Genomic DNA, 68,501 nt, shown 5'->3' with positions numbered 1-68,501 from the left:
AAAGCATCTCCACCCCAAAAAAAATGTGCTGGCACCTAGTCTAAAAATGCGCTGGCACAAACGATCTCCACCCCTACAAAATGCGCTGGCACCCAGTCCATTTAAAATATTAAATAATTTTTTTATAAAATAATAAATAAAAAAATAGTTTTAATTTCGGATTGGATTTTTAACCAATCTCGTCACGCCACGTGTCATTATCCTAACGTACTATTTTTTGAATAGATTTCCGCTAAGATTTTCAACCAATCCCGACAACCCACGTGTCACTTCCTGTTTACAATAATTTAGGCAAGATTTCGATAAGATTTTTAACCAATCTCGTCACGCCACGTGTCATTATCCGAACGTACTATTTTTTTAATAGATTTCCGCTAAGATTTTCAACCAATCACGTAGTGCCACGTGACATTGTCCAGAACCTCATCTTTTTTTTTTGTCCATATAAACCCTACATCCCTACATCCATCCTCACACTAAACTCAATCCTTTTTTTTTAGCTCAGAATTCTTCTTTATCGTTTTCAAATCTTGAGTTCTTACAATGTCTTCTTCAAGGAGAGCGTATAAACAGTTGCAAGAGCAGCAGAAAAGGTTGTTGGCACAACAGGAAGAATTGGTCAATCTTGACCAAGGTGGAGGTGGAGATGAGGCCTTCGCAATGGAGGAAGATGAGGATGATCACCACAGAAGGCGGAGGGCCTCACATTCATGCCGTATCATGGAAGCTATGGGTCAGATAGCCAAACCCGGACGTGCGGCAAACATCGATAGAAGAAGGGAAAGACGAGGTAAAGATCTCTTGGAAGATTATTTTATTCCCAACAGCGTTTTCCCTGATCATGTTTTTAGACGTCGTTTTAGAATGCAACGAAGTTTGTTCGCTAAAATCATGAGTGATGTTTGCAACCATGATCCATATTTTGTGCAAAAAGAGGATGCTTTTCATGTTCTAGGTCTTCTTCCTGAGCAAAAAATTACGGCTGCCTTGCGAATGCTTGCATATGGAGCATCTGCAGATCAAGTGGATGAGATCGCAAGGATGGGAAAAACAACAGTTCTGGAGTCCCTGATGCAGTTTTGCTCTGCAATTGAAGCCCTCTACACCAATGAGTACCTTCGGCAACCCACGACAAGGGACATGCGAAGGCTTCTGAGGAAGGGTGAGATGCGAGGCTTCCTTGGCATGATTGGAAGCATCGACTGCATGCACTGGACATGGAAAAACTGTCCAAGTGCATGGCAAGGAGCTTATGGCGACAGAAAATGAGCCAAAAGCATCATTCTGGAAACGGTGGCTTCTTTTGATACATGGATTTGGCATGCTTTTTTTGGTGTTCCAGGAGCTCAGAATGACCTAAATGTCCTTGCCCAATCTCCAGTGTTTGACGAACTGCTACAAGGGCGTGGGCCGAGATGCACATATTGGGTTAATGGTAATAAATACGAGGGACCATACTACCTTGCAGATGGTATTTACCCAAGGTGGTCAACATTTGTCAAAACAGTGCCACACCCGCAGAGTGAAAAAGAGAAACACTTCGCAAAGTGTCAAGAAGGGTGTAGGAAGGATGTCGAGCGTTGTTTTGGTATCTTGCAAGCTCGTTGGGCCATTGTCATAGCTGCAGCTAGAATGTTTGATGTCGAGGCTCTTCGATCCATCATGATGACGTGTATTATTCTCCACAACATGATTGTTGAAGACGAGTATGATTATGATGCCTTCGATGAATACGAGCCGGATCCGATGAACAACTCAAGAACACAAATCTACTATGCTCATGACCGGACCGAAGATCCCGTGCAACACGAGCCGTTGGAACGGGATGGACGTTACAATGAATTGATCGTTCAACGATACACTTCATTGCAAGAGCCATACTGGCACATAGCCCGCCAGAATGACTTGATTGACCATCAGTGGAGATTGCACGAAGGCGAAGATAATTAAAATAAGGCTTGTGGTTGAAGAATAAAGTGTATTGTTTTTTAAGTAATCTTATTTAGTGTGTTTGCTTTTTTTTTTTTAAGTTTAAATGGTGAGGTTATGTAATTTTATTTGGTGTTTTAAGTTTAAATGGTGAGGTTATGTAATTTTAAGTTTAAATGGTGTTTTAAGTTTAAATGGTGTTTTATGTAATTTTATTTGGTGTTTTAAGTTTACATAAGAAATTAAATAAAGTTCTAAAAATAAATAAGAAATTACATAAGAAATTAAATAAAGTTCTAAAAGTAAATAAGAAATTACATAAGAAATTAAATAAAGTTCTAAAAGTAAATAAGAAATTACATAAGAAATTAAATAAAGTTCTAAAAATAAATAAGAAATTACATAAGAAATTAAATAAAGTTCTAAAAATAAATAAGAAATTACATAAGAAATTAAATAAAGTAGTACAAATAAATGCGAAATTATACAAAGTCTATGGAGTTAGGATATGTGGTGCTAGAATCTTGGTTGCTAGGATTTCTGTAGCTGGAACCCCCTTGACTTGTTTCGGCATCTCTTGCACGCCTCCTTCGCACGACATCTCTTTTTTCTGATGTCCAAAAATATTTTGAATTCGGAGACAGTCCTACTAGAGACTTGTTCATAGTGTCACGATCTGTTTGAGCCATCCTTTCTTCTCTAAGCATCTCATTCTCTCGATGAAGTGCTTCTCTAATCATCTCGTTCTCTCGATTAACTATTTCTCTTTGTCTCTCAACCGCCGCATCACGAGCCTCAGTACTGCAATAATTGCTGCCATAGCACCAGCTTTTTCCTCATCTCTAGCCTTTTCCCATGCCATGTTCAGTTCACCTTGACGAGTAAGTTCCTCCATATATTTAGTGTAGTCATTTTTGGAAGAACTACCTTTTTTCTTTGATGCCTTTTTACCTTGAGGCCTGAGGGACTGACGAGTCGGTTAGGTTTCTGGCACTTGTTCAGGCGTCCCTTCCGTGTCTTCAAATGTGTTGGCTTCTTGTTCGGCTGTGTCTGCTTCTGGTGAACTGTGTAGACCCATACCGTGCATGACAACTTCTGGACCGGTTGCCACAATTTTGTATCTAGGGCAATCTTTGACAATTTGCCAACATTCCCATTTGTTGAATGATTTGTTATGGTTCTTTGCATTGTAGAATGCTTGTGCTTGTAGTGTCTATAAAAATGTGGGATAAGATAGTATTAAAAAATATGGGTGTAACACAAATAAATAAATTAAAATATTGATGGACGTGGAATGCATATAAATTACATAAGAAATTACATAAAATATTGATGGGCGTGGAATGCATATTACATAAAAATTATATAAGAAATTAAATAAATTAAAATATTGATGTGGGTGGAATGCATATAAATAAATAAAATATTGTTACCTCATCTGCTAAACTTGTCCCACTACGTAGATTACCAGAAGTATGAGAGAGGGCGTTTTTCCAACAAGTAAAGGATGCGTTGAGTTTTTTCCAACGACCTTGAAGACCTTGACTAGATCTGGCATCTTTTCCATGTACATCGCAAAACGATTTCGTAATTTTACTCTACATTTCTCGCTTATCCATCTCATTACCCGTAATCGGGTCATGAGTAGTGCGAACCCAACATTCACACAACGTAACATCTTCACTGAGCTTCCACGAAGTCATTTTTTTCTCTCAAAGTGTACAAAATATTCAAATGTAGAAAGTGTAGAAAGTGTAGAAAATATTGAAATGTGGTGTAAGGTGGAAGATGAGGGTTAGGTATTTATAGAAAAAAATAATAATTTTTTAAAATTTTTCTGTATTTTTTAAAAAAATTTTGACAAATTTTAATTAATTTTTAATAAATTTTAATGTTGTAATTAATCTGGACCGTTGGATTTGAAAAATAATCAAATCCAACAGCCAACACGTTGTCACGTGGCCAACGGTCAAATTTCTGACTGTTGGGCCTTTTTTTTTTTTATAATTTAATTTTTGGTGAAAAACACGTGGACCGTTGATCTGTGATCGGACGGTCCAATTTAAAAGTGAAATTTAAATTTTTTTTACCGTTGGAAATCCAACGGCTCTGAGGAGGGCCACGTAGCCCTTTGACAGACGGACTCAACTTGCCCTGCACGCGGGCCCCACCGCCTGCAGATGCTGTCGGCTACTCGCGCCAGGAGCGCGTGTTGTGCACGCGCCAGGGAAACGGACCGGCCTCTGGGTCTGTCCATTTTGGGCTGGGCTCTTGACTGGCACGGGCTGGGTGCCAGCTTGTTTTGCAGGCTGGAGCTGATTCACTTGGTGCCGGGCTATTTTCTTCACTTGGTGCCAGTCCATTGGGCACGGGCTGGAGTTGCTCTGAAGAGAGTGTAAGCGGATTAAGCGGCAAGTGTTTTACAACTGTCCATTGAAATTCAAAGCTTGGCAAAACGATTATGTATTATTTAACAACTTAAGTCCGTTGACATTTAGTAATACGGTATTGTAGTATTGCTCTTCATTTGTAAGGAAGAGGTATTAGGTTCAATTCTGGCAAGCCAATTAGAAGGCTTAACTCACTTTCTCACTTAATAGTAAATACTATCGTTTGTTGAAAAAAAAAAAAAAAAAACAACTTAAGCCCGTTTTGATAATTATTTTGTTTTTAATTGTTAATTGTTAATTTTGTTTTATATAACCATGCATATATAATTGCATTAATCTAATTATGTACATGCATGTCACAACTTTAAACCCTTTGCTTTGTTCGTCGAAAAGTTTCGTCACATACCTTGGTTAGGTAAATTTAAGTTGGCCTTGATGTAATGACTATTTTCCTTATGGAATTTCTGCAGAATTAAACCACTTGTACAGGTGAGACTTGTGTGCTCCATTAGAGTTGGTCATAATTAGGTTTATGGATTACGCATTGCTGGTAAGTATATATAATACATATATAAATGAGGCAGATCCATGATACTATTTTTTTACACAATTTTTTACACATGTTTTTGTGGCGGTTACTCCATAATGTATTTTAACGATCTTAACCGTCTATCTTTAGAACATCATTCATACATCATCCTTGCAAAAAATTAGATAAATCTAAAATCATTAAGGCATTCATTTGTAGTGAAGAAAATGGACAAATATGGTTCAACAAAAAACCATAAACCATTAATCCAAATGTCATATAGTAGTAGATTTTGATGATTTTTAGTAGACATGACCTTTAATGGAAAACCTAAAATATAGAATTCAGATCATTAAAATACATTATTATGTAAGCTGCACAAAATGTGTGTCAAAATTGTGTAACAAAAATAATACCTCGGAGCTGCCGCCATATAAATATATAGTGGAGCTCGCACAGTTGTCAGCTAATAAATTGATTCGGAACTAATCCCTCACCCAAGCTTACGGCTTACCTCATATTTTAAGAGTATGGTTTTATGATAGAATGTTGGGCTAATTACAGTTCACATCCTTTCAGTTTTGGGTGATATTCACAATGAAACATGAGGTTTAATTTTTTTTTCATTTTGCACCATAACGTATTGAAATAGTATCAACAGACTATGGTGTGATTGGTTGTTTGATCATTTATTAAATTAATTACATGATGAGCATGAAAACCTTATATGGACTAATACGTAAGCCACGTTTATACCACATTGACAAAAAAAATTCATCAATTTGACGGAGCATTAGGTGTTTAAAGAGACAAAAAGTGTGAATTGATATATTTCAAAACCTTAAGATCCAATGTGAAAAAAATTAGAACCTTGTGTCCCGTTTTAAAAATCACTTCCACTATAGAATTTTCGTATACCCATGTACTATTAGCCTCCAAATAAATCTTTCATAAGCAAAGAGTTGCATGAACTACAAAACTACATGGTACAATTATACACTGAAAATCAATAAGCAAATAATAATCAGAGAGGTTTGTACACCACCACAATATTACATGGCTGTGACTCTGAATATATCACATTTCCTTCATTTTTTTTACCTCCTCTTATTTTTACTGCCCAACAACAAGGCAAAGTAAAAGAGAATCCTAAAGAAGAACCCCCAAGCAATGGTGATCCACAGGCAATTCCATTTACTGAGTTCCGTGATCCCCTGCTGCTTCAGTATATCCATTCCGGTGGTCACGCAGGTGGACGCCGTGATGTTCACGCCCAAAGTTGTGCTCATGCTCTTGAGAAGCTTCAACTTCATTGCCACGGGGAAGGCCTCTATTGGTGAGTTGTCAAACATCTGGGTCCCCCTCACGAAGCACTTGATTGGATCATCGAGTTCGTTTTGCAAAACGCCCTCATAAGGGTACTTCACTAGGGAAATGTAGTGAAACCAAAGCCAATAGGGTGGGATTCTATCCCTACTGATGAAAAATCCACTAAAGAGTACGAAATAAGCTAGAACTGCCACCACAACGGTGTATCCCAACATGACATGTGTCACAACGCCTGACAGGAACGTGACGAATGAGCTCCCGGCCCAGAAGGCCGCAAAAATAGTGAAAAAGAAGAAGAGGAAGCCGTGGAGTCCACCAGCGAGCCCCACGGCCCAGAAGGTAATAGCGGCAAAGGCTATGGAGAGGAAGGCTAGGGAGGGAATGGAGATTATGGAATGAGCTAGGACGTATGAAGAACGGCGGTAGGCATTGTAGGCGGTTTCGCGCATGAAAATGTAGCGTTCTTGGAGGAAGACGGGGATGGCCTCGGCGCAAGTGTAGAATGTGGTGGACATGGCGAATGCGAAGAACCCTAAGCGTTCTTGGATGCCTTTCGGGGAATCGTCTAGGTGCCAAAACATGGTGGCTAGGATGATGCCGGTGACGAGGACCGCGCCTAGGCGAATGCCGAAGAGTTCGGGCATTCTTCGGGAGTTTGTGAGGGAGCGTTTGGAGATGACTGCAATTTCAATCCAAGAAGGGTTGGCAAATGTGGGGACTGATGAGGAGAGGTTTGAATCATTTGGTGCTCCGGAGACTAGTTTGCCTCTTGAAATGCTAGCACTAATTGCATCTTTGAGAGAAAACCTTGGCTTGCAGTTGGAGTTGATCAAGTTGTTCTGATTTTCTCGTTGTTTTTGTTCGTCCATGGTGATCTGCCATGATTTGTTGAATTCCACCAAGTTCTTGGTTCCGCCTGTTTTGCAACATCGAATTGTAAAATAGTCAGCATCAAATCAAATTTACTCCACAAGTAATATGTAGACTTGAGCTTACTTGAGTTAGCTAGACTGATGTGCTCTCTTTGTATTCAAGTTCGAATGTGCCTCACGTAATTTAGATTAAACTATAATTACTGTTCACATAAAAATCTTTCTACGACACATGTCGATATCAATTAGAAATAGATAAACATGAATGCATATCTTATATTAATTTGATGCAAAAATTTGAAGAACTAATCTTGACATACGCTAACTCTGTTGCACTCACCACTAAATTTTATCTCAAATTTTTACTTGTCAAATATGTTTCTTTTATTCAAAGAATAATGCTGAAGAAACTAAATTTTTAAACCAAATGGTGTGTCACAAGGAATAAGCTTGTTAATCAACACTTAATAAAAATCCAATAATCAACAATCACATCATTTTGATTTACAAAAATTGGTTTAAAATTTTGGTCTTCCTAGCATTACCTTTTATTCAAATGTATGCCTACTTTGAATATTACTTCTACCTAATAGATAAAATACTAAATATTTGCACATGCATTATCAATTCATTTAGCGAATAAATTTGGTAAAAAAATTTAGTGTGGTTGAAAAGGTCACCTGGGGTTTCCTCGAGTTCTCGAATGAGGTCAAGAGCAAACTCAGTCCGATTCTCAGTCTCAGGAATCGGATGCCCGAACTCCCCGAAAAACACCGGAAGATTCGCCGGCGATCCGCTATACACAGTCTGTCCATGTGACAAGAAAATCAACCGGTCCATCAAGCTCAATATTCTGTAACTAGGTTGGTGAATTGACATGACCACAATGCTCCCACTCTGTGCAATCCGCTGCAAAACCTTCACCACCATATAAGCACTCGTCGAATCCAGCCCCGAGGTCGGCTCATCAAGAAACAGAACAATGGGGTCGTGAATTATGTCGATTCCAATTGAAACCCGCCTTCTTTCGCCTCCTGAGACGCCTCGGTGGCCCTCGTCACCGATCACAGTCTTGGCGGCATTTCGAAGACCAAGTTGGTCGATCAGAGCCTGGACTCGAGCTTTCTTCTTGGACTTTGATAATCTCCGAGGAAGCCGAAATTCAGCTGAGAACATGAGAGTTTCTTCAACCGTTAGCATTGGGAACAAAAGATCGTCTTGCATGACATAAGCTGATATGACCTTCAAGAGCCTTGAGTCTAAGGCCTCCCCGTTTAGTGTGATCGAGCCTTTTAAGCTGTCCTTGGCGATTCTATCCGCTAGAGCGTCAATGAGCGTTGATTTTCCCGACCCGCTTGCTCCGAGAACTGCCATGATCTCGCCTTCTCTGGCCTCACCGGATATGCCATTGAGCAAAACTTTTGTGTTTGGGTTTGTGCTGTTGTTGTTCATGCCCAGTTTAACCTCTGCCGTATTTGGTTTCCTTTTGAAACAGGCGGGTACTAAGGTCATTTTACGCTGGACTTTTACGCTGTATGTGAGATCAGTGAATGAGAGGACAAAAGGGTAGGAGGAGGACCCGGAGGTGCAACCGTACCCTAACTCAAGAACATGATCATGAGGAGTGATGTCGGGACTCTGTGCATCTCCGACCCACTGGAGGAGCTCGCCCAGGGTAGGGTTTAGGCCTCGGGGTCTCGGGTTGAAATCTATGAGCTCCATTTTGGCGGTGGGAGTTTGATAATTAGTACGAGGACTCTTTGAGAGCGCGATATATAGAAGGTGAGATTGTGATGACGATGGTCACTGTGTTTGGTGAGTTTTAAGTGTCCAACCGCTGCTTGCGTGAATGCTTCTTTAGTTGGTCAGAAGAGAGGGAGAGGAAGTTGTGTCTAGCCTGCTAGTTCTCCACTGTAGTTGTACCAAGTCCAAAGGGCTAAAGGGATTATATGAGTTGGCTCACTCTTACCATCATCTCATTACCATACCCCAAGTGACCTGAGTGGCTTGGGAATTTCTTTACTTGTAGGCTTGAAATTCGAATATTCTTTTATATATGATAAAACTAGATGTGATGGAAAATAAGTTAAATAGCAATGGAAATTAATATATCCGAACATTTTTTGGTTTTTATTTATTTTTATTTTTATTTTTTTATAACTCATTCAAAATCTTTCAAATTTTGAAACATCTTTCAACATTGAGAAAAAAAATTTCACTAAACTAAGTAACTAACATCTAAGCATTAAACTTGAGTTTTCTTTCCCTGATCTTTCTCGAGAACAAAGGATCAAAACTTAAAACATTTTTCAACATTAAGAACATAGTACCACTAAATTAACTAAGTAGTATTAAACTCATGTTTTCAATTCACTATACCAAGTGCTTCATATTATATATATACACACACGCTAATGAACAAAGTGTACTTGTGACATTTTCCTGGTAAAGATTCTCAGATCGGTGAATGCATGCATGCAACAGAAGAGCATATAACACACGAAAAAATTCAATAAGTTCTTGCAGCTACATGTTTACGTGCAAATGTTTAATAAGGAAGCACCATAAGAGCTTTTCCAATTTTCAAAGGTAGTTTTATTTATTTTACTCAAACATTATAAAAAAAATAAAAAAAATAATTATCTAAAAGGAGTTTTGAGTTCTACCATAGGAACTCTCCCAACCAGGCTGAACGTATTCTATTTAACTTAGGTTTATCACAGTTTTGTTACTGTGTAATCTATATTAGCTAAAGTCATCATTTCCCCCTCCACTTCTCGACAAACTTGGTAGGCCATCAAAATCAAAGAAAACCCACAATTTTGAACAGTTATTACTTCTGACCATCACCAAACATTCTATTGGATAATTAGGGTTTCTTTGTCACACTATATAATTGTCTCACTTCAACTAAAAAGTTGATGTGCAATTGCCTACATCCCTAGTTGGTTGCAATTGTCAAATGTCAATAGGTAACATTTTAGAAAGATGGACTAGGGGCGAGAGGCCGCTTTCGGGCAGTGAAAGGTGCAATTGTATAGGATTTCAAATTTGAAGGGACCTTAAAAAAATTTTACTTTGTCCTAGTTGGTTGCAATTGCCAAATGTCGATGGGTCAACATTTTAGAAAGACAGACTAGCTGCCAGAGGCTGCTTTCGGGTAGTGAAAGGTACAATCCCACGGGCTCCAAATTTGAAGGGACCGTCAAAAAATTTTGCTATCTAATATTTATATGTAATAATGCTATATATTAAAAAAAATATTTTTATTAGCACTATAAAATTTTATTGTGCATTCCTTATAAGTATAAATTTTGTTCTCTCTAAATATAAAACTTTAAGAGTGCAATAAGATATTTGGAGTGCCAATAACAACACACCAAAAAATGGTTTTTTTTTTACTTCTTTTAATTTAATGTTATAATGCTATATATTCAAATAAAACTTTAAATTTAGAGTTTTCGAAGGTTTTTTTCTTGTTTGGTTGTTTAAGACTAAACTACTTTTGATTATTTGGTGAAGATTATGTTTGTAACTCTTTTTACTTATTATTTAATGACATTTGAAAACTTAGTGAGTCCTAAAGTTTGTTTTGATTTAAGTTATGCTTTCTAGCATTAATATATTGTTCTTTTTTTTTTTGGAAAACTATCATAGAAAGGGCCCCTATTATAAATTTTGCGTAGGACTCCCGAAATCTCAGAGACTGCCTTGCTAGCGGCTCATTACTACTCACACCACAGTTATCCTCAACTTCCAATTTGTATCCTACCCCCTCCATAACGTGTAGAATTTTCATCACAAAAACAATTAAAAATGAAGTCGTGATAATATAAGTCAAATTTAATTATGTCAATTCCCAGCTCATTCAACATGAATTCTCACTATTAGTTCTATCTTTTTTGGGTTGGATTGTTTTGTTATGGATGAGGGATGACCGGAGCCTCCTAATCTATTTTCTACACGCCTCCATTTCTTCACGAAAGCCCCATTCTCTCCACATGTCCTGCTTCGACACCTTTAGCTTAATTTCTTAGCTAATTACTTAGTTGTTTAACCCTTAACCTTTTCTTTGTTAATTATTAATTGGTAATAATATCTCTATGCGTATGGGCATATGATATCGGCTATTTTTAGGTAAGGATTTTACATCTGCGGTGCACTGATTCCGTAGTTTGGTCTTTGTAGGCGAGAAAATATGAAATATGGATGGAAAGTAAATAGTACTCATTGTGTTATATGCCATGTGTATTGCATTGTTATATATATATATATATTGGATTGGGGGTTTACTCTTGGAGCTCATCAGCACATAAAACCCATGGAGGCTGACACTTTCTTAACATGCATCTGATATTCTGTGATCGGTTTCCTCTACTCTCAATACTGTTAACGCAGGGTCCTGTTTTCACCGTTAAAAATACCGTTTGTATAACAAGAACGAGACATTTTGTCTCTTCCACACAACCTAAGGAACCATTTGATTTGAAGTTTAGTTTTCACATTTGTGCTTAATGTACGCGAAAAGGTATATGAGAGAAATGAGGATTGAAGAAGAGTGAGAAGGATGATGGGAGAGATGTACAGAAGGGTACAAGAAACTGTGAATAAAATAAAAACCAAATTGAGTTATTTTTACTTTCAAAAGTTTGTTTTCATCCGTTCTTTATTTATTCCCCAACCTCTCATTATCCTTCTTCCTCACTCAATTTTTCCATATAGTTTCTTTACATCTTAAGCACAAAAAGTGAAAATGCTCAAATGAGCCCTAACTCTAATTTTAAGTACATGTATTTGACTCTTCATAAACTACATGAAAACAGGGTTTATGTGACAACGTACATTTGTCCCAGAAAGTGAAAATGCATCACATTTGATAATATTTGACACTAGATCATATGTGACGCATATCCAGTGTCACTACCAGCATCACTTATAAGGCGTCATGAAAACGAAAAGTCTATGTGAAAATTTTAAGTTCACCACATATTCCAAGTAAACCTGATGTTGCCTTAGCCACTTAATACGAGTTCAGATCAACGAGAGTAATGGATTGGTGATGGATAAGGTGTCACGAAAATTTTAAATTCACCACATATTCCTAGTAAACCTGAGATGACACGCCTCGATCCTGATATTCCCCAAACACCAGGATAGGTATGTGCTGGCCGACACCCGAAGTTGACGCAAACCATTTAGAATGCATGAGAACAAGACTAAATTAATATGCAATTGAGGAACGTGTTTAGAGCATACAACTAATCTAGAACACTAAAAAGAAATAATATAAAATTAAATGAACAAAGGAGTGGGTCCTACACCAAGAGGACTCGAAGATGCCGATGCAGAAATGCCTTGACACCGGGATTGTACGTCTCGATTCTAAGTCCTGAAGGGGGCGCAAAACAAACATGAGTGGACCAAGTTGATATATATATATATATATATATATATATTGTAAAACAGTTATCAACATACTAACCCCTAAAATTTTATGAAAACTAATATGCATAATAAGTGGTAGGTTCTCCAAAACCCTAGCATACCATCCAATGTTTCAAAACATATGTTGTATATATCTTAATCACTAGTGAATGTCCACTCTCACTCCAGGCCCCGTGCCAGCTTCCCGTCCCTGCACCATAGCCAGAGGAAATCATCTTCAAGCCTGATGCCAGCTCCATGTCTCTCAGCCCGTAGCTAGAGATTAGTTTTCCTGGCCTTATGCCAACACCATAACCTCACCCGTGGCGGAATAGGGACCACTAGGTAAGTAAAAAAGCATTTAACACACACACACACACACACACACACACACACACACACATATATATATATATATATATCCGAAAAGCAACTTCATAGTATAAAGTCATCCATCATCTATACTATAAAAAAGTGTTCAAAAACATGTTCTAAATATTATATCGTCATCCATTAGATATCCTATAAAGAACATGAGTTATAGGAAAAATAGTATAATTTAAACTAGTCTCAGTAAGCATGTTATCTCATAAAACCTTTCATAAAACATAATCAGTAAATCATGCTTTTCATGTATGCATTTTTACTATTAAAACATGCATTTTAGAAGGAGTTCACTCATAGATACTCCGTCATAGATGAGCCGTACGAAAAAGGAAAAATGGAATCGCCGCTAGAAATTGCACCTAAGCACATAAAGAGTACAATTAACAAAACTATACTCAAACGATTTAATTTGGGAAAACGGACGTCAGAAGTGGATTTAGGACTTCAAAATTAGTCTAGGAGGGATTCCGGGGTAAGGGTTTTGGACTTGGGTTAGGGTTAGGTCTAGGTGGGTTGGGCTTAGGATAAAGGGTTTAGGTTAATGGGTTAGGGAATTGGGTTGATAAAAGGGCCTGGGGTAAATAATTGGGTTTGGGCTTAAAAGGGTCACGGGTTGGGCTGGAGGCCTATGGGTTTTGGGCTGATTTCAAAGGACTTGGGTCGGGTTGACCCGTTTGCGGGCCAATGAATTGGCCAGTTTTTTGTCACCACTTCAAACGCTCATAACTTATTCGTTACTCAACGAAATCAAGTGATACAAAAATGAAAGTTGTAGTACTTGACGAGACTCGCCCTTTTTTTTGCCGGAAAACGCCTCGAAAGGGGCGGTGCTCGCCGGAAAACTGGGTTTTTGGCTGAAAGTTTGGACAATTTTCAAAGCTTCGTAACTTCTTCGTTTCTAAACCAAATTGAGTAATTCAAAAGCCAAAATGTATTTAGGAATGTGGAGAAGAGATTCATACCAAGTGGGGATCGAGTCGTGACCGGAGTTGGCTGAAAAATGGCCTGAAACATGGCCAAACGACCACAGTTTTTTGAAGTTTCCAAATTTCTGGAAAATGCCCCTTGAGTTGTTTTTCGTGCTAAAACCTTCACCAAAGCCATTTTTAATCACTAACCAAGTATTGTAGACTATGGGGAAGGAAGATCAAAGGAGTCTCGAAGCTTACCTTCACCGAAGACGGCGATATGTCGTCGGAGTTCGTCAGGGGATTGAGCATCGTGACTGCCACGGTGGAGTACTCCCTTGGCTTGGGGTTTTCGAGATCACAGTCCAGGTGTGGTGGTGGTTTTGTTGCCTCTCAGGTGAAGCTCGGAGGTGAGAGGGAGGGCTTGTAGAGAAAGAGAGAGTGCGGGAGTTCTGAGAGAAGGGAGAAGTGAGGAAGAAAGAGAGAGAGAGAGTTACAAAATAATAAAAGGGATAAGAAAATCCCAAAAGGTGAGGGGGCAAAGAATAAAATTACAGAAAAAAAGATTGAAAGAGTCACTTATATATGATATGTGAAAAAAATTTCATGTGAAATCCTATCCCAATTTAAGTGTAATTTTCATATTAATGGATTTATAAATTACCGAATTACCCTTGAGTTGACTTTGTTTGACCGCCTAGTCAAAACGTGTAGTTTGAATTCTACTAATTTATTCTTAATGTACTTATCGCCACGAATGCGTAGACGTGAACGGATTCGATTTCAGATTTATAACGAAGTATCTACATTCAAAACGTCGAACGTTTTCAGATATTTTTGTGTTTCGTCCTGTACATTCTTAAACTACGAACCAAAAGGACCCACTTCTTCTTACTTTCTTTTGTTTAAGTAGTTGGTTTTTCTTTTTGGTATTAAACAATGCCTAAAATCTTTAAAGAACCAGCATGAGAGTCGAACTCAATTACACAGGTAAAAAAATGGTTAGGTTCCAAAAGAATACGTATCTTCTTTTATACTTGCAGAATCTTTTATTTATTTTTTGGTATGGATGGTGTAATCTTCATATAAAAAAGAATCTAGGGTCGTTCCAAAAGCCTGACATATAGCATCTTTAAGCTCCCTTCAGGCAATCTAACTGTTGAAAGCAAAACTGGTAAGCCGGCTCGGTCAAAAATTCAAAACCTTGTCCAACAAGCCGGCTCGACGTCTATTTCTTCGTTTTTTTAAGGAGGTTTTGAACGGCATCGGAGATTTATGGTTGAGAGTATTCCGTTTTGGTTGAGATGCTTTACAATGCAAGTATCGATACGAAATCGATGTCGGTAGGTGACCTAGATTTGCAGTCAGAAACCTATAACATCCTGGAAGAGGCAAAAGATAAAAGACTCGCATAATTCTTCTATAGATATAGGGGAAAAGTTATTCAATTTATACAAAAGGATAAACCACCACAGGGTGAACTAGTGGTTGGAGATGAATTCACACGATGATGGCTAGGGATGCCTCTGTGAGTCGGTTCCCGGAAGGGTGAATTGTCATGACAAAACCACCAACTGATCCATTTTTTTTAAAACAAAAAAAAACAAAAAAGTAGTGCTATTCGCAAACCTATTTTTACCTCTCACGCACCTTTATTATTTTTTATACAACCCATTTTCCGGGGATACATACAATAAGAGCGCGCACCTCTGGGAGGATATTTATCAACCTGGTAGAAGTCGCCTCACTCTGTCTTGGGCTTCGATGGTTTTCTCCTCCTGGATATTTGAGAAGCGCTTGCCCATCTTCCTACAAATTTGAGGACCTCATCAATGAGAATCACCGGTTGGGCAACGGCCAAAACCAGCAGCCATTCGTTTAAGCTCAGGGGTACGATGCCAAATACTTGAGCCAAGAATGGCACGTACAGGATCATGAAGTGCAGGCCAAATGAGACGCACATGGCCACAAGGAGCCAGGGGTTGACCCATGGGGGCATGCTTAGCAGGCTTCCGTCCTCGGAAAGGGCATTGACAGAGTTGAACATTTCGATGGCAACCAACACGGAGAGGGAGAGTGTCATAGCTTTCACTTTGCATGCACGGAAATAATCACAGGGGTCATCAAAAGAGATGACCTGATTTCCGGCTGTGAAGGATGACGCGGTGAAATTTGTCCAAGATGAGCACTGTCCCCAGTTGGTAAGTTGGGAGTAAGTCACAAGGGAGTGGCCGTCCCCACTGAGGTCAATACCCAGGAAGGAACCATGCGTATACCAAATGACGAATACACCAACAGTTGCCAGTCCAACATACATACCAATAACCTGTCCAGCCGAAGATTCAGGTGCGAAAATTAGTGACAACGCTCACAGGTTAATCATTAAATTGAAACATATCGGAAGAAACAAGAACTTGAAAAGTAAGCTACCAGATAGCGGAATAATATCCAAGCGCTGATAAGAGACTCCTCGCTTCTGCGTGGGGGTTTCTTCATTATGTCTTTGTCTGGAGGATTAAATCCTAGTGCTGTTGCAGGTGGTCCATCGGTAACAAGATTCACCCACAAGAGGTGAACAGGTATGAGGCCTTCAGGAATGCCTAATGCTGCTGTTAAGAATATGGAGGCGACCTCACCAATGTTGGATGAGATCATGTACCTAAAACAGGGTTTAAGACTTTAAAATCTTGAAAGCAAAAACATACATGTCCAAGCATCAACGAAGAGGACAACTTTAGTTCACCGGGTGGGAAGCAGACAACGAGAAATCGTAAACATCATCATGCAAGAATACGATATATTTCCCCAAATCTTTGTTTATAAAAACATGGTTATACTCTTAAATATATACATGGAAGAGTATAACTACAGAATACTATATCATTTAGAAGTTTTTATACCATTACATACGATACTAGAAAAAATGCTGGACGCAGAATTTCAGAAGAAAGAACTCTTTCTTTTAGCACGTCTCAGGCAAAAGCTAAAAAAAACAGAGATAAAATACTAACCTGATAAAGGCTTTCATGTTATTGTAGATAGATCTGCCTTCACCAACAGCTGCAACAATTGTGCTAAAATTATCATCAGCCAAAACCATGTCAGAAGCTTCCTTTGCAACCTGCAATGGAGAAGGAAATGAAAAGTTTATGATAAGGAAAGGTGAGTTAGTAGTTTAAGCTAAAATTCATAGACATGCGGAAAACAAAAGAACAAGAGAAACCAAGTAAAGAAATCACCTCAGTTCCAGAAATGCCCATTGCAATCCCGATATCAGCAAGTTTCAAAGCAGGTGCATCATTCACTCCATCACCAGTCATAGCAACCACTTCACCATCCTTTTTGAGTAACCTCACAATCTCTTGTTTGTGCGTTGGTTCAGCCCTTGAAAACAGAAGGCCACCACCTTGTCTAAGATGAGCTTTCTGATCATGTAGACCCATAAACCCTCTTCCTGTAAGGCTTCTTAAACGTATGTCTTCATCAGCACCAAACACGCCTATTTCACGGCATATTGCTTCTGCTGTGTTCTGGTGATCTCCAGTGATTACAATAACACGGATTCCAGCTGCTCGACAGTCTTCAATTGCATCAAAAACCTCCTCTCTTGGGGGATCCTTTAACAAATTCATAATTCAACAATCACAGTTAGTTCGATAAAGGTACCGTGATCAAATATATGGTGAAGAAGATGTAGAGAACAGCCATGTTATAACTCACCCTCAGTCCAACAAGGCCAACAAAAACAAGGTCGCTCTCAATTGATGAATAATTGGATGGATCAAGTAAAAGCCTATGAGCTGGATGATCTTCATCACCATCGTAGGATTGAAACTCACCGAGCTCATCTTTGTATGCAAAACCCAAACAGCGTAATGCAATAGTTGACATCTCATGAAGAGCTTCCACAATATAGTTCCTTGAACTATCATCCAGTGGTACAACAGTGCCATCAAGCAATTGAACCTTAGTGCTTCTCTCCAGCAAATTCTCAACAGCGCCCTGCAATAACACAACACCTCATTCAGAAGTCCGCAATATTCCTTTTTGATATTATTTATTTTAAAGATGGAGAGAGAGCAAGGGAGTATGGCATGCCACAATTTACTTCAAACTTTCCATTTTGTATTTGAAATTTAAAAATCAGCGCATGCCACAATTTGGATATTAGATTAAATCAATGAATGGACATAAACAGTTCATGGAGTTGTTGAAACTAAAATTAGAATATGAACCTTCACTAGCAATGACTTCTTCCCTGAACGGGAATTGACAATTACACCCATGGATTTCCTATCACGATCAAACTCAAGGGTTCCGATTCGGCATTCAAATTCATTCCACTTCTGGCAACAACCTGACAAAATGAGTATCAGAGTAGGTAAACTTACCAATTCAAAGTTGTAACAAAATAGATAAATTGGAAGCACTTAATACTGGAGTTTGACTTACCAAGCAAATCCCTTTCATTTGTTGATTCCGCACCTTTGGACTCTTCGGCAAGGCCCATCTTCTCAACTAAAACCTGAGGTGACAAAACAACGTACTCAATCTCAAGCTGAGTTCTCTAACAAAGTGAATTATCTTCACAAGCAAGGAAATAGTGTACTCCAAGAATGGTACGTACTAAGAAGGTTGTTTACTAATGATGTTTAATCAGTTTACTGATGAAATGCACAATATCAAAAACCCTATTAAAAGTCAAGAGCATAGGGTTCAAATATAACCTTTAGAGCTGCCTCAGTAGGCATTCCATTGGCAATGTACTTCTGTTCTGCATGTGTAATGCCAGCATCATTGCAGACAGCAGCTACCTTTGCGATCATTTGAAGATTAGCATCCATACGACCAGTTGGCCAGTCGTGAATTTTACCATCAAGTGGATTGTATGTAGTTCCATCCACCCTAAACTTCCGTAGTATAGTAGGGCTAGGACCCAAAGCTACAAGTTTTGCCACTGCCATCTGGTTTGTAGTCAATGTCCCCGTTTTATCTGAGCAAATCACAGTTGTACAACCCAGTGTTTCAACACTAGGCAGCTTTCGGACCAAGGCATTCTTCTGAGCCATTTTGCGGGTACCAAGCGCCAAGCATGTTGTAATGACTGCAGGCAGACCTTCAGGAATAGCAGCCACAGCCAAGGCTACTGCGATCTGAAAGTAATATGTGCACTTCTCAAACGAAAACTTGAAATTCGCCGGCCGTCCATTGACATATTCCCAAGTAAGGAAGTACTTAAAATTGATGAGCCACACTAATACACAAATTACTCCAATTACCATCGTGAGCATCTCTCCGAACTCATTGAGCTTCTTCTTAAGTGGGGTATCTTCTTCGCTCTGCGAGGCAACATGGATTTGCATGTGAACCTTCCCGATTTCAGTGGACATTCCCGTCTGTGCAACCAAGCATATGCAATTTCCATTCACAACAGTTGTCCCAGCGAAAACCATACTTTTCTTCCCCTGAATGTCCGCGTCCTCAGACACTGGCTTGTTAGTCTTATTCACTGCCTCACTCTCTCCAGTCAATGAACCCTGCTCGATCCTCAAAGTCGAGCTAATCAATTCCAAAACACGCATATCAGCGGACACTTTATCCCCAACCTTAAGTTCCACAATGTCACCAGGAACAAGCTCATTGGCCGCCAAATTCGGAACCTTACTCCCATCCCGAATCACAGTCGCCTGCTCTGATTGAATCTCCTTCAGCGCCTCCAAGGCCTTCTCGGCATGGTTCTCCTGCCAAACCCCAACAATTGCGTTCACAACCAAGATCAAGAAGATCACCAGCGGCTCCACAAACGCCGTGATCTCCTTCTTATTGCCTTCCTCCCCGTCCAGCCAAGCCAGAAGGAAAGAAACGACCGCCGCCGCAAGCAGGATTCGAACCAGCGTATCATTGAACTGGTCCAGAACCAGACTCCAAATCGACTGCCCCTCGTTCTTCTCCAACTCGTTCCAGCCGTACTTCTCCCGCCGCTTCTCAACGTCCTTGGATCCCAACCCAAATTTTCTGTTAACCCCAAAGTGCTTCTCGCACTCCGAAATCTCCTTCGCCCACGCCGGAAATACAGCGCCGTCGGCCAGCTTTGGGTTTCCGTCCTCATTCCGTCTACCCAAATCCTGCCCTCCCTTCCCCATTTGCCCTACGACAACCACAAATCAACACAGAGAGAAACAGTGAAAGAAAAGGCAAGGAGTTGGACAGTTTATAAGGATTTGACTCACTGAAATAACGGCGCTTTCTAGAAGAGAGGGTCCAGTTTTCTTACCTCGGTCAATATTCTGTTTCTTTCCCAAGAAAATGAAAGAAAGAAAATTTAATGGGAAAGAGGAGAGAAAGCTTCAGGATCAAAGTCAATCTTCAGCTGCCGTGCCTCACAAGCTACGACCGTGTGCTTTCAGCCTTCGCTCTCACACTCTCCCTCCCTCTCTCTGTGGCTACTTATATAGCAGATCAACGGCTAAGTAATTAATATCCGGATTAAGGCTAATTGGGGGAGTATTTCAATGAATCATCGCACGCTGATTAAATTAATTAAACGCGTTTAGATGACGTGGTTCGACTGAGACAGCTGGCGGGACGGTGATCTGGCGGGATTCTGAATTCTATTGGCTACGGTCCTACTCGCGCGGGGGTGCTGTACTCTCTGTTCATTGCTTTTCGCGGCTTAATTTTAACTAGGGGAATTACAATTTTTTATTTATTTTTGGTAAACCGGACAGTTATTTCCAGGGCCAAGCCAAATATACAAGGAAAGCCCCAACAAGGGACTAACAAAAGGCTCCTACAAAACAAAATTTGATGTGGGCAAGTCAATCCATCTTTGTTCAAAATATGCACAACCAAAGATGAAGGTCTTTTGAACTAAGTAGCTTCGCTCATCTCCGAGTTCTTGAAAGATGCTATCCAATCAGTTGTCATGTTGGCTGATTATAGGGACCCAAGACCATTGGCATGACTGGAACGGTTGCTTGACTGATTTAGTGGTTGCGTTCCAACTAGCATCCACATTTATTTTGAAAAAAGAAAGCTCAGGTGGAAACCAAATAGTGCCAAGTTGAGAATTACCATTTAGATTTCAACAGTTGCTTGAATTTGTCTGCATTTCAGTTGCAACCTTTTGATTTCTTCTAGCAGCCTCCGTAAAGACTCCACAAGCACAATTGATCTTATGGATAACCTGCAATGGTGACAAAGTTTTATTGAAAGTAGAATTGTATCTCTCTTTCCAAATGTTACAACAAGTAAATTCAACTTGTGAGATCATTAAAGTTTTTTCTTGCTTGATAGGGGAATTACATTGTGTACTCTTTGATTTGTGTGTTTAATTGCAGCTTCAAACAACATTTATTGAATCTCATATATTTGCTTATTGTTTCATTTCAATTTCATATATTCGTCAAAAAATATGTTAATTTAATCATTAAGTGATGACGTAGTAACAATTATTTTACATTTGTTCTGACGTGACGATCAAACTTGTGTCATATGGCCAAATGAATAATAAGAAATAATTTTTCTATAAAAATTAAAATTTAGTTAGAATATTCTTGTGACCGATATTTAACTGAGGAAGAGAAGGGGGCACGTCATAGAGAGGACAAGATGGAGAATAGGCTTGAGGAATTTTGTGTGTTATTCCTCAAACATTGTGCCTTTAATTATAGGAGCAAGAAGGAGAGAAACTTGCTATTCAAGTAATACAAAGTTGAATAGAAAAGATCTTCTAGATCCCAAACGATTCCTAATCTCTCTACTTAGCATTTACACAATCACATATGTATTAGAATGTATATCAAAACACTCCCCCTTGAGTGTGCAAATACTCAAGTAAATGGCGCATCAAATCTTCAATCAAATGTAGAAGTAGTTGATGAAGTCGTCTCGTCTAGTCGGCACTAGTATAGCATATATTGCACAACCAAATATATGAAATATTAATTGTGTGTGGATGGACGTGCTTATATATTGAAGAATGCAATATATATATATAATCGTAAAATTATGAAATAATAGACTGGGTTCATGCATATTGGAATGTTTTCATGTAACAGGGCGTAGAAAATATCAAGCATGTGTTTTAGAAGAATCTGATTGGCAAAAAACGAAATTCAGCTTTTGAATTTGTAGAAGATCATTCTTGAAAATCTACAATTTTAGCTCCAATGCATTGTATCACATTCAACACAAAAAAATAAATTGAATCAAAAGAAGTACATTAATTCAATAAATAAAAAGTTAATCATAATAAGAATGACTAAAACGTAATACTCCCCTAAAAAACAACAAACTCTCTTTAGCGTGTGCTGATGTGTTGTAGGCATACTTAACCAGTTATAGAGAGGGTGCGGCAAAGTGTAGAAAAAATTGGGAGAATTCTGAGGTGTGATTTCCACAATCACAACTTAAACAGTATACTATCTAAAAGATATAGTTCAATCTCATAAGAATTTCCACAATTACATTCCTAATTAAATTAGATCTACAACTAATATATTATTGTATAGAAAAACACAAGTTTACATAAAAGTATCACTTTTTGCTTTGTTGGAATAAGTGTATCAAATTGTAATTTAGTACTTTATAAGAACGGCTTCTCGCAAAAGCACCAAAATATATGTCAACTCTTTCATTCACCAATATTTTCACGTTAAAGCTTCATATTGTAAGCTGTTCTTTTGTATATGACGGATATGAAAAAGAAATATGGATCCTCGTGGTTGTATATGACGAATATTGTAATTTTCAGGTAGTCCCGAAACCACTCCGGCACTTTAGTAGATCCGCCTCTACTTGTATTAAAGTAGTAGTGTCACTTGGGACTGATTTTGAGGATAGTAAAAGAGTTTCATGTTAATGAAAATGGCTTTTATTTTTATTTTTATTTTTATTTTTATTTTTTTGTGCAACCAAAATCATTATTAATTCACTTTACATAAAAGATTATAAATGCTTGTGATTTTAGAAGTGTTTTTTATACAAGTACCTGGCAGCCTGGTACTTATTCGTTTTTCATACAGCACTTGAATTTCTAGTATTTTAAGTTATTATAGTACACATGCTTCTAATAAAAAGATATTCTAGTACAAATGCTTCTAATAAATAAATACTTGCAAACATAGACTCTACATAAGCAATTTCCAGTATTTTAAGTTGTTCTAATACAGATGTTTCTAATAAAAAAATACTTGTAAACATAAAGACTCCACATAGGCAATTTTAAATGAACCCTAAATTTGTTGTGTACCTTTGAAAAAGTTAATAAACTTTTAGGCCAAGACATGATCCACTATTAATATCACCGATGTTTGTCTTATTTAACCACCTATTACTAGATATGAGTTTTGCATAAAAGACTTCGGTATTTTAGAAGTAGATCTCCCACATATAAGTTGTATATTATCTTATTAAATTTTCGATTTGAAACCGTGTTCTCCAATAAAAATTATATATTCCTCATTATTCTTCTTCAACAATACGTAATACTGAATGATACAGAAGTGAGTACTACATAGCATTGAAGTCACTTCCCGCTACATTAGTTGTTATATTATCTGTTTTGGGGTTTTATGTCAAATTGGAAATATCATAGACGTATACCTGCAATCGTTTATCTGACTATATATGACTTTCCTTGGACGCACCTTCACCGTATGTGGTATGAAGTTAGTAACTCTTCCGTTTTCAAGTAATAAAGTATTGCAGGAAACTTAGGGCAAAGGTAAAGCGTATTACATTGGACTTTGTGAAGCTTCCCGGAAGGAGGGCTAAAAGAATAAACAGGAAAAATACCATAATTCCAATTTAATATTATCGGTAGTGGTTTTTTTGAATACGTATACGCATTATAAATTTGATCGATCGCCATCAACAAATAAATAATTTGAACAATTTTATTTATTTATTGTGATGAAAAGGAAGAGTGAGTTTAATGCTACGTATTACATGATGTTACGAGTGCTCTAACCATTAGATAATTTCTAGAACTGTTTATATCTTCTATTTTAAATTTCAACCAATTAATTTTTGCATTATTCAATGCTAAATAGTGTTTAAAGAAAAAGAATATATTACAACTCGAAACAAAACATAATTTGAAACATGGAAGGAAAGCATTTGGTACTACAAAATGATATTCGGTTCGACAGTTAAAAATATATTTTTTATTACAAGTAAAATTTTTATTTTAAGATGGATTAAGCGGGAGGTGAAAGCTCAAATTCAGGATATAGTGGGATGAAGAAGAGTGTATCTACCGTGATAATGCATCACTTATCCAAAGGCATATATATTAAGAATACAAATTTTGTTGGCGACAGTTGCCCAATAAAATAAACGAAACCTAAGCGGGAATATGTTATGAGTTTTACATGCATCAACATTCACTAATCACTCATGTTGCCGTCGATGATACACAGAATGTTACTTAAATATGGCCCAAGCTTGCAAGCATCAAGCATTCTAATCAACCATAAACGCCTCTTGTTTGATTGGAAGGAGCGTGCATATGCATGCATGCACGTGGACGTGGGAAGCGACGTCAGAATTTGGGCATTAATGTTGAGGGAATCAAAACTCTACAAAACGGCGGAGTTCATGGATCCTGATACTATTATTATTTCACGGGTTTTGAATGCTGTGTACTATGAACAGAATCAATTTACATGCACTTTAAATGATTGAGTCCGGCGGGCACAGGGAAGATTCCACTCTTTTGACTAATTTTGCAACAATAATTAAGCTAGGAATAATTTTGCAATAACAATTTAGCTTCTGAAGCAAGCTCGGAATAATTTTATTAATTTTGCAACAATAATTAAGGGTATGTTCATTGTTTAAGAATCGAATGAAAGTTGTTTTAATTAATTAATTAAAAAGTGACTGAAATCCTGGTGGTTGTGCATTTACCTTTTTTTTAAGGTTCTCTCGTTGATATTAATGTAATAATGTATTTTTATGTAGGTTATTATATTTTTAAATTAAGAATTAAAATTTATAGTTGTTTATATTAATGAGATTTTAAATAAGTCCCATAATTATAAAATTAAAAATATTAAAGAATAAATTATACTCTCTAATATATTGTGTGTGTAATATATATATATATATATATATATATATATATATATATATAAACATGTGTACGTTCATCAAAACTAACCTAAAAATTATTGAAATTATTGTACCAAAACATGGGTGCATTTTTTAGGCTTAATAACATTATTAAATTTCTTTCATTAAACTTGACATGGATACATTCTCAAATCAATGAAATAAAATATACCCATATAAGTTTAAAAAATGGGTTAGAAAAAAAATTGAATGGATTTTAAAAATAGTACATTTTACATACAATAAATTGGTATATTTAAGAATGGGTACATTTAGGACCAGAAAAAATTGAAAAATTATATGAATGGGAACATTAAAGGTTAAAAAATTGAATATCTTTTTATAAAAAATTAATGGATACAAACTTGTTCTAATTTTTTTTTTTTTTTTTTTTTTGGAAATGTTTTGGATTGAAAATTAATGGATGCAATTTCCACCGTCTCTAGCTTTGACAAAAATGCACTTGCAAAACAATCAACACCTTTGATCAAGGACCTAAGCCTCATGCGCCCACGAGGTGGGAAAGGGGGTGGTTTAGGCCAATGGATCTCCAATGCCTAAGTTAGTTTCTCTTAAAAGAGTAAAGTGTTTGGGACTTTTTAGGGTAGCAAAAGCTTACCGAAATTTGGTAGAATATGGAGTATATATAGGGGAGTGGCCGGCCATGGTGTTAGGGTTTTACCCTACACATGGCAGCTTCCTATTAGCCAAGGTTTTATGGAGAAATATTCCGAAGATATTAAATAGGAAATAATATCTTGAGATAATGGAGTAATTATCCCTAATTGAATTAAATAGGGATTATTTACTTGAATGGAGTCAATCTTCAATTGGGAATGTATTAAAGATAGGATTTGGGTAGTTAATCATTATCTTTAATGATTTGACTTTTCCTTGCCAATGGTAGGTGAGTTGTGGGCAGCCATATTCAGTTGTTGGCACCTTCAGGGGTGTGAGCTTCGCGTGGGAATATATGAGGAACCTACCTATTTATTGAGGGCAATCTTGTCTTTCTTGGGCAAAAGTCCACGTGTCGCCTCTAGAATCTTTGGGATTATTATAGGCTTCACAAATGCCCCTACACCTGCTAGGCTACACGTAGGGAAAATGCAGTATGTGTAGAAATCCTAAGCTGCATGGGCTTGTAGAGTTGTTTCCCAATTTGAACTAGATCTCATTTCTTGATTTGGAGATAGATTTCTTCTAGGAAAAGGAAACCAATTGCCCCCAATACCTATTTAATTCTGCCTTAAGCAGGGGATTAAATAAATTTGGAGAACAATCATAATTCCAACAAAGAAGAGAGAAGCCAGAGAAAATTTGTTCTCATTCGCCTAGCTTTCTTATTCTCTTGCCCTTGCAAAAAGTCATCTCTTGTTGTTGTTGTTCTTCTCTGTGTCGCACCAAGGTAAGAAAATTTTGAATTTTCTTCTTCTTGATTTTTTAGGAGTCTTTGGACTTGAAAAATTAGCTCGGCGAGGGTCGAGGACATATGAAACACGTGGCAAGGGTGCCATATGACTGTTGTGCTGCATTAGGCAGTGTGAACTACTGATGGCGCAGCACGGGGGTAGGCTGGCGTGAGCCAAGTGTTCGGCTCAGCACGAGCTGAGGTGACAGACGCGCTGGGGTGCGGAGTTGGGTGAGCCGTGAAGCTCTAACCCATCTGGTTGGGCTTGGCAGGGGCTAAGCATCATGCAGCATGCTTGGGCTTACTATGGAGGAAGAGAGAAAGACCGGCATTGGCTGGGTCTCTATTGTTGGCAGATTGGGCCGAGGGGCCTTGAGCCCTGTTGAACACGAGAGAGAGAAGAAGAGGGAGGTGCGGGCCTCATTCGGTGTTAGGCTGGAGCGGCTTGGGCTGTATGTAGGAGGGAGATAGAGTAAGGGCTAGGCCCTTTTGTGGCCTAGCCGTGTAGGTGAGCTGGGCCGTGAGGCCTGGCGTTGGGGTGCTGGGCTTTACGATCCTCTCCTTTTCATTATTTTTTTTTTTTTCAAGCACCTTCTAAATATTATTCTTTGAACTTTTTGCATGGATTTTGAGATGTTTTCCTCGGATCGCAAAAGTGACAAATACCGTCCACCTTTGTACCGTTAAAGTGGTTCTTTCGGCAAGGTGGGGTACTTCAAAGCTGCACATATCAGGATCAATTTCGATGAGTTTTTTTGGGATTTTCTTGAGACGTACAAGCATGTGATTCTGTCAGGAGTTCGCGTCAAGCGGATGAAGGATGATATCGGTCATGAACCGTGCGGCGAGGGTGCCACTGCTAGGAAGAGGGCTATCAAATTCCATCCATATTACTTCGTGATGGGATTTACTTTTCCTATGCCGTGTTTTTTTCAAGAAGTGATCTACTCCATGAAATGTGCGCCTGCTTAGTGCTCCTCGAATGTAGTTTGTGCGATGGTGGGGTTCTCAAACTTGAGCAGGTTCTTTGATCTTGGCTTGACCATAAATGAGTTCTAGTACTTTTTTTGAAATCGACCACAAGGAAGGCGTGGGGCAACTGAGGTCTCGCCATAGGCTACTTGATTCTTCTTGCAAATGTGATCATGAGTGGGCGAGAGATACCTTGGAGGTAAGTGGAGAGTAGGAGTCTAACTCCTCTCCTGAGATACATGTTCTGATTGTCTTTATCAGTGGTAAGTGAACTACTTCATTCTTGGCCTGCTTGAATTTTTGTTGAGCTGCTCCATGACCTTAGTTTATTAATCGTCATTCTTACTTTGTGTAGATTCAGAATTTGGCTTAACTCAAAGAACTTCAGCTGATATAAAGAAAGTGCACATCGCCTTGGGCATTCCTACTGAGTTTCGTGAGTGGCGTTGGCTGCTCAATCCTTTTGGGCATTCCTACTGCGTACTCCTCTGAGGTTTAGTTGGTGATGAGCTGGGAATCAGAATAGATCGCGAGCTTCTTCACGCTAGGTCTTTTGCCAATTAGAGACTTGCTAGTAGGGCTTCATACTCTGCTTCGTTGTTTGATGCCTTGAATCTTCAAGTGATCGCCCACTTGAGCATCGAACCGTCTAGGGTAGTGAGAACTAGGCCTGCTCTCGATCCCTGGTAGTTGGATGATCCATCGACGTGCAAGCGCCAAAAATCTCCTACATATGGGGCTTGTGCAGCTACGACGTGCTCGGTTACCTCTTGGGCATTTTTGGGCTGAGTTGCTGTACTCGTCGGAACGTTCACCAGTTTTCATGCCTTTAACGTAGCGCGTCTGGATTATGCAGAATATTGCATCATGATAATGACTGTGTATGTCTAAAGGTATGGCTTGAGCTTCCGGGTTGCAGCAACTAGCGCCAAAATCAAAGTTTTGATTTTCGGGTATTTGGTTTTCGTATCGAGGAGAGCTTTTGAACTATGGAATACAAGTAATCGGGCCCCCAACTCTTTTCGTGTGAAGGTAGAGTTCATTGCTACTTCAGATACCGCCATATAGATGCATAGATTGTCCGCTGCTTTTGGCTTAGATAGTAGGGGAGGTGATGTCATGTACTTCTTCAAGTCCTGTAATGCTTTCTCGCATTTCATCATTCCATTTATCTCGTTATGCATCCTGATTGCCTTGAAAAAAGCTTGCATCGGTCAATAGGTCATGAGAGAAATTGGTTGAGTGCAACTGCTTATCAGGTTAGACCTTGGATTTCGTTCAAAGTAGTGGAGGACTTCATATCCAAGATATCTCAAATCTTCTTTGGATGTGCATTTTGCGTGGTCTGGCCGCCGTTTATGGTCAAGGGAGATGTGCTCGACGTCTTTTTTAGGTTTTCATCCTGATTCATCTGCCAGGGCATTGTCGACCTTGACGCCATCTTCCTGACCTGCCTGCTGTGATTGCTATTTGGTGGAGGTAAAATCGTCTTTCTGCATTTCAGTTATTACTGCTGGGGCGAAAGACTTCTTCTTCGACTCCTTAAGAACTTATACAGTGCATCGCCGAGACATGGCCTGGTCGCCTTTGATCTCTCCGACTACTCTTCCCGGGTTGCGAAATTAGATCTTCTGATACTCGATTGAGGTCACAACTCCAATCTTCACTAGCTAAGGTCGACCCAATATCCCGTTATGGGGAGATGGTTACATCGAGCGTAATTGTGCCAATGGCAATTGAGGTAAGTCCGTTGAATCCAGTCAAGACCTCTGCTATATGTTTGATCGTGCCTATTCCCATCTTCTATTTGACTGACAATTGTAGGATATTGACTGAGATGTCGTTGTCCATCATAATTATTTCAACGATGATGTGGGCTAGTTAAGCAAAAATCACCTAGGCGTCGTCGTGGGGAAAGTCTACTCCCTCAACGTCCTGCTTGGTAAAACCGACGATTAGTCTAAGTACAACATCTATGGCTTGAACTTGAAAGACGGATCTCGCCTGCTGGATCTTCCTCTTTCTGGAACTATTGGTGGCCCCCAAATGATCAGATTCGGCAAGGATGTCGTTGATTCGGATAATCTTAACTAGGGTTCGACATCGGCGTCTGCTTCTCGCCTTGGTCGGGTAGCTGACTTATCGACATACTGGTTGTATTCACCTTCCTTCACGAGCTTTTCAAGGTACTTCATCCACGTGATGCAGTCGTTGGTTGCGTGCCCAAACCTTTGTGGAATGCGCAATACTTCGTCTGGTCTATCTTAGAGGTGTTTCCCCTCATGGCCTGCCTTTTTCTGAGCTAGCTCTGCGTCTTTATGCGGCTTTTGGAGCATTTGGCCTCATCCTAGAGGGAATGTTTTTCTGCCAAAGCATAAGAATTTGCCAGGGTCAAATTCTAGCCTATGATCAGCTTTCCGAAAAATGGGTGATCTATTAAGAGCCCATTCCAGAAAGTTGAGCTTGCAATTCTGTCATTGTATTCGACGATCATCCCCTTATCCGTCTTGAACCTCTTGATGTATATACGGAATGACTAATTAGATTCCTTCTTCATGTTGAAGAGGTGGTCAGACTTCTTCTTGATCGAACGGTATGACGAATATTCCTTAGTGAAAACCAAGGAAAGTTTGTTGAAGTTCCAGATTGAGCGTGGCGGCAGGGTATGGAACCAATCTTAGACTTCGCCTTAGAGCGTTGTGGCAAAGATCTTGCACATGAGAGCGTCATTATTGCCATAAAAGGTCATATCGCTTTGGTAATGCATTAGGTGCCTGTCTGGATCTTCATCTTCTTTGAACAAGGGGAAATATGGTGAGCTAAAATTTCACGGTGGCTCCGTCTGCTTGATCTCGTCTGTAAACGGTGACCTACTCATGTTTACCACGTTTCTATGAAGGTCATCGTCGGTGGTCTTAATGCGTTGGAATCCACACAGCTGCTCTACTATGAACCTTTGTACTTCATCCTGGATTTGCACATGGTGAGGGCAGCAGAGCCTCCGGCTGCCCCCACTGTTGACCTATTGGTTTATGTTGCTCTTCGACATGTTCTGCTTGTCTGCGCTACAGTGGCAGTGCATGTGGTTCATTATATGCTGCTCGCCGTCGCGCTTGGCGGGGGCTGCTAGTGAAACTTAAGCTGGATTGCCCTCGTGCTCTCCTTGGTCTGTTATGTGGTTGCCTACTCCAGTGCCTCGCAAAAGGATCTTCTTGTAGGCCTAGCCTAGTGTGGATGCTTCGACTGGAATGTCCTGAGTGCTTATCAGAGTGTGGACCCAACCTCGAATGCATATTGACTTGTAAGCTGAGTTGAGAATGAGCGTTTTTCTACGCACTAAGGCGGGATAAGACGTTTTCCCGAGGGCCCAAACGAGAGTGCACATTACCCGAACACACGGTTCGTGATGGGTTGAGCGACTCTTTTCCGGGACGTCGCTGGAATGAGTCACGTTCATCCGTCCTTGTCCTGCTTTGGGACACCTCGTCTAGGGCGCGCTGCGTCTCGATACATTCAAGGAACTAGTTCACCAAGGTGGTTTGTTGTGCGAGGGCACTTTTCAAATTGGCGACCTGCTGGGGCAGGTGATGCTTGCCATTTGGATTGGAAGAGTCTGGATAATGGGCATCTCCATGTGTAGTGGAAGTGTAGAGAACTGCAGGTACAAAGCTTGAGCCCAAAAAAGGGCATTCCTGCAGAAAAGTGAGGTGAAAATAACCCTGGGTTGATCGTGGAACTGGTAGTCAGAATTTGGATTGCCTGAAGTGGCCTTAGATTAGATTGGGCTGCTAGTCGAGTCTTAGAGCGGGTCGCGGGGCGAGCCAACCTAGCTGGGTTACTGGGTCGCGTGTCGAGGCATACGGGGCTAGGGCGTAGGCCGTCTGCCCTCAGCCTGCGCTGCGTGCTAGCCCTTGCCTTTCTCAGGCCTAGGCTGTATTTGCAACAAATGGGGCTCAACGTTGGGCCTGGTCTATAGCAGCTTAGGCTGCTGGCTGGGCTCCAACTACTATAGCTTGGGCTGCCTGGCTAACGGCTTAAGCTGCTACAGCTCAGGCCTCTTGGGCTCCGTGACGGTGTGGCTCCTCCTGCCATCGCATTGAGCCTTGAGGATCACTGTCATGGGGTTATTTCCTCGACTTCACTCTCCAATCCAAATCCATGTACGCACGGGGTTCCGTTCGTCTTGGTTTCTAAATTTCCTACCATTGTATCTTTTCTCCAGAGATTGATCAAGAAACTTTTCTAAGAAAAATTAATTGATATGACGTGTGAGAAATTCAACATAACAACAAATTCAAGAGACCAAATGCAAGAGGCTTCTTCGAGTATTTGAATCAACTCTCAATGAAAGCACCAATTGGTCGATGCAAATTTCCATCGTTTCTAGCTTTGACGAAAATGCACCTGCAAAACAATCAATACATTTGATTAAGGACCTAAGCCTCACACGCCCATGAGGTTGGGGGTGGTGGGGGGGGGGGGGAGTTAGGCCAATGGATCTCCGATGCCTTAGTTTCTCTTAAAAGAGTAAAGTGTTTAGGGTTTTTTAGGGTAGCAAAAGCTTACCAAAATTTGGTAGAATATGGGGTATATATAGGGAAGTGGCTGACCATGGTGTTAGGGTTTTACCCTACACATGGCAGCATCCTATTGGTGAAGGTTTTATGGAGAAATATTCTTAAGATATTAAATAGAAAATACTATCTTGAGATAATGGAGTAATTATCCCTAATTGAATTAAATAGGGATTACTTACTTGAATGGAATCAATCTTCAATTAGGAATGTATTAAAGATAGGATTTGGGTAATTAATCCTTATCTTTAATGCTTTGACTTTTCCTTGCCAATGGCAGGTGAACTGTGGGTAGTCATATTCAGCTAATCGGACCTTCATGGGTGTGAGCTGTGCGTGGGAGTATTTGAGGAGCTGGCCCATTTATTGAGGGCAATCTTATCTTTCTTGAGCAAAAGTCCACGTGTTGCCTGTAGAATATTTGGGATTATTTTAGGCTCCACAGGTGTGAATATTAAAACACTAAATCAATTACTAATTTTTATTTTAAAAATTTTATGTAAGTGCATGTAAATTCATTAATACATGGGATCAAAATCTGAAAATTGATAAGGTCTCAGTCAATGAACAAAGGTGTTTGATTAATTAATCCATTGATTAAACAAGGGTGTTTGATTAACCAAAACCTTCAGAGCTGATGAGAAGGTACCTTCCTAGTACTGCGGATCTTTGTTTCTTAATAAAACTTTAATTAAAATAACTAATCGTGGAAGCAACCGAGAACAAGCATGGGGTTAGCAACACAAACTCTAAATTAAAAAAACTCCTTAGACCAAAAATATTAATTAATTAAAAATGTAAGTAATCTGGTGTTGCTGTTGGTTGTGTGTGAGCATTAGATTTTCTACCAAAATCCCAAGTGTTTGTAGAGAAGACCCAAGAAATATATCACCATCACACATTTTTATATTGGACGAATTAGATTAGAGTCAATTGGGATTACATTTGAATTATTATTTAATACTTTTGAAATAGTTGGTATTTCGGGAAGGGAAAGGGTGGGGAGGAAAACCCTAATAAAAATCAACAGCAGTTGCCTTGGCGCAAAAAAACACCCAAAAAAAAAAAAAAATAATAATAATAATAATAATAATAATTAGCTTAAGATGTGTAAGATTGAAAGTGAGGAGTTCAGTTAGTGACTAGAGGAGAAAGTTTACTTAAACTTACCACCGATAATGGCCCATCCTTATGAGTGGGTGATTTGATCATTGATGCATATCTCATATGCATTAATAATTGACAATCAATACGTATCAGAAACAAACTAAATAATTTTAGATCCATATAAACCTTTCATTCGGTTGCACGAAAATACAAGGTTTATATAGAGAAAACCTTCATTGTGTCCGGATTCACAATCAATACGTGTCAGAAACAAACTAAATAATTTTAGATCCATATACACCTTTCATTCGGTTACATGAAAATACGAGGTTCATATAGAGAAAGCTTTCATTGTAACTGGAACACGGATGGTATACCACATGTTTTTATATAAATGGTGAAATTTTTTATTTTTTAAGCTATTAACTTTTTAATATACGTATCCTATCATTTACATAGTAACACGTGATGCACTATTTCGTGTTCCGGTCATACTGAAAAATCTATCATTCATATACTTGTCTGAGTTGACTTATAAAGGTAGAACTTGTGTAGCGATCAGTGGGTGATTAGATCATTGATATGCAGATCTCACATGCATTAATAATTGCCAATCAATACGTGTCGCAATCAAACTAAATAATTTTAGTTCTACATACATCTTTCATTTGGTTACACGAAAATACAAAGTTTATATACACGAATGAGTTTACCCATATAAAGGTGGAACTTGTGGAGTGATCAAAATAATCAGTAAATGAAGTATTAGTAGAGAGATTCGAACAAAGTTTTTGTTTTTCTAGTGATAAATGTTGACTTACCATCATTTTGTAAGACTCAAATAGTATTTGAAGAGAGCAATCTATATGAAATGTGTTTACGGACATGTAGTATCCTTATTCCTGACTTAATAGTGCAATATCATATAGAAAGAAACTTACACATAACATTATATCAGTTTATACATACATACATACATACATACATATATATATATAAATATATATATGTCATTCTCATAATTTTGGGTCAAACACATGGTACAATTATTGGTCACGTCTAACCTAAGAAAAAATTATCTCCCAATTGAGGTCAACATCTATGATCAAAGATGAGCTCAAAACAAAACCAACGGTGGTGGAACCGTGGAAGGAAGTAAAAAAGCATTATCTGATAAAACTGGATTTTAATGAGATGGAATTTGGGGAAGCCAATTTGAGCTCAAAACAAAACCAACGGTGTGATGGAACCGTGGAAGGAAGTCAAAAAGCATTCTCTGGTAAAATTGAATTTTAATGAGATGGAATTTGGGGAAGCCAAATTGGATAAAATTGGTATTACATTTGAATTATTATTTAGTTTTATTTAATAATTTGAATTAGTTGGCATTTGGAGAAGCCAAAGCATGGGGAGTAAAACCCTAGCAAAAAGGCAAAAGCAAATGACTTGGAGCCCACTACAAAAAGGAAAAAAAATTAGTTGAGATGTGAAAGATTATTATTTTTATTGAAATTATTGAAAGTGAGGAGTTCAGTTGTTGACTTGATGTGAAAGATTGAAAGGGAGGGATTCAGTTATTGACTTGAGTAGAAAGTTTACTTGAATAGATAGTTGCTTAAGGAAAGGGTTCGAGAGTCCATAAGTCCGGAAATTCGGATCATTAAAATTTGATTCAACGGTTAAAGTTTTGTTAGATCAAATTTCAATGGTCCGGATCCCCAAATTTGATGAATTAGAAAAAAAGGATCCGAAGATGATCATTTTCCATTGCTTAGTTTCGGAAACAAGTTACGAACTTTACTATTGGGTTTATCTTATTCTTTATAAAAAAAAATAAAGCATAAGAGCATCTGTAACGAAGATTCTAAATAGAGTCTTTACAATTGTATAATTCCTAAATATAGGGATGAAAGCTTTTCAATGGGCTGGAATTGAAGTCTTCAAAGTATCTCAATATATAGGGACTCACTGGATACTTCAAAGAAATTCTCAAATATGAGGAGTACACATGTAGAGACTAAAGAGTGGACCCATATTAATTTTGAGTGGGAATGTTGCTGCTTCTCTTTATGTTTTTTTCTTGTTTTTGAACCTACCTACATGGGGCAGCTTGTCATTTAGTTTTCTCCTGTAGCTTTTTTTTTTTGTAATTCTTGACAAATCAATGGTAGAGATGGTTTTTTTTTTCATTTATTTCTCTCTTCACTCCTCTTTTCACTTCTGTGCTTCCCAAAACGTAACCCTAATATTCCTGAACCTTCGTTCCCAAATCTCAACCAAACGCTTTCATTAAAGAGCTCGTATCTGAGCCAAGCCTCGCTGTCATGAACACCATCTGAGCAAAACCAGGCTCATACATCACAAATTAAAGTCCAGTTCTCAGTCATGCTTAAATCAAGTTTCAGATCCGCCATTTGTGAATTCGAGCATAGTGTGGCACATCCGAACCTAAAAGGTAATTCTCGTCATTTTTCCTTGTCCTTTGGTTTTGTTCACTGCTGATTCATGTGAAAGAAACTGGAAAATACCCATGCATGTCTTTGTTCAGTGTAGGGTTCTCGAACTGAAGCTGAATCGGTTAAATTATTGAGTTCTGGATATATAAATAAAAATCTATGTGTTGCATCTGTTTTGATTATTAGATCAGTGCAAATCCCTAACCCCTGCTTTCCTTACTATTTAATTTTCGATTTGAACTGTTGATTTCAAAAAGTTTCATGCCTTTTTCACAGCTGGTCAATTGGTCATGCCTATTTCATCTGATTTCTTTTTGCTTTGTTGACAAAACTGATTCCGTTTAGTAAAGTACGGGTTTTATTTAGTTCAATGCAGATTCTTATTGTTTTTGTGAAATCTCGTTCCTGGATTTTATTATTGTAAATTACGTATTATGTATTTATGAAATTTTATATTAATTTTGGGAATATTGTAGGCCTATTTGATTGAGTGATCTAGGGTTAGAAAGAGAGGGGTGCAGCAAGCTTTAGGTGAAGAGAGATTGATTTAATTGTGAGGTGTGTTTGATTTACCCTATTGTGCCTTTATTTATAGTAGTAGAAAGGGTAAAACCTTTCCCTTTAGGATTACAATATTTAATAGTTAAGCTCATCCTAATAGGAATATAAGATACATTCCTAGATTCCCTAGGATTTACGCAATCACATTCCCATTCTAAATATGACTGCAACACTCCCCCTTGAGTGTGTAAATACTCAACAAACCATCGCATCAGATCTTCAACAGATAAGGTAGAATGGTTGATGAAGTCATCGGCACAACGGGTGATTGCGAGTCTCAATTTTACTTTGAAGTATGCATTTGTAAAAACTCACAAAAACCTTGCTATGGTAAAACCCAAGAATGGGGAAAACCCATAGACTAAGGAGAAAAGTAAGAAAATATGCATAATGTCTAAAACGCTCGTCAAACTGGACGAAGGTAGTGAACTCAACAGAGTATGATCATCCCAGGATGGGTGCCTCGTTAAAACCTAGTTAGTTAACAAAAACCCAGTGGGAAAAATGCTCCAAATCGTAGGGAAAAAGAGTACATTAAGATCATGTGAGTATGCTTCAAGATACTCTCCCTGAGTTAGACATAACTTCTAAATAAGAGAACTACTAGCAATTCAACTCAGATAATTTACGCATACCGATTCCTTGGACGAGCTTCTAAAATGTAGACTTGGGCAATGATTTGGTAAAGAGATCGGCCAAGTTGTCTTGGGAACGGATTTGCTTGACTTCAATGTTCTGATGTTACTGCTGCTGGTGTGAGTAAAAGAACTTCGGCGCTATGTGCTTGGTGTTGTCTCCCTTGATGTATCCCTTATTCAGCTGTTCGATACATGGTGCATTGTCTTCAAAGATCATTGTAGGAAGGTCAATGACTGATGTAAGACCACTAGTGCTTCGAATATGTCCCATAACTTCTCTTAGCCAAAAGCATTCACGTGATGCTTCATGCAGGGCGAGAATCTCAGCATGGTTAGACGAAGTCGCAACTAGCGTTTGCTTGGTAGACCTCCAAGATATAGCGGTGTCTCCAACGGTAAAGACATAACTCGTTTGAGAACGTGTTCTATGTGGATCAGACAGATATCCAGCATCTGCATAACCAACAAGGCAAGAATTAATCCGATGACCATAGGGGGCAGCAACACTCGGAGATTTGTGGGTATAGAACAAGCCCAAATCCGTAGTACCTTTGAGGTAGCGAAAAATGTCTTTAACACCATTCTAGTGTCTGCGTGTGGGCGTATTGTTATATCTAGCCAATAGATTCACAACGAATGAGATGTTGGGTCTAGTGCACTGAACCAAGTACAATAAAGCTCCAATTGCACTTAGGTAAGGAACTTCGAGTTCCAAAATCTCTTCCTCATCCTCATTTGGATGGAAGGGATCTCGTTTAGCATCTAGAGTTCGAATGACCATGGGTGTACTCGAAGGCTTTGCTTTATCCTTATTAAAATGACATAACACCTTTTGGGTGTAGTTCGATTGATGTACTAGGATTCCATCCGAACAATGCTCGATCTCCAAGCCGAGACAGTATCGAGTTTTCCCAAGATCTTTCATCTCAAATTCCGATTTTAGGTGTGCAGCAATTTCCTTAAGCTCTGCGGGAGTTCTAATGAGGTTCATGTCATCAACATAAACTGCAACGATTGCAAATCCAGAATGTGACTTCTTTATGAACATGCATGGGCATAGTTCGTTGTTCACATAACCCTGACTTGTCAAATATTCACTCAGACGGTTATACCATATCCGCCCGGATTGTTTCAATTGGTAGAGTGACCTTTTTAGTCTAATTGAGAGAGTGTTCCGTGGTCTAGAACTATTTGAGCCAGTCAATGGAAGTCCTTCTGGAACTTTCATATAGATTTCCGTATCTAGATCCCCATAGAGATACGCGGTTACCACATCCATAAGCTGCATATTCAGTTTTTAGAAAACTACCAAACTGATTAGGTAGCAGAACGTTATAATGTCCATTACCGGGGAATACGTCTCCTTATAATCAATCCCAGAGCGCTGAGAGAAGTCTTGCGCTATGAGGCGTGCTTTGTATCGCACTATTTCATTCTTCTCATTACGTTTCCTCACGAAAACCCATTTGTGGCCAACGAGTTTCACGCGTGGTGGTGCAGGAACAATAGGTCCAAACACTTTACGTTTTGCGAGTGAATCGACTTCGACCTGGATTGCTTGTTTTCAGTTTGACCAATCGGTTCTACGTTGGCACTCATCGACGAAACGTGGTTCAATGCCATCGCTAAGCATGATGTCAGTAGCTATTAAGTACGAGAATTCATCATCGACGATCATCTTATTCCTATTCCAAACCTCATCCAATACTATGTAGTGGATCGAAATCTCACGATTCTCAGGAGGCTGGCATGTTTCATCTGAAGTATCACCATAATTTAAAATAACCTCATGCATTGGAATGGATGAGTGAGCAATGGTCGGATTCAAACTAGGGTCACTAGTTGGTGCCATTTTCCTCTTCCGGGGTTGTGAATCATTTGAACCAGGGGGTCTGCCACGCTTTATGGTCGGAGCAGATGATTGGCTATCCACCAATGTACCTTGCCGTGTGGGGGGTGCGGCCTCCCCACCTTCGGGGACGATCTGGCCTTCCCAGACGGGCAGTTGACGTACGCGGAGTACATCTATCCTTGCAGGTGTGTTTGCAGCAGGTATATGTGATCTTGTCACCTTTGCTAGATCATTAAAAGCATCCGACATGCTTTGAACAATGCTCTGAATATCTATAATTCGTCGCACCTCAGTTTCAGACTGGGTAGTGCTGGGATTTAAATGAGACATAGTGGGAGCATATAACGACAATTCTCGGCGTTCTATGGGAACGTTAGCATGCTCAGTGGCTAATCCAGGATTTTAGACTCGGGGGGTCCCAATAATAAAGATAAAAAAAATTACAATGAAAAATGTCCTCTCCATGGAACTATTGATCTCCCATTTTGTTGTGGAGTAGACCCTCAATGATATTCATAGCGAAAAATGTCCTATCCACTACTGCTTGCACATCCATGAAGGCAACAAGCCTCTCCATTGCACCCAATGGCAGATTTAGGATTTTAAGATTGGGTGGTCTCAATATAAAAGTTCAAAAAATATTAGACGAAAATATAAATTACAAAAACTAAATTTGTCCATGACGAACTTTCATACTTGAAAATGTGTCATTATAGATTTATTGCAAACTAGAACGAAAATATCTAAAATATAATTGAAATTATCTAAAATTGGAATTGAACTACTTAGTTTGTGAAGATTGGGGAGGAGACTGGGGTTGTGCTAGTGGGTGGGGAGGTGACTGGAGAATGGGATTAGCCAATTAGGAGTTAGATATGGAATTGGAAAAGTTTTGACTCTGTTTGAAAGTTGAACCATTTTGTTTAATAAAAAATTGCAAAAACTATATATATTAAAGAACATTGTATCGACGTACCGTTTTACTTAGAAGGGTTTTTCAAACCAAACATCAAACGCACCGTTTTCCCAAGTCATTTGAATAGAAAGCAGTTTTCTTTCTTCTTTCTGGTTTGCAGAATACCAGAAAACTCTGCAGGTCCGCTCCTCTTCTCTTTCACCATATATGCCCAGACTTAGGTGATCCTCAGAGGTCCTTACAGAAATTTATCCCAACTTCCGGTGGTGCTAGGACCACCCAGGCCCTTTAATAGATCCATCATTCTACACCTGCCCAAATTGTTGGAGGGTCCCGAAGGTCGATCACAAGTGTTTCTTCAAGCTTTCGGAGGGTCCCGGGACCTCCCAGGTCCCTATATGGATCCTTCACTGAGCATGCTTATCTCCCCCTAACGACAGGAAGATTGTCTCATTAAAGTGACAATCTGCAAAACGTGCGGTAAAAAGATCTCATGTCAAGGGTTCTAAGTATCGAACAATTGATGGCGAATCATAACCGACATAGATTCCCATTTTTCTCTGAGGACCCATTTTGGTATGTAGTGGCGACGCTATTGGCACATAAATGGTGCACCCAAACACCCGTAAATGCGAGACGTCAAGCTCGTATCTAGTGACCAACTGGAATGGTGAATGTGATTGGGTAGCGGTGGGCCTCAGGCGGACCAACATAACTACGTGCAATATTGCATAGCCCCAGGCAAATACCGGCAGTTTGGTTCTCATAACCAAAGTCTAAGCTATCAATTGAAGACGTTTTATGAAAGATTCTTCCAGGTCGTTTTGAGTGTGAACATGGGGCACATGATGTTCCACATCAATCCCTACTGACATGCAATAGTCGTCAAAATTCTATGACGTAAACTCTCCAGCATTATCCAATCAAATCGATTTAGTCGGATAATCAGGGTGGTGAGCCCTTAGCTTAATGATTTGAGCTAGGAGTTTAGCAAACGCGGCGTTGCGTGTGGACAACAAGCAAACATGTGACCATCTTGTCGATCTATCAACCAACACCATAAAATATTTAAATGGTCCATAGGTTGGTTAGATAGGTCCACAAATGTCCCATTGAATCCTCTGAAGAAATTTAGGGGGGTCATGAATAATCTTTGTATGGGAGGATTGAATATTCAACTTCCCTAAAGAACATGTTTTGCATGACGGAAATCTAACATAAGGATGTAACTTATGCTCGTGAGAAGATTTGAGGATACAACGCATCATGTCATGTCCAGGATGTCCCAAACAGTCATGCCAAAGCAACAAAGTGTCCTGGAACTCAGGCATAGGGCCGGCCACACTGTGGGCTTCTATACCACGAATGGTTATGATGTACAACCCACGCGGAAAATGTTCCAACTTCTTGTGAATATGCTTCTGGCCATATTTGTACGAAGTGATACAAAGAAATTCAGAACCATGATCTTCAGTGGTTTCAAGATGATATTTATTATCTCAAATATCTCTAAAACTCAGCAATGTTCTTCTGGAACGTGAAGAATAGAGTGTCTCCTTAATAGTCAGAATTGTACCATTAGACAACATGATATGTGCATTTCCGTATCCTTCAATTAGGTTGGATGAGCCTGAGAGAGTTGTCAAATGAGCTTTCTTGGGTATTAAGTTAGTAAAATAGTGTCGTTCACGCAAAATGGTGTGCGTAGTTGCACTAACTACTAGACAACTAACTTCCCTACTAGACATACCTAGAAATAAATTGATTAAATTGGTCACATGCATAAGGATAAGTCCATTCATTCAATTAAACAATTCGAGAAAATAATATCCATTCAAATAACAATCCATAATTCAAAACAAACCAAAACCAAACAAATTATTTCAAATACATAGAAAAGTTGTTCAAAATTAAACCATAAACCTAGCAAATTAAGGGGGTAGGGCCGGCCACTCCTAGTGGGTTCGGCCACTAGGGGTAAACACCCTAAAAACATGTCTAATTTATTCATCCATAATGTTGATGCTTCCTGAAAATCCGATGTCTCCATTGATGTAGTTACATCTTCTGGATGATTCACATGTGCAAAGTTAGACTCACGACGGGAATGATACTTGGCAATAGCCTCAGGGAAGGCTTGGCATACGCGTGACCAATGATCCTTTGATCCACAACGATAGCACATGTTCAGTTCAGTAGAAGCAGCCTGAAAGGGAGCTTTGCCCTTGTTCTTGAAATTTGGGACCTTAGGGGCGAGTGGTGGACGCTGCTGGGTCGCAATTCTTCCCTTAGGTGCGGCACTCTGTTGACCTTGAGCCCGTGGTTGGGCTTGCCGCCCATTGCCATGAGCACGATTCGTTTAGGTCTTCTCCAGGAGATCTGATTCGTTTAGTTCCACTTTACAGAATTTCAACAAAGAACGGATCCTACAAACTTCAGAGTTGTATTCATTCAAGGACTTAAAGTCTTGGAAGTGAAGATGCTGCCAGTCGTGTCTTGCTTCAGGCAAGTATATGTCTTTCTGGTGATCGAAACGATCGGCCAAAGCAAGCCAGAGGGTGCGTGGGTCCTCCTCAGCGAGATACTCAGTTTGCAGTGCATCATGGATGTGTCTTCAAATAAAGATCATTGCAGTAGCTTTCTGAGCTTCGTCAACAGGTTTGTCTGTGAAATGTGCCTCGATGATGGCTCTAATGCCCTTTGCAGTGAGATGGAGCTTCACGTCTTGAACCCACTTCAGATAGTTTCTTCCAAAGACTTCCAGAGCAGAGAAATTGAGCTTGTTCAAGTTTGACATGTCCCTAAAACTGTGACGCCCCGACCCCGAAATATTTGTTTTATTTCGGGAAAATAAGTATATTGGTGATAGGCCCGAACTAAACTCTTGTTTAGTTAACATACCATTAATCCCAATTAAACACTTTAATTTCATGAACCCTCACAATAAATTTATAACCAACATTTAATTATCAAAGCATAAGGATAAAACTCAAGTTATTAACCCAAACTCTCTTCTCTTAGCACAATCGTTCAACAAAAGATTTACCTCGATTAATTAGCTACCACTTATCGTGTTTCTTTACTTATAGGTCTTGTTTCCATCCGTGGTCCACAATCACAATTTCTATATCAAATGCACTATTTCTTTTCACACTTCGTCACCACCTTCCTTTATAGATCAAATCTCATTCTAATTATTTATTCTTGAAGTATTTAATCTCACTTATTTTATGGCTGCATCTAACGTCTCGTTAGACTGCCTACGTACCCTAAATAGGGATCAAGCCATTCGTAGTTCACATTTTCATAAATGCAAACCAAACCCGAATATATTCATTTAGTCAAACATATACCATAATCGTATTGACATTTAAACCACATCAGTTAGGTCTCAGAAGCATAATTATAATAACAAAATTTGCATCAAAACACAATGTCGGCTCCTTGGCCGTGCACCGCCTCACCCGTCGCCGCGTGTGGAGGTCGGCCGCCCCAACATGCCGGAAAACTCAACTATTTCTAAAATTTCTCAAAAATTATAGAAATGAAGATCTCAAGGAGTTGAGCAAACTTTATACCTGCGGCCAAGTCCAATTTGGCTGGGAAACACCTCAATTTGGCCACGAACCGTTGGAATCCTTGTTTTTGGGTGTTCGTGATTCAACTCCAAACCAACTCTGACGCCCTAACCAATGCATGGGCTCTGTTCCTGGGTTTAAGGAGAGTGTTTTGATAGTAATAGTTGGAGAAGTTAGTTTCATAATTGGTGAAATCGCTACACCCTCATTTAAGGGTTTTACATAAAATTGAACCCCAAATTTGACGGTTTTAGAGAGAAATTAGGAGGGAAATCGAATGGCAACGACATGAAGATCATTTTGGCACCTTTGCCGTTGTCAAAGGTGGCCAGAAATTCAAAAGGTGGCCAGGTCGGGTCACGGGTTAGGGAAAAACCCTGTTTCCCCATGCTTCTCTCTTTCTTTCCTTTCCCTCCCAATTCTTCTCTCTCCCTTGTCCCCCCCCCCCCCCCCCATTTTCTCCTCCTTTATAACCTTTTCTTTTCATCATAGCCATTCATTCCCCTTCGTTTTTTTTTTCCATCTCAGCCATACATGTGGCACAACACATTGGCTCCAAGCCTTCTAAAATGAAATAAAATTACTAAAATATCCCTAACTTTAAACGTTAATAACTTCTTCGTTATAACTCCGTTTCATGAACGGTTTACACCTATGCGTTCGTGAGATCGAGCTCTCTTCAAAATATATATATATATATATATAAATTGTGACCTCGAGAGGTCTACGGATTTTGGATAATTAATTTTCCAAACTTAAACCTCGTAACTAGTTTAATTTAAAACTTAACTCACATCAATTATTATAAATTCTCGAAAAATCAAATAAAAGCTCAATACTACAATTACGTTAATTGTAATAATTTCCCACTTCTATTTCCATAACCATATATCGATTTATTTTCGATTTTCTCTACGTATTCATAATTATGAATATTTAATTCATATATTTAAATTTTCAGGGTATTACAAAAACGAAGGGAGAAAATGTGATTAGTCATATGGTAAGTCATAGACATATATCGTAGAACATACAAGTTCTATAGACATGTAGTGGTTTAATTTATGCATGAAAACTACGGGGTTCATATGGTATGTTTTGAATGAAAACTTTAGGTTTCAAAGGTACTAAATTTGAAACTACAGGTTCAATTTAGTTTTTATGAACAATTAGTTCATAATGAGAGGTTCCTGCAAGAAACACAAAATGCAATATACTAAGTGTAGTGGATTTGAGTTGTCTTCGGGAACTCAAGTGTGAGAGCTTCATTACTATGAAAGTATGTAACGGTTCAAAGTGTAAAAATAAATTATTGAATCATTAATGTCCAAAAGTGATCTTCAAGTCGATAATTTTCGATTCATTATTAGATTAATAGATTGCAGGTCACTTTTAATTAATTCAATAAATCGGGCCATACATGGTCGATTGTAGAAGCTAAATAATATTATTGGATCGAAAATAGAGCCCCAAAAATAATATGGGCTTAGTGCCGTGTGTAATAGGGCACAAGTTGGGTGCCTTAAATATAAGGTGAGGCCTAAAAATGACCTTGGGGTGGTCTATAGGCCATGGTGAAGAGAGGAAACCCCAGCCGCAAGCTAGGTTTCGAAATTGGACCGTGAGGGAGCATGGAAACAAGCCTAGCACACGCTGGCTTGTGGGCCAGCACGCGGAAAGGCCCAGTAAAGGCTGGGACCTGGGTCTTGGGCAGGGGAAGCTAAGCCCAACGCATGGGCTGGCTACTAATGATGCAGGCCGTGACAGAAGGGGCCTAGCAAGCTAGACTTGAAGGCTGTGGACCAAAAACTAAGGCTGCATGCCCGTGGTTATGGAGCAACAAGCCCTATAGGGGCTGCGCAGGTAGTCTAAGGGCATCAGGGTGATGCCATCCCACGGTGAGACCAAAAACATACCTAATTTTCGAACCTAGGGTTTCAGAATAACCCAAATTTGCTTCTAATTTAATTTTATATTTTGACTCACAAATTCCACATAACAATTTAATTGTGTGATGCATGAAACAAATATATATGTTGACAAATATATGAACATATACAATATATATACATATATATCGAAAGGAAAATGTAAACATAGAGGGGTTCATGCATCATGGGGAATGTTTTCATGCTTTGTGGACGTTTCAAATATCTTCCTTTATTTTAAGAGTACCTGATTAGCAGAAAACGAATAAGCCTTTGAATGTGGTGGATGATAGCCTCCTCCTACAATGCGTCAATTCCTCAGCTTTTGGCAAGAGTGTGCTGATAACGTGTTGTAGGCCTATTTGATTGAGCGATCTAAGGTTAGAGAGAGAGAAAGAGGTGCGGCAAGCTTAAGGGAGAAGAGAAATTGATTTAATTGTGAGGTGTGTGTGATTCATCCCATTGTGCCCTTATTTATAGTTGTAGAAAGGGTAAAACATTTCCCTTTAGGATTACAACATTAATAGGTAATATAATCCTAATAGGAATATAAGATACATTCCCAGATTCCCTAGGATTTACACAATCACTTTCCTATTCTAAATATGACTGCAACAGGGAATTTATTTTAATTCTATTAATTTTAGATTTTAATTAAACTAGTTTTAATGTTTGAATTTTGATAGCTAGCCATTCAAAATCTGTAGATCTCTCAAGGTTACTCTTAGTGTTTTTGGATAGAGCTTGACCAGCTCATAGGCGATGGCGATTCACGAATGAGAAATAAGTGAACAATGGCGAGGGCAAAATGGTCAATTGGACATATGTTTCTTGAAGATTTGAAGAAAACAGGAGAAGGTACCCCGTTTAGGAAGCCAAGTGGGTGGCTGGGATTAGAGGCCCATCTCCGTACTTTTCCCCTTCATTCTTCTTCGACCAGCTTCTGTAGCATGACTGTTTTCTAGGCGAAGTTTTTGAGGGCTTCCTCGCCACCACCACCAAACGACCCCACGACAACCCAACTTTCGTTCCCACCTAGATTTGATGGGGAAAGACATAGTAAGGCTTGGTTGCGGGAAGTGACGGTGATGAAGGTTACGGGGCCGAATCCTTTCTCCCACGCTTTTTGTTGGACAACAACCAAACTCACTATAATTCTTCACTAATCCTACAGGCTTGACGGAGTTAAGCTGTCTGTAGGGAATTTTTTTGTATCAATCAATATCTATATGTTTAGACGAATCTTTGATAGTAATCTTGTTCATATATTGAAAAAGCTTTTGAATATGAGTTTAAATTGTTATAATTACAAAGTGTGTTGTTGTCTCCTTCTTAAGGTAGCATTGCCGAGCGGGCAATCCCTATCTTGTTTTTGCAGCTAGTTTTTCTCTGTGTTCTTCTTTGTCTCCATTTCCAGCTTCTTCTCCTTTACCTTTTTCTCCCCCTCCCCTCGGCACCAAATTTTGATCTGCCTCTTATTCGATTCGGAATTTCCAGCAGATCCTTGACTCCTCGAATACAATGGAATTTCACATCTGCCATTCTTTCACTCTACCTTTTCTTATTAACACCATAGAATGTTCTTGCCAATTATGACCAATACAAGAAAACAGAGATTAGGTGACAAAATTGATTATGATGCCTAAAAATTCGTCACATACTATAAGAATCCGTGAGGACTTATTCATTTGCGTCACATATATACCTATTCATTACATATCTAACTTAAAAACGACTAGTGGCGAGTAGATTCATCACTTATTCTTGAAACATGTGACCAACAACATTTGCATCACATAAACTTTTCAGATCTTTTACAAAAAATGCACTGCGGGAAATTATAGCACCAGAATGAAATATCAAACAAGTGAAATTCTAGACCATTCCACTTCACTTTCCCCTTTCTTTCTCTCTGCCTTTCAGATTACTCATTTCTTTCACACCACTGTGACCCAACAGAAAGGCCATCTCCTCTTTGGTGTACATGTCATACCCAGATTTATTTACCCATACAACAAACCCCTCTCTCCATCGCTTTGTCTCGGTCCATGGCCTCATCTCCATGTCACTTGCTGTCCACCACCGAAAATTCAAGAACCCAAGAGATCCATTCTGCAAAAAACTCAAATCGACACCTAAATCTTCCTCTCTCAGACACATGAGACCGCCGTTTTTCTCCCAATGTTCTAAGGTTGAAGTTTTTTTTTTTCAAAATTTTATTTTATTTTTATATAAATTTGGTTTTGAATTTACAGGTACTTTCCTCCAGCAGCCCCTCTACCTGCGGATTCGCATTCCTCAGTTTGGGTAAATTTGGTTTTGATTTTTCTAAATCTATATGCATTTGTGCATGTCTTTATTATTCTGTGATTGGGGATTTTTTTAACTTGATTTATTATTACATATGGAGGATCGTTTTAATCAGTTTTCTATTTGCTTTTTATTTTTCAGTATTTTTCTTTTTGCTGTGAATTTGTAGGATGAAATTATTTTTCTGGGATGCTTCTGTTTTTCTTGCTGTTTAAAGGTAAAATCTTTATGGCTTGTTGCTTATACAAATTAATAAGAAAAGAAGGTTTTGTGTTTTTGGGCTTTGTAGATACTATAAAATTGAACCATACATAATTGTTTAAGCTATCACTTTATACTTTGCAGTCAATTCCAAGAGCTATCATTTATGTTTTATGGAGAAGCGATTTTATTATGTGAGGTTCTCTTTGAATCCAAAGCAGTGAGTGCTCTGTACTTGAGTGGTTTTAAAATGAAAAACATAAGCTACTGTTTATTGGATATTAGGATATTAATGCTCTCAATTCTAATGTTTATCTTTTAGTTGCTCTGCATTGTAATCCTACACGTCCTGGAGGCTTATCTCCTCATGTTGCTTGTGTATACTAATACTTGTATCACTCATATGAAAATCAATGAATCGATCGGTTTTTACTAATGATGGAACTTGTGCTTATTGGTTATATTTGGCTTTTGAGATCACTATCTAATCCATAGTTTGTAATACACTTCAATATTTTTTTTTCTTTTTTGTGTTTTTGGGCTTCTACACATTTGGATCTTTTTGAATGTTTGGTTAATTCATTTTTTATATTAATTTTCAATTACAGGTTGGTACTTGGTTGCTTGACTTCTAACCCTTTTATTAGCTCATATGAGGACTTGGGTGCGTGCTGTATTCTCTTTGTTGTGATGGATTTTGTTTGAAATTTTTGTTGAAGTTCTTGTTTCACTAAAGTCTACTTGCTTTGCTTTTTAAATGGGATTGAGTATTTGGGTTTCACTGTTTTTTTAGGAATGGTCTCTTTGTGTACGGTTAGGTACACTAATATGGAAAAAATGGTCCAAAGATCCAAATAGCGTGGGCAGTAAATAACTTTTGTGAATCCATTTCTGTCCTTTGCAGGTCGATCATGCTATTCGTTAGATCACCACCTATATTTCCAAGTGCAGTGACAAATATATACAGGATTAAGTGATTTAATAACTTAAATAAGTGTTAATATGCCCACCTTTAAGTGTATTGTAGGAAATGTATCAACACTTTTTTTTCTTGTTATAATGTTTTTTTTGTAAGTTATAAACTTATATATGCATTTGAACAACATTTGGATTACCTAATCTTTTTTATCGAGTGAAACAATTTTTGATAGGAATGCTGGAATGGATTACAAAATGAAAAGTGATGATGCAACTGGAGCTGTAAAGATTGAACTTATTCCAATGGCTAGTTTCTTCTAGGTTGCCATGTTATTGATACTACAGATATTGTAGCAGACAACTCCAATTCAATATTTTTAGTTATGTTATTATCTTTTTTTATCTATAATTGGGATGTATTGTATTTAGTTAACCTTGGACATGTTGATGTAAAAACTACCTATATTTAAATGATAAGAGTATTTTTTTTCATTCAGTTTCATAGTATTTATTGTGCTTGCCATTTATAGGAAGTTGAAATGCTGGTTTAATTAATCAAATGATAAAATGTATAAGAATAAATAAAGAAAAATAAAATACAAAGACTTCAAAGAAATAGGTGACGAAATACCTAATTAATCACATAATTTCAGGATTTGTGACACCTAGGTCGTCACAAACTGACTCAGAATTGACATTGGGCTTGAAAATATGTGAGGAATTGGGCGTCACGCATACTGAGAACATGTGACGAATTACACACCTACTATAGGTGACGATTTTTGTGACGACCGAAATTCGTCACATATAGCATTATGTGACGAATTTTTAGTATTTTGTGACGCTTTGCCATGGTCGCTAAGGCCCTATTTTCTTGTAGTGGACTTGGCGCGAAGGCTGCTAGTTCAGGGGTAACGAGACAAAATGGCAGGAGCAAGCGATCTGGTGTCCAAGCCAATTGGTCAAATGATGACTACTTCACTTATTAGATTAGTGTTAGCTGAGTTATCCATTTCACCAGCTAACTAAAGCTAGCCCGTGCTAACATAAGGTTTTGATCACGGTTTCACAAAGAATAAGGCTCACTAGCTTCCACGAACCAATGACAGCGATCATGCCGTTTCTGTGATTCTTGACGACATCCATTACCCCCATCTGACTCTCCCTCACCTCAGGAACAAACCCCAAGAAAAATCAAAGGTGTCGAAGCTTAGTTGGACGTCGATTCGACGTACACCCTTTCTAGGGTTTTCGGTGATCCGCATCAGCTTTCAGGTGGTTTTCGGCCGAATTGGACCTCAGCTTAGGAATGAAAACTCTTCCCCTTGACTTGTTCTATCTTTCTATGAAAGTTGGTGACGATTGGAGTTAGGTTATTGTTTATCGAAACCGCCGCGTGTGGGGACTCTGGCAAATTGAATTTTTGGACAATGACACGTCCCTTGTCCTGGGTCAGGTTCCAAGGTTCGTTTCAGTTTTTAATTCTCAAGAACCATAAAAACCCCACCGGACCGTCTATATTAATTTTTTTTTTTCTTTAGCCTTTGTTTTATATGCCCAAACTAAAAATCTATATAAAAAAATTCTCAAGCCCAAAAGCCAAACCCTTGGTAATTACCTCATCTCATCCATTCAACTATAGCCGTGATTTCACATTCCAGTTTTCATCCCTCTCTCTCCTCTCTTCTTTTCCTCATTTATCTTTAGCATTATGTACACTTTGATTTCATTTTAGGATGTACACTTTGTCTTGACTTGATTTCATTTTAGGATGTACACTTTGTCTTGATATGAAGCTTTCTATCTTTTGATTTATAGTTGTATATAAACTTTCTATCTTCCGATCATAAATCTTGGAGATCTAGTAGTGAAAACTCAAATTTGCTTGAATTTGTGGTTGAAATATGTGTTTGGTATTGGAAATAGATTATAAAAAATAAAAAAAAATAAAAAAAAAAGATTAAATTACATTCTTCCATCTCAAGTTTGAGTGCAATTGCAATCTCATACAACATCTTTAAAACATTTCAATATCATACATTTACTTATATTTCATTTCAATTTCATATAACCATTAGTCAATCTATTAAATTGACTATTAAATGATGACGTGGTAATAGTAATTTTCACATTTGTACTAACATGGCTGCCAACTTTTACCACGTAGACAAACAATTAATAAATATATTTCAATTATTTAATATTTTAGTTAAATGGCGAAGATCAAGGGTGAGAAGAGACACATCGAAGGTACCACCTCAAAGATCAAAGATGAAGATATTCTTCCCACCAACGAGATATTAAGTTTGAGATACAAGTGGTTTGTAGTTTAGTTAATTAAATATATTCGTTTATGCATATAAAGTTTTGTGTTTTAATTTTTTTTCTCCTGTAATTTAGATGAATGCGTAAATTTTCTTATTGTTTGCCAAAACAAAAAAAAACAAAAAACAAGATTTAATGATTAGAAAGTTTAAAAATAGGATACTCCAAAGCACCATAAACATTTTGTTCCATTTTCTTATTTTTCATTTTTTTAACTTTTCTTTAATTTATTCAAGACGAGTGAGTATAGTATCAAGATGAGCGAAAAATCAGATATTTAATCAGATTGACTAGTCACATGTCTTGTCCAATCGTTCAATAAGATATAGTTACCTTGTCATTTGCTTTCTACTTAAAGTTACGCTAACAAACATACCGACACCATATCTTCACCTAAGTAATGAAGTATGGATGGTATCAAGAACGTATGTATACTGGATGGTCGAAGATGTCACGTGACCGGGGGCCGAGTCCAAGATTTTCTACAGAATAATTGGCATATTGCAACGTGGCCCTTCTTCAGGAATCTGAACTATAGGGTATAGACTTATGTTTAATTCAGCCCGTACAATGATGGGTTTTTTTTTTTCTTTTTCAGTGAAGTACAATCATGGGTTTCCACTGAAGACTCAAGAGAACATAACCATCAGTTCTAATCTGGGCCATACTCAAATCCAAAAATTCTTACTTAAATCAAACCAGCCTATTTAATCACCGAAGTTTTGAACATGGGCCTTACCAGCCCATTTGATCACCTTCTCTACAAATAATTTTTCTTTTGTTACAAAAGACTGTAAATTTCCATTTTTTATCTCTGGTTGTACTTAACATCAAATTAAGATTCTTAATTTAACTTACAGCCGATCAAGGGCACGCAGATTTTTTTGGAGGCACAAAAGAAATAGAAGTTGTGGAATTTTCTTTTAAGTGGTGGATACCCAGTTTGAGATTTATATACTGTGAAAAAAAACGTTGTTTTCAGAAGTATAAGCAGAGTTGCTTTTGTTTTTTTGCTGCTGCCAATCCATGGTTTTGAAAAAACAAAAAAACAAAAAAAAAACACTTTTTTTCTTTTCATTTACCAAAAATAATTTTAACCCCAACTTTTCTAAAAAGCTGATTTTGAAAAAATTTCGAGAATGTCGAACCAATCCTAAGCTTTTGGGTGCATTTTGGGAATCTTCTAGATTTTATAGTGGAGAATATAAGAAAGAAGTCAAATGATGAAGGAACAAAATTTAGGAATTTTGATATCTGAATACTTAACCACTAAGTTTAGTTGACATTAGGAGCCTATTTAGAAGAAATGATTCCAAATCTAGTGATTTAATTAACATTATGAGATTAAATTGCTTGTTTAAGCTATTACGACCCATATAGACAAAAATTTAAAAACAAAAGAAAATGAAAACAAATCCATAAGATGTTGTTTCTGAACAAAATCCATAAGATGTTGAACACATTATATTTTAAAAAGTGATTTTTACAGATATTTTTCTCCTTTTACAGATCCTATATTATTTATGGTCACTAATAAGAATAAGCATGTTTATCAACATTTAACTAATAAATCAATCACCAACTTCCATATCCTTTAGTTTCCAAAACGTTATCTACAAATTTGATCTCCCTAATATTACTCTTCCAAATATATGCAAAACTATCTGCCACCGTTCCAACTAAACCATTAAATTAGGCATTCTTTGCATTGCTTATAGGGGTCAACAAAATAAATACAAAGAGAAAACACTGGGTTATTGGGGTCATGAACACCCATTGCTCCCAGTTTAGCTATGTTGTTGATATGCATCTTGGTGTGGGTTCTCGCATTCTCAGTTTCCACTATTGGTACGCATCTTGGTGTGGGTTATGCCAATGTAGCTCCGCTATTGATATGCATCTCGTTCCCAGTGTAGCTCCCCCTCCATTCTAATAACTAATAATTTAACTCACTACCAATGTTATTTGTCTACATTATATATATATGGCCACTAGATTAACTAAATCAAAGAAAATCAACGACAAAAAGTGAACAAAAGTGTGCAAGAAGAGAAAATGAGCGTGTAAGGATCATCTCCCTATATATAAATGTTTGCATCAAAAAATAGAAGTGATTCTCGCATTCTCAATTTCCGTCCCCACCCTACATCGTCGATTGTAATCTAACACGTGTAAGTGTTTAGACCATCCAACTCCAACACATGCCCAACAACAGTACACACAAAAGGAAGTGACACAATACAAACAAGCAGTCATTGCAAATTATATGCATTCATAATTTTATACACACATAATCATAATTAACACCCAAAATTACATATATACCCTCTTCCTCCTCTCCCTCTGCCTCTCTGTTTTAGTCTACCCTTTTATTTTCTTTCCAAGCACATCAAAACTCCATATAAAACACCCAAACCCCATTTGCATACACCTCTGAACTCCACATATGACTTCAGTTTGCATATCAAACTGCGTCAACGACGCACGTGACCCCCGCGTGCCAATCCGGGCCACGTACGTGAACCTCTACAAGTGGCCTGAGTCGGACGCGGAGTTTGTGCGCTCGGTGAGCTCCAATGGGCGGCGAACTGATCCCGCGCAGAGACATGGGCACCCGAGGGTGGTGGACAGCATATCATGCAGGCAAATGTATCTCAGGAGCTACAAGTTTTCGAGGAAAGAAAGCGTGCCGGAGAAAACACAAAAGTGCTTTGGGAGAGTGAAGGAGAAAATGGCTGGAAATTACAATAGTAACGGGAATAAGGGTAAGAAGGGGAAGGGCAAAGTGGGGAGGAAAAAGAACGGTACGTGTTTGGCTCTCAGGAAAGTGAAGGAGTTTTCATCTGCTGCTCTCTTTAGAATATTTCAGAGGTTGCTGTCTTGCTCTGCTAGTATAGATGTTGTGAATCATGATGATTAATTTACTTCTTGTTTTTTGTAATTTGTGTTTTTTGAATGTTTTTTTTTTTTATTTTGGTGTTTTAATTAAATTATAATCCAGAGATTGTTGCTGTTAATTTGTGTTTTGTTTATGTAATTCGTGTTAATGTATAAATGCTGAGAGAAAATAGTAGCATATATATTTGGTTCTGCAATATTTTCTGCATGTATACGTTTTTGGTTTAGAAATTTGAATCTTTCTCAGTAAATGGTGTAGAATAATACTTAATCAGCGACTCAAAAAGAGAAGTTTAGGCAGCGCGATTGAAACTCAATTAGTTAAGAACATTTATTTCTGCATTTTTAATCCGACCAGTTTTCGACTCCCCCTTCCCGAATGTCGTGTCAGGTGTACCAAAAGAAAAAACAGTTTAGGTTGCTAGCATTTAACAGGTACATAGCTTAGCTAAGTACAGAGATATTATAAAACATGTAAGACACATGTATAACTGCTGAAACATGCATCAAAACAATAGAAAAGTTGACTGATTCGAGCTTTATCCCAGTTAATTAATTTTGTTAGAGTATCGTTGAACTGCACAGGATTTAAATTTATAACACCTAATTCAGCAAAATAAATAAATAATAGCAGGACCTGTTTTGAATCTGGGATTTGGATCCTCTCCGAGGCAACTGTTCGGGATCTTCCTGACCAGTGTTAGTGGATCATTAGATTTTTATCCAACGGTTACAAATAGAGGGCTCTCTAAAAGTTATAATAATTGTAACACTAGTCAAGAGGATCCCGATCAGTTGGCTTGGAGAGATTCCAAATCCTTGAATCTGAATGGTCATTCACAAAAAGATTCAAGCTTTATTTTTAATTGGGTACTGAAAGGATTCGAGCTTTGATCAGTATTACAACCTGAAAATAAATATAATATATATAGGGGACATTCTTTTTACTTCTCACATATTTATTGTTAATTTATATCGTTTGATCCTTTTCAATTCATTCGATTTGACGACAAAAAATTAAAAAGGTGTATATATATGGATTAAGACAAAAACTTTATGTTAAAATTTTGCTAATTGGCTTCTGTTGGGTTGAGGGATCTTTTGGGTCAAAGTATATTGCTGTCTTAATAGGAAAAGCCTACCGTTACGGTTAAATTAACCTTTGATTTGGTGCCAACTGAAACATAGAAAAGGAACAATTCAACGTGCTGAATGACGAAAAATTATGTTCCTGTGTATGATATAACTATAATTCTTTTGTTGCAATTCAAAAGTTGTAAAACTCAACGCGTGACTTATTGCAATCCGACATTAAAGAAATAAGGTGGAGAATCTTACATATAATCAGGGGTATATCCCTCTCTTCCTACACGAAATGAGTGCCATAGCTCTTCGATCTTATATTATGAGATTGATCGGATGGGTAAATTTAATATAATCCTCAATATCCAACAGGATTAAACGGCGTTCAAATACTACAAAGAGCCAAAGTTAAATTGATTAGTGAAGGTTTTCATGTCATGACCTCCATTAACAATGAAGTTATGGCATGTATAATCATGCTCATGGGAATTATCAGAGACTAGAAGGCATGAATTAACAACACTAAAACGTGGGTAAATAAGACGGTTACATATATGTTTAAGTTTCTTTCAATCGTTGATGTATTGTGGATGATTGCTAGTTTGATGCATTGTAGATTAAACTTGTATAACACCTAAAAGCTATTAAAAAAACAGTAGTGGCTGACAGTCATTCACGCGCATGTGAGTAATTGTTGCTAGCACAACTCTAACAATAAAGAAACGAAATGTGCTATGTTACCAAATAATTTGCTATTTATGCTACTAAACTGTGAATCATGCTAGCCAGAAACATCAATGTGTGAAATTGGCTGTTAATTACATAATCTCCCAAACTTGAAGGATTAGGGTTTGATCTTAACGAAGTTGATGTGATAGCTAAGGAGTGAGAGTGAGGAAATAACAAAGTGACAAGTTGGGGGACAATGAAAAAAGAGAGAAAGATATAATGATAATGGCCACCAAACACATTGGCAATTTTGTTGGTGAAACTTGCACTCTAAGCATGTCCTTAATCAATACGCCTGCAGCTAATACTTGATGGTCCCTTATGGTCCTCATCAACATCCGAAAAAGTACCGAAAAACTGAGACTTATAAACTTGTAATAATTATTTTATTTTTATTTATGTATACATGATATTCGGAGTTGGAGATTTAGGCTATGTAGCACAATGGGCAACCATAATTTAATATGAAGTTTATCATTTCAAAGAGTTGAACTTAAGAGAAATATTAGTACACTGTAACAGTGACAAAAATGGCTTATTCAGAAGCCAAAGTGGATGATCGGTTAGTTTATATATTTTGGTCAATCTTGCATATAAAGTTTTCTCACATCTCTCATGACTTATGTTTCTCTTTTTTTTTTCTTTTTTTTTTTATTTTAATTTTGCTTCGTATTGTATGTATGTTTTTTTAAATACACGCATTATTACTACTTTAATTTACACTAGGAAAGTGGGAAGGGTTTGAACTTGGAATGCAATTGGTTAAAAAAGAAAGCTCTGACCACCAAAACAATCCACCACTTGTTAGTGTATGCATGTTAAATCTTCTGTTTCAACAAAATTGAGATATGCAAATGACTTCTAGTTTATTTGGATGGTTATGGGTTTATTTTATAAACCTTATACTAGTAAACGGATTTCTTATGCCAGGATGACTTACTATATTTACCATTTTGTAGTTAGGGACTTTATTTTTAATTTACTACGTCTCAGATTCAAATCCTATTTTCTCATCTTAGCATAGAATATTTGATTATATTTTCCACCTTCTGTGTTTTAGGTGATTTTCAAAATGAATCACATGGTTTTAATTTTCTGATACGGTAGATTCTAAAATCATAACAACTTATGTTTCCTATTTATTTGGCTGTATGATAATTTGTAAATTTTTGTTGTGTCCAATGTGAGACCCTTTATAGGCTTCAGAGAAGTAGCACTTCCATACATGTGATTGGTTTTCGTTTTGGATTATGAATCAATTATTGAGGAGATGTTGAAGCTCCGTGATGACTAGTTTTGGTTCATATGGTGGAAATGTGGCTTCTACATCAATTGAAATAGGATCAAGTATAAAAAACTACCTCAACTATTGGTGTCATGACACTTTCATACCTCATATTTTAAAATTGACAATGTCATACCTCATCTTACGAATTTGTGTCAATATTATATATTCCGTTAGCCTACCATTAATTTCTCAGTTAAATGCTGACGTGGGTTGATCCAGATCTGTTGATGTAATATTCCTTCCTAATGCTAGAATATGTTTAATATAATGGCACAAGTAAGGGTGTCGAATCCACAGGGACTAATTGGACCTATGTAATCACTTGTTTTTGCAAGAACTTCTATGAAATGAACCAAACTAATCAAATTGAGCAGATTTGTTGTTGTTTCTTGAAAGCATAAATAAAAGAAGTAAACACAACTAAATGAATCAACAACTAATAGAATGAGATAATACCAATGGAGATGAAACTAGGGATTCGGTTTCACCATTGCTCAACTAAGTCCATGTTTGTCAAGTTAGTTTATACTCATTCATCTACCTATTTCTTGAGTTTGTTTCACTTGGATATGATCAACCATATGATGTGTGGATTTGATCAAATGTCTCTAATCATGAACCTAATTGTGATGTGCAACTTTGGTTCATAATCAAGATTATGTAATGTACAAGAAACTTTCATAAAACCAAAGGGAAAAACTCGGCAGGATGTGTGCTAAACACTCCCTTCATTCATTCACATATCTACCAAGATTATGCATGATGTGTGTCTTAATCTTGGCTACACAACTTAGTGATTAATTCAAATGATGATCAAACATTAAAATCAACACACTAAGTCACCATTAAATCAGAGAATGAAACAAGAAATAGATAGACAAACTGAGCATTCTAACTTAATTACATGGCAAACTTTACAAGGTTACATCGAATCCCTAGAGGAGGATTAGTTACATTTCATGTTTACAAAGATTTAACATAAAAATAAATAACATGAGCGAACATAAGATTAAGAAGGAGAAACCCTTGAAGCAAAACTGATGTTGAAGTCCTTGAAGAGTTCCTTGGTGTTGCTTCTCCAAATGTGGTGCGGATGAAGGTAGAATGGCTTGGTTGAATGGTTTCTGCCCTTGGGACAGAAAATGGACAGAGAATGGGGTGAAATGGGAGAGGTTATGGGTGTGTGGAAGAGAATGGATAGTTTCTGTAAGATGGAGAGAGTATCGAATGCAATGGGATGGAGAGGGAGAATGAGAGTGAAATGATGGACAGAAAATGGAGCCAAATAATGTGTGTAATGGAATTGTTCAAGAAGAAAACTTGCGGACCTTTCCTATGTCCAATGAGACTTGTTTTATCAAAAAGAATGTGTCTCCAACAATCAGATTGGATCTTGCATTTGTTTAACTCAGATGGCTGAGCATAAATCAGATGGAATGATGGGTTTCTGAGGTAGTGGACGCATGGCATGGACAAGGTCTGCAAGCATGTGGTTTGTTTAATCAAAATGCATGTGCCCTTGCTGCAACAAGTGAGTGGAACCTGCAAAGGTGAATTGGAGCACCAGAAAATGTTTATACAAATCTGGAAATGGGAAGAACACACGGCATGGACAAAGGGATGAGTTGGATTTCTGAAATGATGGCTGCAAGGAGTTACTTGTTTAATCACAATGCATGTGAATTTCTGTAAAGATGAAGTGTAGAAATGTAATGGAGTGCACGGAATGGATGTTTGTGTTTGTTGGTGTCAAAATGGCTGAAATGAATTAAGTGATGGAAATGGGATTGTGAGGAATCTGATTTGGTGCTAGAATTGCATCAAATGATGGGATGATATGGGAACACACGGCCAAGGTTGTGACATGCATGTGAATGCATGTTTTGATGTTGGAACCACATAGGTGACTTCCATGCTTTTGCTTTGTTTAGAATCACCCAATATGGCCGAATTGCATCTCTTAACACTTCACATCTTTTCTGGAATGTTTTTACTTCATTTGCCTTCCCATTGATCCAAGTTCACCCTTGGCTGCACACTAACACCAAATAGTGTAAAATGCAACTAGTTTAATCCAAAACAACCACAAAGACACCAAATAAGGAAGATATAAATGCATGCAAAATGTGACTTATCAAGATCCCACTTTTAAAAACAAAAAACAAAACAACAAAACCTTTCGTCCCTTCCTCCCCATCTTCATCTTCTTCCCTGCTTAATCTTTAACCAAGGAAAAAAAAAAATTTGAAAACCCACCCCCCCCCCCAACCCCCCAAAAAAAAAAAAACAAATCCAACCCCATGCAACCCAAAAAGGAGAAGGAGGAGGAAGAAGAAGAAAAAAACCCAGATCCTGTTGCCAGCCCAATTCTGTGAGTGGAGAACCTGGGCGCGGAGAAAATGGGGGGAATGGATGTGGATTTAAAGAGTGGGGTGTGTAGAGGAGGGAAGAGGGTGGGTGCGGGGGAAAACAATTGGTTCTTTTTTTTTCTTTTCTTTTTTCTAGGTTGTAGCAGATAGGGGGAAGAAGAGGAAAGAAAATGAAGATGGGGGAGAAGAAAGAGGGCGCAGGCCGCGGGGGGGGGGGGGGGGGGTGGCGGGGGCGGAGAAGGGACAAAGTTTTGTGTATTTTTTTTTCTTTCTTTTTCCTGGGGTTGCAGCAGGTAGGAAAAAGAGGAAAGGAGATGAAGATGGGGGAGAAGAGAGAGGGCACGCGTGCGCGCGGGGGGGGGGGGGGGAGTTTTGTTTGTGTTTTTTTCTTTTTTCTAGGTTGCAGCAGATCGGGGGAAGAAGAGGAAAAGAAGATGAAGATGGGGGAGAAGACAGAGGGCGCCTAGAGGGGGAAGACAAAGTTTTGTTTTTTTTTTTTTTTCTGGGTTGCAGCAGGTAGGAAGAAGAGGAGGGGAGATGAAGATGGGGGAGAAGAGAGAGGGCGAGCAGAGGGGAAGTTTTGTTTGGTTTTTTTTTTTTTTTTTTTAACTTTTGTTTATTATTTTAATTTTTTTTAGTTTTTAATAAATTTTTAATAGAAAGTGGGTCCCGAATCAAGTTACGTTAGCATTTAACTGATAAATTAACAGAAAAACTGACGGAGGTATGACATTGTCATTTTAAAAAATTGAGGTATGAAAGTGTCGTGAGTCCCATGCTTGTCACATCTTTAATTTAATTAAGGAACAAATAACTTAACTTGGCAGAAGCCATTAATTGATATGATTTTAAAACTTCATGGTGCAATATTGAGAAAATTAAAAACTCGTGCCCCATTTTAAAAATCTCTCCAAACTTAAAAGGTGTAAAATGCAGTTAGCTTGTTTTCATATTCTTAGTTCCCATTGCTCCACAGTCCATACTTTGATATCTTAATTCAGTTTATGTCGTGATAGTCCTCAATCATTTGTTAATACTGTACTTTTGTGTTTGATAATGAGGAATTAAAAGATGTCCATGGTTTGGAACTATTTGCAATCTTTTAAGTCGCGCAGAATGCCCATGATTTTAGGACTAGTTCGGTATGGGATACTGAACCGAAGAGGTAATCCCGAATCCTAAATCGATTATTTTTGGGACGGAAATCTGAAGACCGATCCCAAACCAAAATTCCAGTATTCTCGAATTTCGGTATTATGGTACGGTTCGGAACTTCAATTCAATTCCTAATTGCCTTCTTGTGAATGAAGGCCCTTGAAGTTCATGGAATTGAAACCCCCCAAATCCAAAACCCTAGAAGTCAAATACCCAAATTGAAAAAGAAAAAAAATGAAGCCATTCCACCCAAAACTAAACAAAGTTACTTTCATTTCCTTTGGACAAAACATAATATAATATATATATATATACACACACACATAAATATATATATGCTTAATATATCAACAGCTCTAAGTCCTCCAATATATATGTTTAACAGCGCTGCTGCTGCATATGCAAGCCAGCAAGTAATAAAACCAAAAATTACTTACGAATTATATTTAATAGCATTATTATTCATCAGTATCATGCATCATATATTGCTGTCAACTACAACTGTTGCATGCTCGACCAAACTTAAGGCTTGAAGGTCTGAGCCCTTCAAACGAAGCTAAACTCTTGGTCGAGATCAACGATCTGCTGCCATTCCTAAAAAAGAAGGGATGAAAGTTAAGAGAGAGATCAAAGAGGTCGGTCGAGAGAGAGAGGTGAGTCACTTGTGTGATGTGGCCGGATTAGAAGATGGCAAATGAGGAGGAGAAAGAGTGAGAGAAATCGGTGAAGGATGAGAGACAGAGAGAGCAGGGCGAGGTGACTGTCGAGGGAGAGTGAGGGTTTTATTTAGATTCAACGATTGAGATTAAATCTCAACCAAATCAGACGGCTGTTACAATTTCATATATATATATATATATATATATATATATATATATTTAAAATTAAATGATATATATATTTTTTATTTCGGTCCGATTGGGATTATCGAACGAATGAAAATGTGAGACCAATCCCATACCAAAATTTCGGGATCGGTTCGAGATTGAGTACTAAAATTTTTGGGATTTTAGGTTTAGGATTTTTTCGGTTTGGCTTCGGGATTTTTTCAGTTCGGTTCGAAATTTTCGGTATTAATGAGACAAGAACGCCGAGAATTTCGTTTACGTGGTAAAACCCCACACACAATGGGGAAAATCCACGAGCACACTGCCCATTAAAGAATTTACTAAGAAAAAGCCAAGAAGTACAAAACTTATGCAAGACAACTTACTAGACACCGACTAGGAGATTGCATTGCTCTCTTGTCTTCGTACTTGCTTCTCTTTGTCTCCTCTTAGTCACACACCGGTCGCGGATATTGTCACTTCAAAATCCCAAGTTTTCTCGCACAACTTGATTTATGCCCAACAAATGATATGATATGATATGGTGGAGAAGCATGGGAGACTACATTTGGCCAGCCTGATGTCTTTTGGCCAAATAATGACCCGATGAACTCCATATAATTATCACCCAGCCTTCGGTTGGAGATAAATCTTTGGACAGTTCGGTCCATTTTCTGACTTTTAGACCTTTAGCCTTCTCTATTGGAGATAGTCTTAGAGCATCTCCAAAGGAGATGTCAAAATTGCCATGTAGGCATAAAACAGTAAAAAATGGCAACAAACTCTCTCCAATCGAGCTTTCAATTTCTTAGATGGCGCTGAGTCATTTGAAGGCAAAACCTTTTGCTGTCAAATTTATTAAATGATATTTTAATAGATTAATATAATATATAATAAATGTTGTTATGTTTTTGAAATATTTGATTGGTTGCCTTAATCATTGGACTCCACAAAAAGATAAAAAGTTTATTAAATGACATTATTATTTAACATTCGGGTGGAGCAAAATATTGTACAAAATGTCAAATTGCCACATAAGCTATAAACTATCATTTTGATGTTTAAAATTTGACATCTCCTTTGGAGATGCTCTTATAATGCTAAGATTTAAGATTAATATCCTACGACAAGTGTAGGCATGCAACCCAAGTCTTCCCAACTGGCTACACTTAAGGTCATCTCCAATCGAAGGCTGGCCAAAGGGCTCGTTGTAGCCCTCTGGCTCTCCAAGATATTAATATTTTAATGAACAGTACATGACCATATTTGCCTCTATCTCCAACTGAGGGTCAAAGGACCATAAGGGTCATTTTAGCTCTGTTACAAAAAACAGTCTCTAACCGAGGGTCAAAGGTTCATAGGGCGAAACATAATTTATTATTTAAATTAAAAACTACAACAATTTAAATTTAAAAACAACAACTTAAATTTAAAAACTACAACTTAAATTTAAAAACTACAAATTAAATTCATAAAAAAAAAAAAAAAAAAGGCCCAAATTTTTTTTTTTTTGAATCCAACGGTAACTAGCCGTTGTATTTGAAATTTTGGCCTACCATTCCTGTCGGATATAACTGACAGGAAAAATGAAAATTTTGGCTCGACCCGGGGCTGGTTGCTTTGGGCCAGCCAGTTGGCCCTTTGGTATATCCGACAGGAAAAATGAAAATTCTGGCTCGACCCGGGGCTGGTTGCTTTGGGCCAGCCAGTTGGCCCTTTGGCCCTTTTTTGTCCAGTGGGGCCAACGAGCCCTTTAGCCTAGCTCTCAGTTGGAGACGGTTTTCGGGCTATTTTCAACCCTTTGGCCCTTTGAACCTTTCGGTTGGAGATGGCCTAACTTGAGACTGCTTTGTGTTTTGATAGCCTACATCGCAGTAAATGCATTTCGTAAGACCTAAACCCTAAACCCTCTAAAATTTCTAATATTTCCTCCCCAACCCCCCACCAAAGTTGTTTATGTCTCCGCAAAGTAATCACACCACATTTATAAGTCGCGTTGTTCATCACACCGCTCGCAAAGATAAAATCGACTTGCAAAAGTAAATTTCACATAGACCATATCATTACGAGACTCGGGACCGTTAAATTTGATACAAATAGTTCAACTCTTATTTCATCTCCTACAATATTATCCGGCATCCATGAACGGAGGACCGCCGCGATGTTGTTCGAAGATCCCTAGACAATTTTGTATTAAAGGAGATTCTTATCGTAGCCGTCGACATTATTTCTAGTGGAACCGTAGTTAGGAGCTTATGTACTTATTATTACACATGTTACTTAAGTTGTAGTAATCTTGCTTTCTTGGTGATGAACAAAACAAGTAAATATTGACAAGAGAGAGAAACAAACTGAGAAAATCAATTCAAATCTAGTTTGCACTACAACTACATTTGGGAGAAGACTTTTTTTCCCTTTCCTAAGAATCCATTCAATCAAGAAATATTTGCTTCCTCTCCTTTCCCGCCTTCTCGTCCACACGTCCTCCCTTGATATAGAAATTAGAACCTTTCCTTAAACTACCAATCACTCCGACCTCTCCTTTTCCTCACCAGACTCCCCATATATACCGTCTTCATTTTCTGCCCCGGCATGGATGCTTTCTTATGACATCTCTCCTAACGCAACTAACTCTGGTTAGACCCTGGTCACCTCAATGGAAAGTTTCAACTTTCAACTACATCAGCAACTCAACAACACTAGCAAAGAAAGTTTCAAACTTCGACTCTATCAGCAACTTAACAACGGTAGCAAAGAAAGTTTCAATTTCAATTACATCAGCAACTTAACAACACTACAAAAAACCACTGTTTGATTAGGTGCTTATGATGCAATACCAAAGCAGGCGCATACATATCTTAACCTTCTTTTCAAAATTTAAAATATATACAGGAACACTACGCAGTTTCAATGGCAAAGCACACTTATATAGCTGGTGAACAGAAGCCATTTACCATGATCAGAATGGCTGAAAGGAAGTAGACACAGAACCAAAGAACACAACCGTCCACAGTAAAACATCTATAAGTCGTCATTTTAAGATCAATGATAAAAAATCCTTTCTGGATACACCATAAAAGAACACAAGCCAGAGAAAAGGGACACAACACAAGCTGATTGAGGCCTCTGAATCTAGACCCATGAATCCCCTCCACAAAGATTGGTCATCACTGCTAAACTAGATTTCAGATTGATGTTAGTCTTAGGGGATCAACATAATTGCTAATTTCCCAATTATCTGTAACAAACAGTAAAGATTGACCGGATGATTATATCTCCAGTCTCCAGTAGTTTCGAACAATGCTAAGTATTCAAAGTTTTAAGTGCTTTAATTATAAAGTTTCCTGGTGTGAATCATTGAACTTCCAACAGTTTCACGCTTCTAATAGCGTGGAGTTACCATATTTCCCAAGGGGATAAGCCCAAGAACCTTTGAACTGGGTCACTATCGTACGGAAACCATAACCAAAATCTTATTATGAATGAACTTATTAGGGTACGAAATGAAAAAAAACTTAATTTGGCACCATCGTCTATGATTGAAACATCTATTAACAACACTATTAAGAATGAAATGAGTCACAACTGGTAAAGTGGTACAGATTGAAAACTGAATAGCATAACACACCAAATCTAAACAAAAACTATCGGCAGAAATCAATACCATCATCGTAATTGAAATCAGTATCAGCATTATATAACAAAATCATTATCCGCATTTTTCCATTGGAAATCCTATCAAACACATTCTACACGGCACAGTATCTTAACACGTCAAACTTCTTATAAGAGGCAATAAAAAACAATAATACCATTGAAAGGAAAGCAGATGTAGCAACAGACCTGACCCATCATCAACTCTATCAATAAATCCGATAAGCGGAATGCAAAACATTGAGGGCGTGGCATCAGCAGCAGCACAGTCAAATATAGATGGGTAGCAAAAATTGAACAGTACCCGATTTAAAGCTCGAACTCCTCGTCCCTAAGAGCCATCTCTGCAGCCTCTTCTTCCTCGTCATCAAGAATAAAGTACTCATTCCTCTCCACCGGCCTGAACATATAGAACATCACCATGTAAAACGCAAGGCTCGCGGTCTCCTCAGCTGCATTGCTCACCCACTGGTACTTGTACGCGGCGATGGTCTTGAGCGCAAAAACAACGATTCGTGTGAAGTACAAGTACCCAATAACGACAACGTAAAATTGCCTGAAAAGGGTCAGCTTTGCCAAGTTCCTGGCAGCTTTTCCGTCGGTTTTCGAGGTTTCTCTCAGAGACCTGATGGACCAAACAATTGGGAAGATGATAGCACAGCAGCAAATGATATCAACCAACAAAAACACCTGGTTCCAGGTGACCCAGTCCTTGATAAAGGGCCCCGTTTCGCCGATCACAATCGACGCTACGTTGGCCAAGACCTGCAGAGGGATCACAATCATCAACACCTTCTTCTCCTTCTCCTGCAAAAAGGGCTTCAAGAACGACCACCCGGTCCCGATCAAAACGATCACGGTAAACAACAAAACGACACGGAGGAATTGGAAGATGTAGAACAACACATCCCAGCCATGCGCGGTGCCGGTGACCTTCACGTAGTGCTTGTCCTCCGCCGCACAAATCAGATTCAACGCCTTCATCAGAAGCAATCCGCCCATCAATAGATGGATCCGGTGCACGGATCTCTTGTTGGTGTAACAGAGGTAGACCCAGAAGCCGACAAACACCAAATACGCGACAAAAAAGACCGAAAACAGCGAAGGCAGGTGGGTCAACCCGGCGGAGAGATAGTCGTGGGACCCATCCGGATCAAGATTGTAGACCTCCGTCCGTACGAGCATTGAGACTGTGGTGTCCGGCGCGCAATTGGCGAAGAAGAGGCTGTATTCGTTGGGGGCGGAGACCGGGTAGGAGTGTTCGAAGGAGGCGAGCGGCGGCGGGGAGAGCTCCTTAAAATTGAAGAGGTGGGTAATGTAGCGGGAGTCCAAGACGCAGAGCTGAGGGTTCTGCTGGATCTCGACGAGGACCTGGAGGAGGGACTCCTCGGAGAGGAGGAAGAAGCCGAGGCGGGAGGGCTCGATGTTGTTGAGCTTGGAGGTGACGGACACCTGCGAGACCCGGATGCTCACGTGACCGGTGTGGGTGAACCCGAACTTCTCAAAGAGGATCATGGGGCGGTTGTCGGAGGAGATCGTGAGGGTCTTAATCTCCGCGGCGATCGGAGAAACCAGGGCCGCCACCAGGGCGGCGATGACGAGAGGGACGAGGGTCAGTTTCGTCATTTTGCTCTCGGCGAGGGTCGGGGGTTTGACCTCTGGTGGGAAATGGGGGAGATCGGGGCGAAGGTTGGGATTTTGGGGACGAAGGAAGCGAATATGTGGTGGCGTGGATATTAAGATTTCTTTTAGTTAACCATATTGCCCCCTTCTTATGGGCCGAAATGAAGCCCAGTTGGCCGTCAGGCCCATTTCTGGTTCTCTGTTACGTGGACTCGCGGAGAAAATGGGTAAACTTTCATTTCTGGTTCTTTGTTTGTACCATGTATTTTTTTTCTTTGAAAAATTCAGAAATTTTCTGTCCTATTTATTTTAAGTAAATTACACAAAATTACTTTAATTATGAATTACACAATAATCTCATACTTTATATTTTAAATATTGCAATGTCATATAAAATTGTTACAATGTCATACATCCGTTAATTTTTCTGTCAAATGCTGACGTAGAAGGAGCGGAGTCCACTCATTCGCCAACTAGAATAAAAATTAATAAATAATAAATTATTTTTATTTATTTAACAATTAAATTTAATTGAAAAAAAAATTTGTTGGCCTCATATTTATTTAACAACTTAATTTAATTAAAAAAATAATTTTGTGGGCACCTATCCCCAATCTCTCTCTTTCTCCCTCAAACACTCCCTTCTCTCCGAACTCATGTCTCTTTCTTCATCCCTCAACCATAGGTTGCACTGCTGCAACCGTCGAATCTTGCAAGGAAGAAGGTCGGGAAAATTTATGTTCTGTTCAACCTCAAATCTTTACCAAAACACATGAAATTTATCTCAAAAAGAAGATCAAAGAACAAGGAATAGAAATATACCATTTTTAGGCCAAGTCGTGGCCGGATAATGGCATGAGAACGGCTTGAGCTTGATAGCCCAAAATTGTGTTTGTGGTTCTCACGAAATTGAGGCATATTTGAGCCTCCCATGCTCGAATCAGAACCTCAGGATGAAGGGGAAGTGATCCGTGGTCCTACTCTCATCCAATCCGACGAGGAATTGATCGGATTTTCATCGGAAAACCGTGAGTTGGTGGTGGCATCCATCTGTGTTAATGTACATAGAAGATGATAGGTTAGAGAAAATGGGGAGTTAAGCGTTGAGGGAGAAAATAAGAGAGAGTTGTTGGAAATTTTGAGTAGAATTTCATTGTCCCACATTTCTCACCACTAAAAGGTCCCCTTACTTTATAAGGCTTTGAAAGTGTTTGGAGTGATGGACCATGAAGAATAAAATTGGGCTCATCCTTGGGGCTGGGCTTTGGGGTGTACTAATTAATATATATAATTATTTATCAAAAGATGGGTCTTGGGTTCAATAGGCAAACTGATTGAGTTTGATTTAAAAGTTGAACACACAACCTACCAATTCTTATGATAAAATGTGTGTTGTTTGTTGAAGTTCGAGGGGTTATGTTTTATACATTTAATGACATTAATATCTTGTTATCAAGAGAAATATGGCAAACTATTATTAATTAATGTCACCTATATAGAAGTAAATGGGGCCGCATTTATGATAATTGAAATGGCTAAATTTTCTAAAGCTTTTACAAATTCCGGGATCTGTTCAGGGACAAAATGAACATAACCGTATGAATTAACATGTGGCAGACATGATATGTGTGTAGCATATTGTCTCGGTTTACTACTGCAGTGAACAGTTGAAGATCTTCCACATCCACTGCATCACCAAGTAAACCTGATATGTTTTCACTAGGTAAGTTCAAGTCCAAATGACACTTCACCTTATGCATATCCTGTCTATTCTCTCTCAGTTTTAGGCAGCCTAGTCATACATTTGCATTCAAATGTGGGGTGTTATAAGTAAATTGGTGGTGTTTGAATGAAATTTCAACTCAAATGTGAGGTATTGTTGGAAATTTTGAGTAGAATTTCATTGTTCCACATTACTCACCACCAAAAGGTCCCCTCACTTTATACAGTTTTGTCCCTCATAGAAAGTGATTGGAGTGATGGACTATGGAGAATAAAATTGGGCGCACCCGTAGGACTGGGCTTTGAGGTGTACTAATTAATATATAGTTAATTATCAAAAAATGGGCATTGGGCCTTGGGGCTCTTGGGCTTGGGCTCTAATAATTAAATTATTTAATTAATTATTTTCGAATTTAATTAATTATTCATTTTTTACCAACAGACTCATCTTTTCAGATGAAGTCTAAAGAGTGGTGAAAGAATGCAGAAAGCAAACACCCATCTAAGAAGATATCTCCCA

At 38.3% G+C, this 68,501-nt stretch overlaps 4 protein-coding genes across 4 annotated transcripts; 1 reads left to right on the top strand and 3 right to left on the bottom strand.

Annotated features, from left to right (window-relative positions):
* Positions 1-5,817: 5,817 nt before the first annotated feature.
* On the bottom strand, positions 5,818-9,012 carry LOC137745977 (ABC transporter G family member 20-like). Its single transcript, XM_068486013.1, has 2 exons — positions 7,730-9,012; positions 5,818-7,093 (listed from the first exon to the last, which is right to left on the bottom strand). Exons 1-2 carry the CDS (start codon positions 8,769-8,771, stop codon positions 5,946-5,948), a joined length of 2,190 nt encoding a protein of 729 aa, XP_068342114.1. The 5' UTR covers positions 8,772-9,012; the 3' UTR covers positions 5,818-5,945.
* Positions 9,013-15,197: 6,185 nt separating this feature from the next.
* LOC137745888 (calcium-transporting ATPase 4, endoplasmic reticulum-type-like) lies at positions 15,198-19,970 on the bottom strand. The gene is made up of 8 exons (XM_068485922.1): positions 18,496-19,970; positions 18,221-18,293; positions 18,004-18,125; positions 17,489-17,770; positions 17,008-17,385; positions 16,780-16,889; positions 16,199-16,427; positions 15,198-16,094 (listed from the first exon to the last, which is right to left on the bottom strand). The coding sequence occupies exons 1-8, from the start codon at positions 19,909-19,911 to the stop codon at positions 15,513-15,515; spliced, it is 3,192 nt and encodes a 1,063-aa protein (XP_068342023.1). The 5' UTR covers positions 19,912-19,970; the 3' UTR covers positions 15,198-15,512.
* A 33,072-nt stretch (positions 19,971-53,042) lies between these two features.
* On the top strand, positions 53,043-53,641 carry LOC137744665 (uncharacterized). Its single transcript, XM_068484432.1, has one exon. It carries the CDS (start codon positions 53,080-53,082, stop codon positions 53,551-53,553), a length of 474 nt encoding a protein of 157 aa, XP_068340533.1. The 5' UTR covers positions 53,043-53,079; the 3' UTR covers positions 53,554-53,641.
* Positions 53,642-64,654: 11,013 nt separating this feature from the next.
* Positions 64,655-66,354, bottom strand: LOC137744827 (protein CANDIDATE G-PROTEIN COUPLED RECEPTOR 7-like). Its single transcript, XM_068484633.1, has one exon. It carries the CDS (start codon positions 66,260-66,262, stop codon positions 64,946-64,948), a length of 1,317 nt encoding a protein of 438 aa, XP_068340734.1. The 5' UTR covers positions 66,263-66,354; the 3' UTR covers positions 64,655-64,945.
* Between the last annotated feature and the right edge of the window lie 2,147 nt (positions 66,355-68,501).

Source organism: Pyrus communis, chromosome 9, assembly GCF_963583255.1.
Source record: "Pyrus communis chromosome 9, drPyrComm1.1, whole genome shotgun sequence".
NCBI classification, from domain to species: Eukaryota; Viridiplantae; Streptophyta; class Magnoliopsida; order Rosales; family Rosaceae; genus Pyrus; species Pyrus communis.
This window is presented reverse-complemented; position numbering and strand designations above follow the sequence as displayed.

Excerpts from the sequence above, each read along its gene's own strand:
- LOC137745977 (XM_068486013.1), bottom strand. The coding sequence starts at position 8,771 with ATGGAGCTCATAGATTTCAACCCGAGACCCCGAGGCCTAAACCCTACC. Across the intron at positions 7,094-7,729 it reads AGAACTCGAGGAAACCCCAG|GCGGAACCAAGAACTTGGTG; the intron begins GTGACCTTTTCA and ends GTTGCAAAACAG.
- LOC137745888 (XM_068485922.1), bottom strand. The coding sequence starts at position 19,911 with ATGGGGAAGGGAGGGCAGGATTTGGGTAGACGGAATGAGGACGGAAAC. Across the intron at positions 17,771-18,003 it reads AGAAGTCATTGCTAGTGAAG|GGCGCTGTTGAGAATTTGCT; the intron begins GTTCATATTCTA and ends GTGTTATTGCAG. Across the intron at positions 16,890-17,007 it reads TGGGCATTTCTGGAACTGAG|GTTGCAAAGGAAGCTTCTGA; the intron begins GTGATTTCTTTA and ends TCTCCATTGCAG.
- LOC137744665 (XM_068484432.1), top strand. The coding sequence starts at position 53,080 with ATGACTTCAGTTTGCATATCAAACTGCGTCAACGACGCACGTGACCCC.
- LOC137744827 (XM_068484633.1), bottom strand. The coding sequence starts at position 66,262 with ATGACGAAACTGACCCTCGTCCCTCTCGTCATCGCCGCCCTGGTGGCG.